This window comes from Pagrus pagrus (assembly GCF_965226575.1).
Source record: "Pagrus pagrus genome assembly, chromosome: 17".
In the NCBI taxonomy this organism is placed as follows: domain Eukaryota; kingdom Metazoa; phylum Chordata; class Actinopteri; order Spariformes; family Sparidae; genus Pagrus; species Pagrus pagrus.
The window spans coordinates 15,907,515-15,979,603 of NC_140201.1; the positions used below are offsets into that span (position 1 = coordinate 15,907,515).

The 72,089-nt window shown below is 41.3% G+C and overlaps 3 protein-coding genes across 3 annotated transcripts in view; 2 read left to right on the forward strand and 1 right to left on the reverse strand.

The window, feature by feature from the left end:
• Window positions 1-2,057: 2,057 nt before the first annotated feature.
• rapgef5a (Rap guanine nucleotide exchange factor (GEF) 5a) lies at window positions 2,058-54,988 on the forward strand. The gene is made up of 26 exons (XM_084380254.1): window positions 2,058-2,482; window positions 12,198-12,248; window positions 14,315-14,421; window positions 14,876-14,997; window positions 16,127-16,304; window positions 24,985-25,066; window positions 25,171-25,219; window positions 25,372-25,445; window positions 29,145-29,333; window positions 37,885-38,030; window positions 39,004-39,104; window positions 43,451-43,529; window positions 43,612-43,756; window positions 45,367-45,458; window positions 45,563-45,593; window positions 45,975-46,053; window positions 46,317-46,466; window positions 47,296-47,393; window positions 48,179-48,301; window positions 48,984-49,162; window positions 49,262-49,352; window positions 49,435-49,485; window positions 49,628-49,715; window positions 49,809-49,873; window positions 50,846-50,900; window positions 51,245-54,988. Exons 1-26 carry the CDS (start codon window positions 2,339-2,341, stop codon window positions 51,361-51,363), a joined length of 2,688 nt encoding a protein of 895 aa, XP_084236380.1. The 5' UTR covers window positions 2,058-2,338; the 3' UTR covers window positions 51,364-54,988.
• Window positions 54,989-68,528: 13,540 nt separating this feature from the next.
• LOC311272622 (lactose-binding lectin l-2-like) lies at window positions 68,529-69,065 on the forward strand (the record flags this gene model as incomplete). Its single annotated transcript, XM_084379162.1, has 1 exon — window positions 68,529-69,065. Exon 1 carries the CDS (start codon window positions 68,574-68,576, stop codon window positions 69,063-69,065), a length of 492 nt encoding a protein of 163 aa, XP_084235288.1. The 5' UTR covers window positions 68,529-68,573.
• A 694-nt stretch (window positions 69,066-69,759) lies between these two features.
• Window positions 69,760-72,089, reverse strand: part of LOC311272295 (biotinidase-like) — a gene marked incomplete at its 5' end in the record, with an annotated part of 8,652 nt that continues 6,322 nt past the window's right edge. The window contains 5 exons of the mRNA XM_084378641.1: window positions 69,760-70,135; window positions 70,214-70,813; window positions 70,910-71,087; window positions 71,193-71,344; window positions 71,473-71,622. Coding sequence (XP_084234767.1) covers window positions 69,863-70,135; window positions 70,214-70,813; window positions 70,910-71,087; window positions 71,193-71,344; window positions 71,473-71,622 — 1,353 coding nt within the window. The 3' untranslated portion in view covers window positions 69,760-69,862. The remainder of the gene's footprint in view (window positions 70,136-70,213; window positions 70,814-70,909; window positions 71,088-71,192; window positions 71,345-71,472; window positions 71,623-72,089) is intronic.

A 72,089-nucleotide genomic window follows, 5' to 3' on the forward strand; every position in this document is an offset into this window, starting at 1 on the left:
GTCCCTGAAAGGGGCCAATTATCCCAGATTACAAATCCTATCAGGAAAGCAGACCCGACATCTGAGTTATACAACTGAACTCACTGCACTCAAGCTGGACTCTGCTCAGATTTATGTCCTCTTGAGTATCAAGCTCAGATCCTCGTGGGTCTGCTGAATTGAAATTAATTATCTTTCAGATCATACTCACTTGTAATCTTTACTCAAATTGAATGCCCTTTACTGCCAAAGTAAAGAACTGTCAACCATACATTGAAATCCTTTAGAATAAGAGCTTCTTATTAAAAATACACACACACAACTGGTTTCAGATTCAAAATAATAACAGTTTATACACTTAATGCTGTTGAAAAATATTTTGTCCACTGTGGGCTTTTAATCTGCTTTTAAAGTACACAATCTGGTTTTATCCTTGCTCGTTTTGCCACCAATTCAAAGTTCCTTGGAGTACGTTCAACATTCAAACACTGTCGTTTTGCACCATGCGCCAAATAAACAACAATAAGTGTTGTGCAGAAGTATTGATACTTCTGATCCTAATTTTCAGATTAAAAGATTGACATCAAGAGGGACACAGTAGAAAGCAACTACTCTATCACCATGCTATAGTAAATAAATAAGTAAGTATAGTAAATAACATATGGCTGATAGGAACTACTTCTCCCGCCGGTCTTGGTTGTATGCAAACTATGGCTCCATGAATATGTGCAGTGCCACTGCCTGGGAGAGGATATTTTTGATGGCTCTAGGAGCTTTTTCAGTTCTCAGAACAGCAGCCGCACTGGAAGTGATGTGTGTGGGAGAAGGAAGGGAATTCCCCATATTCTTGAAACTACATAATAACGTTCTATTAAAGGTGCACTATGTAGTTTTGGGGAAGAAATTTAAATCAGAAAAAAAAGCTCTCAACTGACTAAATAAACAAAGACTCTTTGTTTTCATGACTGAATAAACTGACTTTAAAGGACAACACCATTTCATACTGTTTAACTTTGTCTATATGTGGCGGACCCTGCCACCTTTGTAGCTTCAAACATTGTTCTGGGGACCTTATTTTCCTCTGAGAACAGCTTGTTTATTCACGTATGCAGAAAATAAATATTTCTGAGGTTGTAGTATTACCTCATAAATATTGTAAATATCAATAATATGTAATATATAATATTGAACTGAAGAAGCCTCTTGGATGAGAGGTGTGATGTCTTCAAGAGACTGAAACAAGTCCAGTTGCCTACAATACAGCACTTTTAATTACCATGACCTGGAGGACTGAGAACCTTCATCAACATTGTAACTATTACAATTCTGAGTTTGAATTTCTTCTCCAGAACTACATGGTGCTTCTTTCAGGCTTTGCACAAAGTACTGGTGTCGCTGATACCAGCCTGGGTTTTATAGGATCGGAAAGGAAATCAGTCTCACCTGTACAAGAGATTTTAATCTCAATATTACTTCCTAGTGAAATAAAGGTTATATATAACTACCATGATATGCAAACACACACCACATCTAGAAAGGGAAGAGAGAACGTTTAAAACTGCTGTCCGATGATGGCTTTTAGCATGATGAAAACATTTGATGGAAAAAAGGGGAATCCCTCGAGAGAGAGACCCGGTGTCTCACCTTCCTCAACCCCACAGCCTGCAGGCTTGGGGACCCTCTCGTGTGTCAGCTCACCTGCCTCTCTGCCTCAGGTTAAACTGGAAGGCGAAGCTCCAGGTTCAGACACAGCTCCAACCCTGACTAATACATCCACCCTCCCTCCCACAGACATACACTCTGTGGCAGCTCTTTGTTTACCTATGGAAATCTGAGCCAGGTGATGTGATGACGTAGGCCTACTTCTGTTCTCCCCTCCCCCTCCCAAACTATCACCTTTAGTTATTGACGTATGACTGAATACACATTAAAATGAAGCTGGGGTGTCGAGTAGGACTGTTAAAATGTGACGTTTTTTAAACGTCCTTCGCTCTTTACCTTCGTCAGACCGGTGAGAGAATGAAAGGTGGAAGTGATGCAATGTTTTCTGTGCACCTGTGACCCCCCTCCTCCTCCCTGCCTACACTCACATCCACGCATCAACCTGGTAGTACCGAGGAGCGGGACGCGCGAGCCGTTGGGTGGAGCAGCAGCGTCGCGTGCTGCGGAACACACTCAGTAGGTCGAGTGAGCGCGCGCGGTTTGGTTGCAGATGCAGGTCGCGGAGTGTGAGCGCGAGGCGGGGGGAAATGGCGAACGGGCGCGGGCGGCAGTGCGCCTCGTGAGGATACAGTAGACACCCGGAGCGGAGGCAGCAGGCAGCGGGACAGAGGACGGACGGGAGAAGGCGACGGGAACCATGGAGGACTCCGAGCCCGCAGAGGACGGCTTGCTCGCCGGCTTGCGTTGGAACCGGAGCGCACGGGACCAGGCTCAGCTCAAACACAAAATCCGGGATCTGCCGGGGTTACTCAAGCACGGGCTGCACCTGCGGAAGAAGAGCGTGAGTGTTTAAACCTGTCCGTCCGTCCTTCCGTGTTTTCTGTGTGATGAACGTTAGGGATGAGCTGACGGGGTTTTATCTTTCCAACCTTCAGTCTGCGCTGTGAGGCTGTTTCATAACCCCGTCACGACTCAGGTGTTTTCATTTTGTTACGAGCATTACTGTCGCAGAGGCTGTGTTGTGTGTGTGTGTGTGTGTGTGTGTGTGCTCTACATCCATAATAACCAATTGCTGTTGGACATCATACCTTCACACTCCAGTAGTCAAGGCAACAATACCGCCCCCCCCCCCCCAACACACACACACACACACACACACACACACACACACCTACTTACATACAATACAACACAGCCTACAAACATTTATATGTGCATGTTTATACACAAAAATCATTGTGCAGCTACCAGACTCACAGTCATTTTAATGACTGATGACTGATTTTCGACTATAATATGTGGAAATGGCCGTCACAAGTTCTGAAAGGTGATGTCTTTTCCCCATCGCACCATTCACAACTCCGACATATTCAGTTTAAGATGATGGACAAAAGAGGAAAACAGCAGATCCTCACATTTGAGGAAGCTGGAGCCAGCAAATATTATACATTTTTGTTTATCAATCATTAACCGGTTATCAAATTGTGGCTTATTTATCCTCTCATCAAATTGTCAGTTATTTGAGTAACGGATTCGCCTATATTCTCGAGTAAACACAACATCACCAGTCCAAACAGGGCAAGTCTGTGAATCAGCCATCTGTAAGTCATCTCATGGGTCCTCTGGCTCTGCTTTGTGTCTGTCGGTCTGCTAAGCAGTAAATGTGTGTGCCTCGGTGTGTCCTGATGTGAAACGAACACACCTGACAAGCCAAATATCTGCTCAAAGTGTCAGCTCCGCTCATCTTCATTGGCGGCGGCGGCAGCCAGGAGAAACATGTCCCTGATTCCCTCTGTGGCAATCAGAGACACAGTGCCAGGACTTCCTGTCCCAACGGAGCCAAATGTGATAAATATATGCAACATTTGTTATGTGAAGCCACATTTGACGGAGGAGGAGATGAACAGGTCGTGTCATGTCACATCTTGTTATTTTAAGTCATGTTAAAAGGACATCAGCGCAATTCTTTTGTGTTGACAAATCAATGATAGTAAATCCTGTAATGAATTTCAGGGGCAGTATCCAGTCCAGACAAATACAAAAACAATATAAAGAATGGATGAATGAATGGATTACTTCAGTAGCATACAGTGTTTCTATCATGCACCGTATCATCTCTGTGTTATTGTTCATTTCCTGTGATCGAGCTGGAGGGAAGGAAAGAAGGAAATGCTGAAGAAAAAAATGGCGAGTTTTCCTTCTCCTGTCTTCATCTAACTTGGTGTGTGTGTGTGCATGCATGTGTGGGTGAGTGTGATGAGGCGTGGGTAAGTAGTGTAAAGGTATGGCTGTTCTGTGCAGACTGGTTCTCTCTAGACACTGGCAGTTGGCTATGCTTCACCTGGCGCACACACAATCACACACTTGTTTGTATATGCGCATATAAATTCCCCAAAAGATGAAGAGAGGACCTGCCATGCATTGTTTTTGTACTGCACTACAATGGCACTCAAAATACGAAGCGCTAAAAGGAAAACGGTGACACAAGCTCAAATTACGTCGTCTCTTACAGGTGGACACCTGTGCACATCTTTTATCTCTCTTTCTTTATCCAGAGCTATGTTTTCTTTTTTGTCCTTGTATTTCCGGTCCTGTAAAAGCTCAAAACATCTGACACAAGCAGTTTTTCACATTACCTCATATGCTTTTTTGATGTGCGCCGACAGCTGAAACTTGTGTTGCACAAAGCCATCTGTCGCTTTTGCTTCCAACCTGCAGTAGCCTCACCTTTGACAATCCTGTCTTGCATTATCCTCTGTTGTGACTTGCTCCGGTATTCAATTATTAGTACTGTATTGGCTAAGATATAACAGGAGCAGAGAGATTTGCTCAAAGGTACGCTTCACGCACTTTTCAACTTTGAAGCACCTGCTAGGGTGCTATGTGCAGAAGTCACGCTGTAGAAGTTTAAATCAGGTCAAGTGAAAGTTTATTATAGCCAAGTATCACAAAGCATGTCTGAAAGGGCTGTACATGTAAAAACAACAGAAATCAAACAACATGCACAAATGTATAAAAGTCTGTGTGTGCTGCAAGTGAAAAGAGTCGACTGAGCTACCCTCTAAATTTGGGCAGTAAGAAAAAGAGAGAGGCTTGGTAAGATGAGGGCCAACCACCTACTGATGTGTTATTTATTTTTGGCAGGGCTCCAGACTAATTCTTCACAGTGGTTGCACAGGTTCCCCCAACTGTTTTTTTTTTTAAATTTAGGCGCACCAGCACATAGTTTAGGTGCACCCAATAATACATTTTAAATTAATTCTTAAAAAACAGTTTTTAGTTGCACTTAGTTTTAATCTAGGTGCACCCAGGAGCTCTGTTTTGAGGAGACGGGCAGCTGCAGCTCAGGAGGTGAAACTGTCGTCAACTAATAGCTGAGGGTGAGTATCAGGGTGACACGATTAACTACAAAAGGAAAATGTACTAGTTTTCTTTCCTCCTCCTCCAAACATCTCAGTCACGTGTCAGATTTGACAGTTATTGATCAGACAAAGATGCGTACTAGAACATAAGCGCAGTGGACTTACTTAAACACACATGTATGAACCCACTGGTGAGGAAATGCAGCAGAGCAAAGACAGATGCTGACAGGTGACGCTGATTGGTTGAAATTATTTTTGCTATTGTCACCCAACAATACTGTGGACTGTTAGTTTTGGCTGGATTCTGTTGCTGACACCAGAACAAGGGAAGAATCAGTGTTTATGGCAGCGTGACACATGAAACTTTCTGCAAAGAAAACGCTATCAGAAAAACATCTGACCAATAAGGCTTTCTTGATGCTTACTCTCTTATGTTATGTTAAGATAGTGAGTGCAGAGGTTTGGATGTAGACTTTGTCATTTGCAAGTACATTGTGACTAAAGGCTTCTTTTAGTCAATCAATTAAAGCAGATAGATAGAAAATGAAAACCACGCAGAACCTCCAAAACAAACGCGAGCCATTGCACATTGTAATAATGGGTTGTTTGATGTGTGCATGTCCTCTTACGTGGTTTAATTGCGCTTTTTTGGTTTGGGGTTGCAGCCTCTTCATTGTTCTTTCTACTTTTAGTGAATTGAATGAATAAAATGATTAGAAATTATTCGTGCAGCCCCCCCACACAATCCCGAATTCTCATTTTTAAATGTGACATCTGGATGTGTATAACAAAAAACACTCGTTACACTTGTGAATAAAAGCTTGAACACAAACCTAGACATACAATACTTCCACCCACAAACACAATATGTAAATGTGCTGTACAGTATGCTGCTCAAAATATTTCATTTAGGCTGTAAAATGCGATTATCACAGTCATAATGTGAGCTTACAGGCTCTATGATCACTGTCTTAGAAGAGAACTCATAATATTCCTCAGAAGATGATCTTTTTTCTGCATTACACATGCAGCAAACAGCAGCTGGTGATGTGTTTTTATGTCTGCCAGCAATATTTCACATCCATTACTGCATTATACATTGAGATTAGAAAGATGAAAGGCCAAGTGAGGGGTGGAGAGAGAGAAACCCAACACACATTCACACTAGCTGTATAAACCTACACATCACCAGAACTTTACTAACAAGTGGAAGCTGCTTTTCAAGATAGTGATGCACTTAAATGGAAGAGCACTACATGCAAAACTAGCAAACACTCATAATACATGACAGACAACAAGGATCAGAAAAACCTAAAATGATCTTAATTATTATTAGTATTATTTATACTACAAGAATGTCGGCTTGAGCAACCCATGGCCATTCATTCAGAATACAAAATGTTAAGACACCGTCTCAGAACTTGTGTCAATTCTTTCAATCATGTTAGGGATTTAAATTATGGAAATATGGCACTCAGTGGAGCACATACTTCCGCCATGGCTCAACAGTCCCCTTATTCACTCGTAGATACAAGCCACCTGACTACGCCTGATATCTTTCATCAAGACCCATGAGTTAATGCCTCAGAAATCAACAAAAATGGCAAAAAACACCCTATCTCACGATGTTAAGTATAAAATGATAGAGAATTCTGGGCCGGGACGCATCCTCCATTCAAGTTTCGTTGAAATCAGTTCTGTAGTTTTTGTGTAATCCGGCTGACAATCCAACCAACCAACAAACAGCCATGGGTGAAAACATAACCTCCTTTGCAGAGGTAATGATTATTCGATCAAAATCATCACCGAAACATTTTCTGTTGATAGATAACTATTGAAACGAGTTATAAATCACTATACTGCAGTGTCGAGACGCCAAAGGTCACGTGGGTGCTGGCAGATAGGCTCCGGCTGGCAAATGGGTTTCTTAGCAGCTTAACCGTGTGTTTGTTTGTCTGTTTGTGTGTGTGTTGTGTTCATTGCGCTGTAGCTGCTTTGATGTCTCCATTTTGACTTCCTTGTATGACGGATCTGTCGAGGAGTCGACAGGAGCTCAGTGTGTACGTGTGTGAGGGGGCTTGCCAAGCATACCGTGCTACAGCTCTTCAGTGTGCTCAGCAATCTAATCTGAGAGTAATCCATTTCTTGCAGATAATGACCTCACTCTCTCCTGCTCCCTCTCTCTCTCTCTTTGTATACACACTTTGAAGTCATCACACAGATAAGCGTGTCAGCATGTGCTCTCTCTTTATAGCTCTCGTCCCTCCTCATTCATCTCCTCCTCGCTTCTTCTTCCGTCACTCTCTTTTGGCCCTCCGGTGTAGCGACGGCAATGGACTGTACACCCTGTGATGGAGGAGTGTGTGTTTGTGAGAAACCGAGGCGTGGACTAAGAGACTCACAGGAACATGGCCAGCGGATATTCCTCTCGCCGAGTGATACAGTATGAATGAAACACCTCCTCCTCCAGCTCTGGCGGCGTGTCTTGAGTGTGTTTGTGAGAAGAGATGACGGTGGAGAAACAAAGACCTCTCGAGAGATCTGTTTTCACCAGACAGGGAGACAAAGAGATGGAGAGATAAGATAGAGCGACCAAGACAAAAGAGAGAAGGAAGGAGCAAGACAGAGAGAGAGAGAGAGTCAGAAACAATTTATTTAGTCTGTGTGCTTGGCTGGCTGGTGTGCTCTACTTAACCCCCAGTCCAAACACTGCATGTCTTCACAGACACAAACACCGAAAAAAAGCTCTCATCTTTACTGATATCTCGGAGGACGTCCGCACTGAGCTGGCAAAAACTGAGCTCTTTTAAAAATGTGTGGGTAAATCTGAAACTCCAGCCTTGGGTTTTATTATGAGTGAGGAAGAACTCTGCTTTTTGGACTTTCTGTCACCTCCAGTTTTCTCTGTGATCTTTCATTTTAATTATCTGTATTCCAGTCGGGCTGCAAGTAGGTTTGACCTGAAAGTTTAGAAACTTCTAACATTGCCACAATTATCAATGTCCAAATCCATATTCTGAAGATGAAGGAGATGCTGCGATGGCCTCACTGAAAAAGAGGCAATAGACTGATAAAAAGCAAGAAAGGAAGAGTCCTCTGTGGTGCTTAATTAGGCTAAAAACAAGTGCACATAAAAAACAGCCGTGTGCATGTGATACAAGTGCACAGAGCAGTATCTGACAAACATCCTCACAACCCCACCCTCATCGAAGCTTTGATTTTCATTAGATGTTGTCACTGAAGCTTCGAAGCCCCACAAATTGTATTTGGGACAGTCTCAAGGCTCATTTATGCGCAATTTTAGTCAGGACCTAGCCGATTTTCCACACTCTGCGTTCATTTGATCCGTATTTCTGCATGTTTTCTGATAGCTTCCGGATACGGACCAACGGAGCAGTATCTACAGTATTCGCGGGGGCAGTGTAGGAGTGTAGCCAACAGTTTAAGCGAAACACGATCACAGGACAAGAGAAGAAGTTCTAGTGGTTGTATTGTTTAACATCGATGCCAATGTGAAGGGTGTATGCTGCTACTTCTGATTATTTTCTTAGTCAATTAAATTCACAGATTTTCATGATCACATAATGAATTGTTTGGTCTATAAAATGACATGCCTCATTCAATTTCCTGAAAGAAGATGGCGTCCTCAGATTGCGTGATTTGTCTGACCGGCCACCCAGAACTCAAAGATATTTAGTTTACTGTCATGTCAGCCTCCTGGAGTGTCTGCTGCGTTCTTGCCAATCTCACGATGACGATGAAGTCCCTACACCCAGCCAAGATATAGTCTGGCACATAACCCCTCCCTCACAATATCACAAATTGTTGCTTTTACGCAAGGCTAAGTCCCCTTGTTTCCAGTCTTTATGCTAAGCTAAGCTAACTGTCTGCTTCCTGTAGCCTTATCTTCTGAAACCCTTGGCAGAAAGCAAATATGCATATTCCCCGAAATGTCAAACTATTTCTTTCAATGAAGAGTAGCCGAGCTCTCATGCAACCACTTACTTTGGATTGTGTGTGTGTGTGTGTGTGTGTGTGTGTGTGTGTGTGTGTGTGTGTGCGCAAGAGTGTACTGTATACTCACTTGTGTGAGACATCCCAGACAGTATCATCGCTCTAATGAGGATCACACACACTGCTCTACATCTCTCTAATCATCCCTCTATTTCATTTTCTTGCAACTCGAAGCCACAGCCGTGCATTTCTCCCACTCTCCGTCTTTGTCTTGCACTTTTCTTTATTTCACGATTTCAATTAAAATGATCTGTCTGTCTCTCACCGCCTCAACTCTCTTCCTCTCCATCTGTCATGCTCACACCCTCAGTCATACATTCATAGACTGTTTTGATTTGTTCAGCCTCCCTCTCTACTTTCTCGGCCTGCACCGCAACTCATTTATGTTTCTCCATCTACATCCATATTCCACGACTGCTTAGGTGCTTTTCGTTTGTTCCATCATTTGATCTCGGTGTTTCTCTCTATCCGTCATCATCTGATGGTTTGTTAATGTCAGCCAGTGAGCGGTGAAGGGCAGCAGCACAGGCTCGGTTTTCCAGAGGGAATCAAACCCACAACTCTATCAGCAATCCTGCTTCACAGAGTGCGCTCACAGACCAGTTGCACTCCTATTGCAGGAGGTTCTCATCCGTCTGTATTTTAACGAACGCTGGCAACGTGATCATCATCCTAATGCAATTCTACAGTTTGCATTTTTATCAGGCGCACTCTCAAAGGAGTGCTTGTAAAATGTACAAATTATGTTCGCCCTCTTCAACTTGCGCATGTTCAGATTTTTTGACAGTAATCAACAGATAAAACAAATCTCTGTAAATCATCTTTGACAGCAATTACAGCGTTTGAGTTTTTGAGTGTGTGTGGATACAACTGGACACAACATTTTCCCCTGTCATTGCAAAACTGCTCAAGCTGGGTCAAGTTGCACGGAGAGCAAATTCAAGGTCCTGCATTAAATTGGCCACTTGAGTCAGCCCTTATAGGACTTTCTTGTTGTTTTGGATCCATTCTTGCCTTGGCTTTGTTCTCTCGCTGAAAAATAAGCCTTTCTCCAAGTCAGCAGTCTCTGTCAGACAGCAGCAAGTCTTTCTCCAGGATTATTCGGTATTTTGCTGCATTCATTTTACTCTCTATCTTCAAAGCATTCTGAGGCCCGCTGCAGAAGCACATGCCCTCTGAATGACAGTGGCATGACCCGAGAACATAGTAACACGGTATAAAAACTTGATTTTTGTCTCATCAAGCCATAGAAATGTCTACACTTTGTTTAACTTGAAGTTGCTTTCACATCCCAGTCATGAAACCTGCAACTCTGTCTGGGCCATATTTCAAGATAAGAACAACATATTTAATCACCCATTAGCTAAAGTTAGCGTAACAGCTTGATCGCATACAGTATGTTTCTCTTCTAGGCTTAAATAAGAGTGTGTGTACTTTATTTCTTTCTTGTCATATCGTGTAACACTATCAAACCGTAACGTTAGCTCGTAAGTGGTTGAATGCTAACGTTAACGGTTGTCTAACGGAAGCTGACAGGTTATTTAATATGTTTTTTTATCTTAAAATGTTGCCCGATGTCCCTCCGGAGTTTCACTTTCAGACGCTAGTCGCTGATTTATCAGGAAGCAGTGAAATTATGAATGAGTTGTCAGATTCCCTACGTTTATGGGATTTGAAAACTGGATCACAGCAGTGCGACGTTTTGAGCTTCAGTGTGACGTCTGAGGAAAATGTTTATTTTTCACAGATTAGATTGGAAAAGTGAAAGATGATATGAAGCGACATGTTGACATGTCACAGTAGTAAAAGCACAGGTGTAAATAATAAAGTTAATATGATGGCTGAATCTCATTTAGCTGCTGCCCTTTCAGAGCCATTATACGTGCATGCTGGTTCACTGACATGGCTTACTGGGACTCTTCAATAGAGGAGAGCCTTTGTTTATTTTATGAGTAACACCTTTGCCTTTATCACTACAGTACTGACTGAATAGTGAAAATGTATGCTGTAGAAAAGGCCTAATTTTGTTTGTCTCGGCTGTGTAGTTTTAGCCAAGAAGCCAGCTCTTGGACCTTGTAGATACATGTGTATGTAACCTAATAATCAATTGTCACGCCCTGATTACACACAAGTGACCTCCATTCACATGAAGCACTTGGCTACACTGGTGATATCCTTGGGTGCGTCAGTCAGATAAACATTCTGTGCTTTGTTTACTTACTGTTGTGTGTATTTGTAGAGATTGCTCACGTGACATCAACGAGTCTTTGTTGATCGGTGTCATGAAGCCTCTTTTAACTACTGTGATTCAGAGCTGTAAAACAATAAAACAGGAAAACGTTTCAAGGAGGTGATCACTTTTATGGACACAGTAACGGTCTCCCTGTGTCGGTTGGAAGTAACAGACTAACTTTTTAGATATGCCTGTCTTGAAGTAGTGCTATTAAGTAATAACATGTTTAAACATATTAATATTGAATGTTGGCCATGTATAAGCAGTAAAAAAAAAACCTGTTAAACATGTGAAAGACGCTTGTAATCAGCCAAGAGTGGGTGTTACTAAGTAACATTACAATGCATTGCACTCACTGCAGTGAGAAACAAAAACAGATGGCTGCATGTAGGGCTGTTTCTGCTCTACTTGATCCAACACTTACTATCATTTTTAATCTGTTTTATGACCAGTGTGTCAACACAGTGTCAGTGCTGTCTACTAGCTCCTCTAGCGCCATAATAATCCATAAAGATTAAGAGTTTATTTCCTCATAGGGGAAGCAGAGGTGGAGTGGATACGCCCAGGGCCAAGGCTACAATGTGTTGATAAGAACCGTGAAGATCGTGTTGGACAGACAGTTTCTTTTTATTGTTAAGGAATTGACTTGATAAAAATCTTCGTATTAATGTTTACTACTGCGCTGGTTTCATTGACGAGTGCTCGAGTAAATGTGTGTCACTGTTTAACCATGTCGATCTGATAATCATCATACACCTACAAGTAAAAATGAATGATCACGTTCGCAAAAGTGTGTTGCAGCCACATGTGTTGCCACTGATTGTTTAAACAAAACCTGACTAATGCTTTTGAAATGGTAAAACTGGTCTGACTCATGTTACAGTCTTGTTTGTTCAGTGTGTCTGTGTCTCTAGCTCTGACAGTTTTTGTGTTTTTTGTTTCAACAGCAATCACCTGACACTATCCCCGGACCAAGCACTGGACCTACAGTACACAAGGTAAAGAAACACACACACACACACACACACACACACACACACACACACACACACACACACACACACACACACACGCACACACACACACACACACACACATGCACACACACATGCACAAACACACACAGGTGATGTCATCCCTTTAGTTTTGCTTTAAAGCAAAAGTGTGTTTGTTTTGCCCCAACACAGATGACATCATTGATGATATTACCTTGGGCTTTTTATAAGCTAGTTTCACCTACTGCACAAACACACACACACACACGCACACAAACGCATTCAGAGCGTCTAAATTTGTCATGCATCATTAAAATGCAGTTTGCCAAATATTTCAGCACCGCACTCTGAAAAGGCCTCAGGGCTGATGTGTCTAACGTGAGCATGTTTTTCTTTTAACACTGAAAATACGAACTTAAGAAATAATAAGTTAAAACATGAAACAAATCAACATCTGAAGCTTAGAAGCTGCCTTTTCATGCTACCCAAAAAAGTCTTTATTTTGCGAGGTTGAACTTTTTTATTGGTTATATTTGACTTTATTTTCTTTCATATTTTGCTTCATTGGAATCCAACATTGATGTGGTGCCCAAAGCAGTACGCTGCTGTTAAAATCATGCCTATGAACACCTGAGCAGGGATATGCTTTCAAAAAGCAGCCCCAAATCTGATCTTGATAAGCCAGTTTAAAATTCTCAATCCTTATTTGTTTTTGTTTTTTTGTTTTTAAGATATTCATCTAGAAAATGCTTATCAAGAATTGATTGAATTGAACCTTGTCACTAAAAGCTGGAACAATCAATAAACTATGGAGATTAGTTTGTATGATTGTGACAGTGACTTAATGCTGACATCCACTTCCTGACTACCAAACTTTGTGATCAACTACCTCAGCATTAAACTTAATTATGGAACTGCATGGACTACATCTATCCTCAGACTGACTCTCCACATAGTTGGTGTAACATTTGACAAAGTTTTCAGTTTGAAAAACATGTTTCAGCAAAGGTTGAGTCATAAATCATTCTTCATTTTCAAAACTTGATCCAGTTGAGTCATCACACCCCTAACTGAAGAAAATGCAGACAGCTCAGCAGAACAGTGTGAGAGGATCTGTTTGAGGACTGGCTGTGTGAGCCTGATTGATCCCAGGGTCTTTATATGAAAGGCCACCTTGTTGCCGCAATGATGATCAGTAATTCTGATTTGAGGTCAGAAACCTCCTTTGAGTTCAAGACTCAGTCTGTCAAATACTGCAGTGCACGTAGACTGTGATATTCTGAACCTTGAATGTACCCCGATGAGTTTTGCTTGACAACAGACACAGTTATGTTTCCACTCAATGTTTCTTACCTAAATAGAGTATCTGCATCCTTGAGGGCTAACAAGAATGTGAATTGCATTTCCTTCTTAGTAAAACATTTGCAAAATTGACTTATTGAAACCTAAAGTGTTGATCTTTCTTTTTTCCTTGCCTTCAGAAAAACATCTTCAAGAGTCTGACTTTTCCATAGCACTAAAACTCACAGGTCACCTTTAATTTAGCAACTGATGGGACCATTTATCTAACACATGCTCTACCATCCTATTATACAAGTTGTAGTGACCTCTTGAAGTGCATTTACAAAATCCGCTCCCATAAAGCCACAAAGCTATGCCACATAGATAATGACAGGATAAGACAAGAGGTCGAATTGACACTGAAGGGAGTCTCTCATGTTGTAACGTAAATGTGAATGGAGCCTCGTCCGTCACCAAGCTGCCTCTGCTCTGTAGCATGTACATGTGAATATGAATGGAATAGAACAAGCAGCCCATGTAAACACTTTAATTGAAATACTGTCTTATTTACTAAGGTGTCAATAGCAGGATTATTGCAGAGCGCATAGCCACAGTCAATGTTTCAGACCTCAGGGGAAAAAAATCAAGCTGTCCTTGTGAGCTGGTCAATGACAGCGGCACACTAGCTCTGTGCTACGTCCAAAGTAATGTTGAGATAAGGTTTTAGTCGCATTTATTAGCATTCAGTCTTTAAAACACCTGTGTTGATGTGCTTCTCTGTGTGTCAGTCTTGTTCCCAGAGTTTTCCGTGTGCTGGTCGGAGCGTGAGGAATGCCTTCCTCTCTCATGGACCATACCCGGCTAAAGACAAGATACACCTGGCCAGAATCATACGGTACAGTTGTCTCTGTGTCTGTCTGTGTGCAGAGCTGAATCGATGTGTCCGGTGAAGCATGTACACCGACTCGCCCCGTCCTGATTGGCCAGTCATGTTGTTTATGCAGTAAGACGAGCAAAAACGTGACGTGGACAGCTGAGCACATAGCGAGCTGGGAATACATGCACTCTCATGCAACATACTGTACATATGGTACACAGAGATGCATGCAAAAACCACATGAACATCTGGACATGAATATAAATAGATAGTCTTTAACGTCACACACCCACACACATACACAAAGAGGTTTATCCTGAGGGAAAGAAGACAGAAAGTATTCAGTGTTTCAGAGGAAAAGGCTTACAGAGAACTAATGAATAATCAATGGATATTGATTCAATAAAAAAGACAAGGCTTGTGTGGCTGCACATGTGTGCTGAAAAATGTATGTGTGTTTGTGTTTTAACAGGCGTAGTTATGTAGGCGTGGAGCTGGTGCAGTGGCTGTGTGAGCAGTGCATGTACGTGCGCTGTCGGACTACTGCTGTGCGTGTCTGGCAGGTGCTGCTGGAGCTGGGAATCCTGCTGTCTGGTAAGAAGACAAACACACACACACACATAGAGGCACACTAACATGCCTGGAGGTTGTACTGTGTTTATAGTTTATAGTAACCTTCCAGTGACATCAGCAACAACCTGCACCTCTGAAAAGAAACAAAAAATGAACCAGTTCATCTCATAATTTCCATCAGAGTAGAAATATAAATTTGCTGTTTCATTCACCTGCTTTACTTTCACTTCCACCAGGTAAAATGAAGCTGTTGTTCTGTCCATCTCCTAATAATACCAAAAATCCTCTTTTTTGCCAAAGACCACGTTAACAACTAACATTTTACCACACACTAAACCTTCTGATAAACTGCCTGGATGTGATACTTTCTTCTGTATTCAACAAAGAAAATGTAGAAATTGTGATAGAAAATTATCATATTACTTTCTGTTTTATGTTGAAGCAACACTCAGTATGCTATGGATGACACCTCATTGTAAAAAGGGTAAATATTCAAAGGCAATTAAGAACGAACAAACGTGATCTCCAGGCTGCCTGCTTTTGAACATTTGCTCAGATTCGGTGCATCGGTCTGGCTAATCCACCATGACTGACACAAAGCATTTACTCGGGTTTTATTGTTGCCACCATGTTTCTGCTCTGAACTAAATCAGTGTCTTCTATAAGCCACAAGAGTACATTTTAAATAATTTCTTGAATTCAGGCTCACATTTCAGTGCGACAATATAAATACAAGCAATACACAAAGCAACACTTGTCTTGAATCTTTAGGAATTACTTTTTACCCACATTCAATATATTTTTGACCCTGTTTAAATGGCTGTTATATTTGTTTGTGCTATCAGCATGGTTTAACAAATTCATAATTTCTTCTTCATGACTTTTTTCTCAGTCCTTCTTTTCATCATCTATTCATTTTTACAGCCCCGAATTTTAAAGGTGCGATATGTAAGAGGGTGTAGCATTGATTACACTGTAGTAATCTTTACAAAAAATGTACATTCATCATGTATTATTATTGATATATTATTGAAGTAGTCACACGTTCCCACTGTGAAAATTATAAAGAGGAAACAGGAAAACTTCAGGACAAGAAGCTGCTACTTCTCACATACGTTTCGGTGTGTCTGTGTGTCTCTTCTCCCTCCAGTGGACCAGCGGGTGGTGTTTTCAGACTCCAACTCTTACTACCAGTTCAGCTTTGAGGAGTGTGACTCCGCCTCCTGTGAGTTTCGCTCCAATGAGGGGGAGTGGTCAGAGGCTGTTAGGCTCCTCCTACAACTCGCCCCGTACGTTCAGTTTCGCTCTGGAGGCGGGACCACCAGCCCGTAAGTGTCCCATTAAAATCTGATTGAAATGGATGGAAGGTGGGACGTTCATTTTGTAAATCATGTTTCCTTTTAGAGTAAAATAGACGTTTTATGAAGAAGGGAATGTGTTAGGATGTGGCTAATTTGTGAGTGACAAGTGAAAGCCATGGTGTGTCCTCGAGCTCTCAGTCAGATCCGATCATGTCCTCCCCAGCTCTCCACCCTTTTGTCCAAATATGGTCTCTTCTGGCCCCAAATAACCGATTGGTGATTCTGAATTCAAAGCAACGTCACGGTGGTTTTACACTTGGTAGAACAAGTAAAAATTAGCAGTTAGTTTGAATTTGAACAAAAGACATGTAGTCGAACAGGCTCGGAGATATCCACAAATTTATATCAAGATGTTGTCCCCACCAAATATTGCGATAGATGATATTATTGTGGGCGAGTATTGTATTTTATTTTATTTTATTTATATTTTATGCTGATTAGTAGTATGAATAAATAAAGGACTGAGAGGTTCATATGCTGCTCATTTATTTCTTTACTTCTCCCGCAGCAACACATACAAAATAATATCAAATGCAAACTTTTAAATGCAACTTAACTGCAAAGAATGAAATGCAAACATAACAGCCTACAATATTAACTGCAGCTAGTCTGTCACTGGCTCCATTCCCTCTAAACTCTAGAGGGCCAACCAGGTTGGAGAAATAACACAGTAATAGATTAAAATTAAGAATTCAAATACAGGCAGACAATTTCCTCGCGGATGAAGAACCAAGCAGCTTTTCGATGGTTGATATTGTGAAAAAATATCTCAAATGACAGCAAATATTGTGATATTTGTTATTATCTACTACTGGCCCAATACTATAGTCTCATCCTGATCTAACTTTATTTTTCAAACAAAAAGAGAAAGTTATTGAAGTTATTCTAAGTCATTTGTCTGTTGTAATGAAAAGTTAACCGCTTCAACTTTTCTCACTGGGTCGTTGCTATTCAGGCCAACATGTTAAACTTTTGCAGAATGTCGATGATAGTTGATGGTGCATGTGACTCAGTCGTTAAATACTGGACGATCTCCACTGACCTGAAGTGGAAGCTCATTGCTCTGGTAAAATATCAAAGTTGAAGTGACAGTGTTTCCGTTTAGACCTAAGATTGAGGTCATTTGTCTGTCTGATGACTTACTTTGAAAAGTGACAAGCAACAGTGTTTGATTTGGTGAAGTGAAGAAGTGCACGCTTGCAAGTGCCTTACTGTCTTGCAACATAATACACACACACACACACACACACACACACACACACACACACACACACACACACACACACACACACACACACACACACACACACTTCAAGATCTTCATCAAATCCCAGCAAGAAACCTAATCTCTATTCAATGTTTAAAATCCTCAATCTGCTTATGTGAGAGACACGTTCATGTGCAGGCTAACGCACCTCCACATCCGTGGAAGAAATACACTCATACACAAACATCGACACATGATGCCAACACAGACACGCAGAGCGGTGTCAGCCAGAGTTCCCTGCTTTGCTGCTCCTATGTGTGGGATTCCTGCTGAGGCTGCTACTGAACTCAATCTGTCACTCAGAGAAAGAGAGAGAGTGAGATGATCCAGGGGAGGGAGGGAGAGGGGGTGTCGGGTAATGCAAAAAAATACATATATAAGGAGAGCGAGCGAACAAGAGCACACATCAACGCATTCATCTGTGTGTCAACTTCAAAGGGTTTTTACAGACACCAGGGACAGTGTACGGCAGCAGGGGGAATTGAATGTCATATAAATCTCATGTATCATGCTGTATGTACTCCTGTGTTCTCCATACGTTACTTTATATACATTATAGGGGCTGACATGAAGAGGCACTCCTCCACAGTGTCTCCACAGGTTTCAGAGGAGAGGGTGGAAGAGAGACATTTTGATGCAATTTTAGCACGTTTGTTTCACATTCACAGATTCGACAGAGATGAGATTATATATTCTTACCATGTCTGTCACTTTGACCCGGCTGCTGTCTTTCTGTCTCTTTGGGTGTCACACCTTTTCTCTGCTGGCATCCTCTCGATCTCTCTCTGTCTCACACCCTCCCTCCCTCCCCATTTGTCTCTCTCTCTCTCTTGTTGGTGTAAAAGAGTTGTAGCTGTGAGGGAAAACACCTGATGTAACTCCACTGGCTGCTTCCAGGAGAATTGACGATGCATTAGTTAATATTAATACGCCAAATTGTACAAAATGCCAATTTCTACATAATTTTGCTTTAATCATTTACAATAAATGAAATATATTGGATGTTTTTTTTTATTAGAAAATGATTTAACCTCTGACTTGAGCTATGCTAAATGCACGATCAAAGTAGGCTCCATTTGGAGTTAAAAGAATGCATCCATGCATTCACACACAACACTTGACTGGTTTTGTTATATTATGTGAATCCATTTAGAAGTTAATCACCTTTTTGATGAAGGCCACGCCTTCTGTCACATCCCTTTTCAAGGCTCATGATCAACCTTTGTACAACATGCAAGTCTGCTTGTGCAAGTCTGTAAACACAATTAGAAGTTATGTGACTTTTAGCGACCGTCCACTCCCATTGCCATGACCTCTTTTAGCCAGCTGGCCTGAACACAAACACACGTCTTTACACAAACACACTTGACCTCCATAGAGAGCTGAAACTGTGGCCACGAAAGGATGGTGTAATGTTTTTTGGACCAACAAAGCGAGCTATGGAGCTGCTGGTCACAGCCAAAAGTCTTTATTCAAACACAGGTGTCCTCTTGTAATAGGCCAATATAATCTGATATCTGACTGCAAATTATTCCTTATCCTGAACTTACCTTTATTTTGCCAACGCATGCCTTGAGAGCCCATCTGCATGCATTTTCTCTCACTTTGTTGTGACAAAATCTTTAATCAGAGAAATACACCATTTTTGAAGGCGCTGCAGATGAAGCCAGGTGTGACTGATGCTCATGAATTGTGGCTCTGCATCTCTTATTAAATCTAATGAGGCAAGTATTAAACTGACGCTGATAACTGGATACTTGATAAGGCAACATTAGCTGACTGTTCTGCCTCCTTCTTGTGATTTCTACTTTAGCGAAGCTGAAGAACAACAGGCTACTAATTAAATGGGTTATCTCTTCTGCATCATGTGTAGAAGATGTCTCTAAGTGTGTGTCATTAATCAGTTTGTGTCAACACCGCCAGCGTGCCTCCCCGGGTTGCTGTGTCTGAACAATAATATTTGCTACAAGGCACATTGTGGTCATTAAAGTTGATTAGTTTATTGTTTATCGTTCACTGCAATGCTCGCTAGAAATAAATGTTGTTTTGTGGGATACATTTAACAAGAGTCTTTCAAACTTCAGCTTCATCCATCAAAGTACGTTGAATAATTCAACAACAAATATATACATTATACAAAAAAACATGCATCCCCTCTCTCTCTCCATCTCCATCTAAATCCACTTCAGTTTCAATTTAATGAGGTCCATTGGCAGGAAAGCCTCCCTGTCTCATTCTCTCCCTTCCACTTTGCCTCACATTACAGTGGAGGCAAATCTTGCATATTTAGTGCTTTTCAGTAGAGCTGTGCAAGTAGAAGGCATTAAAGTTTAACTATGAAAAGATGTCCTGCACTTTGCCCTTGCAGCAAAAGTCACTGTTCATTTTGAGTTCAGTTCAATTTTAGCTTAGTCAGAGTGTGAGCTGATCATGGGGAAGTTAATTTTTAGAGATGAACAACACCAAGTCTTGATCACTAAACTGATTGCAATCCTTTACTGTATGAACACCAAAAACAAGGGACAGACACAGCAACGTGAAGACCTGGTCGGTATAATGTCATACAATAGACGCAATATCAATAGCTAGAATAAATGCGATATGTTCAGAATTTGTTGAGAATGTTTAATATTTTTCACCATGTATTCAAACAATGCCTCAAACTATAAAATAGTTATTTATACCTTGCAGTTTGAAGGTTTAAGTTGATGTATTTGCCATTATACAACACAGGGTTGCATGACGAAATGAAAGTTTGTAACTGGGTTATGCTACACAAACATAGAACATATATACAGATATACAGTTATTTATAGACATATAAATATCTCCTCGTCCTGCTGTAGTCGTGTGCTCTGTTGGCTCGAAACACGGTCCACGCGTTGAGTGCAACAGCTTGATCCAGGATGTTGTGGTGGAGACAGGCCTCTGTAAAGATGTGGCTGCAACAGTCAGATTTTGCATTGCTTGGCCAGCCTCCGTCCCATTTGTCCATTTAATTCTCCTGCGACTGGACATTAGCCATCAAATCCAAGCCATATGTGCCGCCGTTGCGCTTGAAGATGCAGCAACAGCCGTAGTTCAGACTTCAGAGTGAGTCTAGCTACTGTGAGAATGAACTATTACTGAATATTAGGGGTGGAGATCACAGAGTAACCCATTATACGATCATATCACAATATGTTGCCCACACAATACATTCTGCGATACTTGATACATTGCCAGACAATCATGTACTATACATCACAATGTCTGTGTAAGTGAAGAAGCAAACATTCTCCTAAAAAGGCAAAAAGCAGAAGGTTTCAATTTCACAGAATGAAACAATGGAAAACAAAAGGGCGACGAGTCCTAGCTTAACACCACCGTGAGGAGTAGTGTGCAGAGTAGTGACTCTAGTAAGTGGAATTGGCAGGGGTTTAGAGTATTTAAATAACAGTATTGATAGCTGGTGCCAGTGTATAGATAATGTATCACAAGAGAAGTTAATACTTTATATTCCCACATTGATATTTTGCCCCACCCCTACTGTATATTTGATGGCACAACCACGATCATAGAATTATTAATGGTTTACAGTGAGCAGTTTACAGCTATCCAAAGCACAGATCTGTGTACTCTCCAAAGGCTCACTCTGTGCTCCCACATTATACTGTCTATTATACATAGTGCATTATTTATTGTTGGTGTAGTAGGAGGTGGCATTAGTCAATAACAATTAAGTTGCCAGTTTTCCTGCCTTTTGAAATACAGTGTTCTCTACATACTGATGTGCAGAATTGCCAGGAGCTAAAATGTGACACCTTAGCTTGAGAGGAAAATACATACTCGCTCTCTTTGCTTGATGCCCTGATCGAAAACGGTGAAAAACCAAACGGATACAACAGAATGCTGAAAAAACATTTAGGTTGGAGAGGAGCACAACCAAACAGTCACTGCTCACAGAGATTACGTTCTCCTCCTCCACAAATCTGCATTCTGGCACAAGCTTTTAATTCTGTGTTAGACTGACTGTGTTCAGATCACCTAAGGATGTTTCTAATGACTCATTTCCCTGATGCTTAAACGGAAGTGTAAACTTAGTCTAGGAAATCAACATGTTGTCACTCTTAACTCATTAGATTTGGCAACTTGGTCAGTGCCTTTGAGCTACATAATATACAGCGTCTGTTTAGTACTAACAGTTGTAGTAGGACATATTATGACTTTGGTATGTTATTAGGAGTACATTCAGACCAAATCAGGTGGTGCAGCAAGGTGTGTGGCGCGGTGTGGGAATGTCACTGGTTTAGAGTATTTAAATAACAGTATTGATAGCTGGTGCAAGTGTATAGATAATATATCACAAGAGAAATTAATACTGTATATTCCCACATTGATATTTTGTCCCACGCCTACTGTATATTTGATGGCACAAAAACGATCATATAATTATTAATGGTTTACAGTGAGCAGTTTACAGCTATCCAAAGCACAGATCTGTGTAATCTCCAAAGGCTCACTCTGTGCTCCCACATTATACTGTATATTATACAAAGTGCATTATTTATTGTTGGTGTAGTAGGAGGTGGCAGCAAAAGGCAAATCTGCTATGTTGTTATGCTGCTAGCATGCTGGGCCTACTAGTGATTGTTTGTCCTCATTGATGGATTAAAAATAACAGTTGGCGATCAGGATGCAGGAAAGATCATTACTGTGTTTTAAACTGGGGCACAAGACCAAATCGCGTGATCACAAGTGAAACATAACGCTGCTCAGAGAAATGTCTGTTGTGTTCCCTCATGCTCAATAACACGCCCTGCCACTGACCCATTCTACTCTGCCTCTGATCTCTGGTCATGCTCCTGCCACGGTAGGTTAAGCATGCCGGTCCTACAATGATCATCGGCATCCACGGATGTGTTTCAACTGGTGCATAATGCCAAACTGAGTGAATACACATGACGCATTACGTTACAATCCACCCTGGTTGTAGTCTTTCATGCTGCGAGTCTGATCGCCAGCTTATGTGATTGGCCACTGCAATGTGACATTGGGCTGCGTTTCACCGAAGGTTGAATCTGTTTCAACTTTTTGCCTCACCAGGCTGCAGTATTTAACATGTTGAGAGTGAGAACGGTCTGAAGAAAACAGAACATCAGAAAACAGTCAAAAATTGAGCACAATTTATTTTGAGGTTAAATGCTTCATGAGTAGGCCTACATTAATAAAATAAAAGGGTTTAACTAACTAGTGTTTTTGAGTTAAGGTAGCCATGTTTAATCGACTAACCGCTCACATCCCAATCACAACCACATGAGTTTATGCAAGTAGATTAAATGATGTTGTAAGTTTTCTTAAGGAATCTACATCAAATATCAGTTGACATAACGTTCACGATAGGAATCAAAACAACGTTACATGACTACATCGTATGGAATGTAATTTTGTCAGGGAGGCGTTGCTAGCACCCATCATGTTAATCCTCTGTCAATACTGCCGGGTGCTGCTTAATGACTGGTGACACACCTCCCACTGTGCCTCTCATCAAGCTCTGGTACATTCAGGCGGCTCATGGTGAGTCACCAAATTGCCAAATGATCGCTGGCTACAAAAGCGTAATGACCCTTATCAGAATAAATTTAGCATGATGACTTAGAATAGACTTTATATATCTCACGATCCACTAATAGACCAACACAGGATGAAAATAAGTCGCAGTGACAATTTGATGATTCGCACTTGTTCATCTAGCTGTCAGAAGTTTTAAAGGAGCTGATTTTGACCATAAATACTGAAAGGAAACAACCTAACTGTCTTTATTTTGACAGTAAAAATCTGGTATTTTCACACACCTTACGGCATCTGTGGATCTACCTGCCTCCGCCTCTCTGTGTGTGTGTCAGAGCCGCTGGCTGGAATGATCAGGCTGAGGGCTACATGTTATCACCATCTCTCTCACTTCTGCAGCTATCATTGCCTTATCCGATTACACAGGGCTTCATCTTCTCTCCTTCACAAGTATTACTCGTGCCACTGGGATGTGTCGATAAAATCCAAATTGTATGCAAATCAGTCATTGTGTGTGTGTGTGTTTGTGCATGCTTGAGAAAGAGTGTGTGTCTTGTGCGGGGCTGAGGCAGTGTGTGGGAGACCAATCCAAACAGTGGTTTTGTAACAACACATATTAGATGAGGGGCCCTCGGGTGTAGTCTTCCGCTGCTGAAGACAAACTCTACAACCTTGTATTATTGCTGTGGGAATAATACAGAGTTTACCCCAAAACAACCACCTGTTTATACAGCACACACACACACGACCATATACACAAATATATTCACAGATGCAACCAGGCTTGAAGAAAAATCCTTGACAAGACTCACATGTCTACATACATTCTGAACAAATGTAGCCGCCGCATTGCCGTACACACACACAGACACACACACACACACAAAGCCTAACATCAATAGAAGGGTGTGTCTGGGAGCTATTTAAAATGAGACCACATGAAAGAGCGATGGGGGGGTGCAGAGAGGGATGCTCGATACAAAGACATGCGAGCAGAGAAGAACTATAAAGACAGATGGGAGTGAAAATAAAACAGGCAGATACAACGAAGATTTTCACACAGAAAATACACTCATCTGCTGTATGATCGTCGTGTGTTGTAGGACTGCCACGTTTAATCTGTTGATGATGTTCTCAATTAAATGTTTAGTCTGTGGAAGGAGCGCTATGTAGTTTTGGAGAATTCATTCAAATTCAGAATCTAAATATTTAAAGTATCAGTGAGGTGATAATGCAAACTCAGAAATATGTATTTTTTCCAGAACTGAACAAGCTGTTTTCAGAGGAAAAATAAGGTCCCCTGAACTGTTTATATTTGGCGGACCCTGCCACCTTTCTAGCTTCAAACAGAACTATATAGTAAGTGAATCTGTCATTTTGTCTGACAAATAGTTAAAAACACAAAATTATATAATTTTACGATGATGTTAATTGGAGAAACGCATCAAATCTTCATATTTTTAGAAGTCTGAATCAGTTGGACTTTGGACAGACTTCCTACTGGTTTTGGTGAGCACCCATTGAGAAGCAACGGTTAAATCTCTTTAATGTTATTATTCCTTCATAGAAAAAGTGAAAATAGAAAGTTGGCTTCTTTCGAATTCAAGAACAGACTAAATATCGAACAGATGTTGAGGTCTTCAGGTAAGAACATCCAGCTGAGAAGTAGGTGTGTTTGCAGGCTGCAGTTCTTCACTATTCATACCAGGGGGCAGTGAAAGTAGCACCTAAGCTCAACAGGTTTCCTCTGGAGAGAGTTGGGTCAGAATACAATGCACTTGTCAGTTGTAAGTAAAGCTCTTTATGTGTGTGAATGTGTGTCTCTTCTAGGTCAGAGGAGGACTCTGAAGGCAACAGGGACATCTGCAGTGAGATTCTCCAGATGAAAGCTCTGGAGAGGCTCACATCTACGGTCAGTGTGCGCCCGTGTGTCTGAAGACTAGATAAATACAGTATCTTCTAATAAAGTAAAAAAAATCCAAACTTCTGTGTCGTGTCTTGTTTTGACGCCAACAGGTGCAAAGTGAGCTGGCGGCTGCTCTCGCTCGAAAGACTCGCAAAGCTTGTAAGTATATTATTCTTGGAAGTGGCCTACTTTTTTCTGTCTTTTTTTTTTCATCCAACTGCATTAATGATAACACGGAGTGACAAAGATGTTACATAATGAGTGTGAAGAACTATCAGTTATAACTTCATTCTCTTTGTGGATGGTTGCAGTATCAGAGCAGGACTCTGAGACGACGGAGACGAGCCACCAGGAGCCTCGCACACCCAGCGAGGAGAGCAGCCCGGTAATAGGCACATACAAAGACGTACACACTCGTACTTATTTAAGAATTTTAGTGAAGTTAGCATGCTAACCAGCTAGCCCCGGGTTAACTGAGCTCACAAGGTAACGGTAGCTACAGTCATGGATGTATAAGTAGAATATAGTTAGCAGCAGTTAGCAGTTACTCTGATGATATGTTGCCCCTATGTGTTGGGAGTATGAACTCAGGTGGCCAATTCTTACATATTGCACCTTTAAACTAAATAACAGGAATGTTACTATCATGTTTTGGTATTTGGCCCCCAAACATGTTCCTTCAGTTAATTTTCACCATCTGCCAAAAGATTTTTCCTCGGTAATCTGGACAGAGCACACTGGGCTTAAAGTAGGCCTGTAACCAAATTTGTATAGTCCTTCAAATTTAGTTTGGAATGATTCCTGCCTCCTTTCATATGCAGTATAAACAAAAATCAAAAAGGTCGAATGCAGTTTTTTTTACCAGCAGCAGCTTTTTTTTAGAGTTGTGCTACGCACATGAAATATTATTAAAACACATGCAAAGTGGCTGCTGTTTCAACCTCTGCTGTCATTGTGAATATTAGAATGTGTACAAAGCTGGATGATATTTATTTGTTCATGCAGCTCCACAGTTTGTTTGCTTGTTGTTTTTCTGTGTTTATAGGGCACGGTAAAGCTTTTTGACAGCTGTTGTAATCAAACTGCTATAAACAAAAGAATATGACCAATACAAATTGAACTTGACACAGATCACTGTGGGATATCCATAATTACAGATCATAACAGGCTGATTCTGACTACCTTTCTCTCTTTTAAAGGTCACAGAGTGTAAGTTGTGTGCATGTGTGTGCATGTGTGCATCTTCATGTGGTGGCTGAATGTAGAAAATGGGGTCAGGAGAGAGTGCAGCGGGAGGTCTGTTTGCTCTCTGTACAGTGGAAACCTCTTTTTCGCCATCAATTATTCATCCTCTGATTACACCAGAGATGAGGGCAGAGGAGGAGAAAAGACTACACAAGTTTTAAACACCATTACACATTTACAGTGTTACTTTAGTGCTTCACATGCATTTGGCTTGTGACCTCTTAATGCAAAAAAAATCTTTTTGTAGTCACAGGTTGCACAGGTCTTTGACCTCAGGTGTGATTTTTCCCTTTCATTTTATATTATTTGGCTAATTTTTGGAGGCCTGAAGTTGTGAAAATGACGTTTTCTTGCAAGTCTAAACAATAAGATTAAATGTTTTTCTTGTTCAAGGCCCCAGTAATCAATCTGCAGTTGAGCAGCTTAGGAAGAACTACTCATTAACATGGTCGGCTAATTATGAGGCAAGACTAAATTCTCTGCCTGTTGTCTGAAAACAAAAAAGAGAAAATTGTATAAATGACAACTATATTGTGAGTTCAGCTGCATTAAAAACACAGTATTTGTGATTGCAGACAGCAGGAGGGAACAGAGCCGAGGTTTAATAAGCCACGACACTCTCGCTCGTTCCTCTATTCCTGGTTTGTCTCAGCACACGCACAAATTAAATGCATAATTGATATACATTTTATGTCAACTGCCACTAACAGTAGGCACTACACATGCATTTACAAGTGAATTTAATGCTTCAGAGACCAGCTGTTCTTCCAAATATACACATGATGTGTAAAGATGGCAGAGAGGAGAAAAGAGCCACGCTTGACCCATGAGTGGGTCATAAAAGCAGTTACGCAACACAGCCTGCTGACATTCATCCTGCAACCCTTTTAAGGGGGCTTGGGAACCACTGTAGATTGTAGTTATGCAGTTCTTTTGACATAAGGAGAAGGACGACACACACTACTACAGAATGACAGGACATCACAATGATGAAACTAAACTAAACCGTAGTCTAATTTACAACCCAAATAATTCAAAAAACGTTGAGCTGTTGAGTTTGTGTTTCTTGGTTGATGTGGCTCCAAGCACGGCCAGAGACAGTAAAGCCCAAAACACACACAGGCACACGTGTCTGGGGTTTCTACAATGCTAGTCATTTATTACCAACACGTCCTTAACCTTACAAAGCCCAGTTGTACGGCTATTATTCTGTCATACATGGACAAAACGGTGGCCACACATAACCCTAATGTTACTCTTGAAAAAGGAGCTTGATAACATGCATCACATGGCAAGAGCGCCGCTCAACTAACTCAACGCAAAACATGGTGCAGTCGGCTGACGATGCAACCCGGTATGTCTTTCACAATTTTCAACTGTCACAGTATGTAAAAAGTAAATTAAAACAACATAATCATTTGCAAACAAACTATGTTAACCCAACAACGGTTTGAGGTCTTTAAGCGTTCCTCAGCCCTCATAGTAATATCCTTTATAGAATCATGTGTTTCAGAATAAGCATATATTCACAAAAATCAATGAAGTTGATGAGGTAAAACATTAACAATATTGTCTTTGACTTAATAGTTAGTTTGAGTATGTGTCAAAAAAGGATTACTAACTACTGAACGTTTTAGCTCGTCATACTGGAGATCTGAAACACATGAGATCACAGAACAATTAAGGATACAGTGGGAGAGAACAGGAGATAGACGGAGACAGCCACACAATACCAACGCACACAGACACAGACAGGTTTATCTTGGTATGTTCTGTGTCTGGGACAGGAAGCTGAAAACAGGTTAAGAGGAAGCAGCAAAGGGACAGGGGGCTCTGATATTGTGTGTGTGTGCGCGTGTGTGCGTGTGTGTGTGTGTGTGTGTGTGTGTGGCTATTCCACCAGATAAGAGATGTCATCGGGGTGGGTGGGTGGGGCGGGGGCAGGTTTCCTAGTAAACAAAATGAAGTGTGGGAGTATGCCATAATGTTGTGTGTGTGTGTGTGTGTGTGTTACCCTCTGCTAGAGCATGGCACCGTGGGATAGTTGAGCTCACAGGAAGGGTTAACCAGCCCTGAGCCAAATGTAATACCCCTCTCTCCCTCTTCCAAGGAAAATAAACAGACCAGGCTGCCCACCATTGGTGATAAGCATCATACGAGAAGCACTCTAGGGAGACGCGCGCGTACACACACACACACACACACACACACACACACACACACACACACACACACACACACACACACAAACACACAGTCATGTTTTCTGCCTTCAAAGCTGTTAGTTTATCCGGCTCTTTTAATAAAATCTATTCTCCGTTTCTTTCTTTTTCTTTCGTTCCCTTTCTCGAGTCAGCACTGTTAGATAATCACATGTACACACTTTCATTCCAAGTCCCAACTACAGAAGGGAGGAGACGGACAGACACGACACACACACACCCCCAAAGCATACACTCTTCCCACACAGACACACACTCCCGCCCACTTACACTAGTAATCACACACACTCACTCTTTCTCCGCCAGATCTTCTGACACAGAGCAGTCAGACTGAGACAAAGAGAGAGCAGATAAAGGGAATTATAGACTGTAATAGATAGGAAGAATCAGAGACAGAGACACCCAGGATTTCATCTTATTCTTCCTCACATGGACACAAAGCGGGAGCAGAAAACTTGTCATTGCACGTTCCTGGATTATGCCCAAACTGCTTTCAATCACCCTCGGACCAGAACGCTAAACTTTCTTGACCTCTGTCTGATAAACACTTTCTGACTGTTTCCACCATGTCCTGGGACTGCGGCCTGAGATATGTATTCATGCCTCCTGTGTTGCAGCTGGGCGGGGTGTGTGCCCTGCGGGGTGGCGGCGGTGGCGTTGGCGGCAGCAGCGTTGGAGGGATGGGGACGTGCGGTCGCGAGGAGCTGACCAGCCGGCTGGGGCTGGAGGCCGTTCAGCGTCTGGCCAAGGACGGCTGCCGGCTTCTGCAGAACCACAACTACCGGCTGCCCGACAGGAACCAGGCGGTGAGTAGAAAGTGTGATGATGGTGCTTTTATTTTGAAATGCAGTGTATCTGATAGGGCTGATGATGTTCTGCAAACTCATTGGTGTTTCACAGTGTAATCCGCAAGAGAGAGTTGCGGCTATATGGTTAGCATGAGTAGAGACTAACGGACGTCATCATGTGGTAAAAGCTGTCATTACTGTCATCACTTTTAAGCGCACACTCTTCAGGTTACTCATGGATTTGGGTGAGGGATCATGGGAGTAAATCCTCATCAGGACCATCCTGATTCGTGTTGCTGTTAATCTAAACGACAGACACACGCATCCACAAATTTAAAGCATGTGTGTTAACTTTTGTGCAGTATAAGAGGACACATCTGTGCACCCACACACGCACAAACTATAGATGCTCAGAGCTTGGCTTCATTCAGATCACTTTAGATTAAACAGCCACCAGCTCTTTAGCTCGTCTAATGTGGGTGTTAATAATGGCTTAAGCAATGTGATCTCACACTCTTTTTACAGTCTGTCAAGTACAGTGTGTGTGTCTGCTGACTAGAGCTTATAATCATGTGTGTGTGTGTGTGTGTGTTCATGCACTGTTGCTGCTGTGGCAGGGTGAGTCAGTGTGTACGCATAATGAGGGGGGTGTTAGTGAAGCGTTGTACTGTATAATCCTGCTCTACAGTACACCTGAGGGCAGGAAACGATGCGGACGCTGTCTGATTCCTCCCTACATCACGCTGCGTGTGTTTTGACATGTACCACATATCTCATCAGCTCAGTGAGATTGACCGAAGCCCGGCCTTGGGGATTTTCCAGAGCGTATAAGATTTCACTTTCATTCCTATCAGTATGTACAAAAGTGAGGACGTACTGTGTTTTATAACTGTATGGAAGTACAGAGAAACATTAGTGTAGTGCTTCTAAAGCAGTGATGTATAGATAGGTTTCAACTAGACTTCTCTCCACACACTACATACTGAAGATTTTCATTTATCAAACAAGTTACCCAAGTTACGTTACATTTCATAAGAAACTCATAAAATGTCATTTCAAATCCTCTTAAACTAATTTAAGCTACAGCTTCTTAAACTTTTTGTTGAAGCATGAATATTTCTAATTTTAAGGTTTCTAAGCCCCTTTTTAACACTGTTAAAACCATTATGGTCACTGAGTAAAGATCTGAATTTTCTCTTTTTGTATACATTTTCATCAATGGCATTTATTTCACAGAGACAGGCAGAGCCAAGACTTTTTCAGATTCACAGAACTTTAGATACTAGTCTAGATCATGACGTTTATTTTGTTCTGAATTGCAGAACCATATCGCGACATACAACTGAACTTCAGAACTTCAATATTCTGATATCTCCTCAAAGGCACTTCTTAAATGTTAGGACTGGGCGACAAAATCAAATATCACTATACTTTTGACCTAATAAACAGAGGCGTTATTGTACGGATGTCTATTGTTACTTTCACAAATGATTAACACTATAAGATTTCTGATCAAGTAATGTGGATATAATGGCTAATTGGGCAAAGACAAATATTAGAACAAGTTGAACAGTCTGGTGAGTTCAGAAAATGACATGTCTTAATTTAATGCAGCCTTTAAAACCAGGAAAAGACGACATTTATGCTATATGGCAATATAACGTTATCCAAAATCTAAGATGATATATAGTCTCATATCATGGTAACTACATACTATGTCGTGTATATTGCCCAGTCCTAGGAGTCATTAATTATGTCTGTATATTTGTCCTTGAGGTGTAGCCTGCGTCAAGCTCACGGTGTAGGTGGCAGTGAAGAATAATGATCGGTGAAATTAACATAGGCACAGGTGTAACAGTTTGGAAACTGAAACCATCATTAAAGGGGAACCTGACACAAAGATATGTACTTGTTGTTCATGGCTAAACACTGGTCAGGTGAGTTGCTACAATACAAATGATGTAGTTTAGAAGACTCATGAATAAAATTAATCTATGTGATGTTATCGTAGCGTAAGGAGACAATGTTCGAAACGAAAATCTACTTAAAGAGATTAAAGAATCATTAGGAACAGTGTTAATGAATTAAGGTTAGAGGGATACTGATGAAACAGCCGTGTAGTTCAAAGATCCCGCTCTGTGTTAATCCTCAGAAAGTGTCTCTTCTCAGGTGAGACAAAATAGAAACTAACATCAAGCTTCTTATATCTTTTGAATGAAAAAAGTATTGGTGACTCATGCAGGAATTGTCAAATTATCATTTCTCTTCAAGGCTTTGTCAGGATCCAAAAAATCCCTTAAAAAAGGAATTATACTATATTTGCGACTCTATATACTAGAACACAAGTGTGAAAGATATGTAAGACAGTGACATTTAAGACTCATGTCATGATGTTATTAAAGGTAAGGAGGCAAAATCAACAGGAAGTGAGTGCTCATGACTGTCACTGCTATGCATGCTATGAAATCCTTATGTAACAGAGAGGAGGATCATTCTTGGCAGATGTACATCAGCAAAGTGTTGTACAAAAGATTAATTCAGCCCATGAGGATACATGTTAGTTATGTAGGACTGGGTTATAATTTGCAAATTCTGAATCATGTTTCATGAAGCACCATTTTAACGTACAGTAGATAGCGCATGTTGATCACATGACTGAAGCACCACACGTGTAAAGAGATGTGTAACAGGTCTGATTATCACTTTCAGCCAGCTCATTGTCCAGCAAAATGTGGCAGAAACCAAAAACCGAGCAAACAGCTCGATTCACCACAAAGACCTCTCTCCTTTTACTGGGTTGTCATGGTGATTTTTTTTTTCTAGTTTCCTTTTTTTCCCCCGTGACAGACAAGCTCTTGACAAACTGGTGTGGGCTGTTTCCATAGTGATATACATAACTCATGTGTCAGTAGAGTGTCGTGGGTACATCTCTGCCCTCCAGTCACCTCAGACTTGCATTTGTCCTCCTCAGCCATCAGAGTTTACCAGAGGTCAACCTGCACGAGGGATTGTCCAAGGTCACGCCATGTACATGACACACACATACACACACCAGGCTTTTTGGGCAGCTTTTGTTGCTTTCTAGTTAAACTAGGAGTGTGAGTGCGTGTGTGTGTGTGTGTGTGTGTGTGTGTGTGTGTGTGTGTGTGTGTGTGTGTGTGTGCTGGCTTAAAAGCATTGTGTTTTCATATTCTTATCCATTATTTCCAGGAATCAGGCCTGGGGCTATCACAACACAGATATGGCTGGGTCACTATCAACACACACGCACACGCACACGCACACGCACACACACACACACACACACACACACACACACACACACACACACACACACACACAGTATGACGGGGATCGGACAGAGGAAAGGTGGGCCTCATGGAGAGCCTAAAGGAAGCACTCACTGTTCCCTTCCCGTTCCTGTGTGTGTGTGTGTGTGTGTGTGTGTTTTTGTGTGCGTGTGTGTGTGTGTGTGAGAGAAAGCAAAGAGGACAGACAGACGACAAACTGAATGAGACAGGGACAGAGAGAGGCCAAAAGAGCTTTTGTCGTAAGAGGCTGAAGATGTTTTGCACTCTTTTCTTGTTTCTTAAGCACACACTGAACTCTTTCAGTGTGTGTGTGTCTGCGGGTGTGTGTGTGCATGCGCGTGTGTGTGTGTGTGCACAGTTTATGACCCCTTGCAGCCCACAGCAAGTGCTCAAGGTCTTCTTTTCCCAGTTCTCAAACCTCTAGAGCATAAAGTCTGACCATTCAAACACAGAAAGAGACTTGGCTTGAGGGAGAGGAAACAGAAAAGGTGTTTCCAGAAGTGTCGAGAGGAGACAGTGAGGAGGGAAGGGTGGAGGTGGAGGTGGAGGTGGAGGTGGAGGCGGAGGCGGAGGGTGGAAGCACAGATGGTTGAATTGAAGGAAGGGATGGGAAGAAGTGGAAGGAAAGGGACTGACGCACCTGTTAGTTGTGACTGACTTATGGAGGTTTGCACAGCTGATCTGAATTTCTCAAAAAAATAGTTTGGAGGAGAAACTTTTTTCTAACTGTTAGACCGTGTATTGCATAATTTCCAATTTCATGCATTTGTTTTTATCTTTAAAGGTGCACTATGTAGTTTTGGGGAAGAAATTTTAATCGGAAGAGAATCTTCATCATTGACTGATTGGCTAAATAAACACTCTCTGTTTTCATGACTGAATAAACAAGCTGACCTTAAATGACAACACAATTTCATACTCTTTTACTTTGAAGCTGGAAAGGTGGCAGGGTCCGCCAAATATAAGCAAACAGCATTCTGGGGACCTTATTTTCCTCTGAGAACAGCTTGTTTATTCAGTTGTGGAAAATAAATAAATACTTCTGAGTTTGTGTTATTACTTCATTAATATTATAAATATTAAAATTCTGAGTTTGAATTTTTTTTATCCAAAACTACATAGTGCCCCTTTAAACCAAGGCTTGACATATTTCTGTTTTTGGATGAAACTAAAGAAACTAATCAGTTCTGTCAAGATTTTTCTCAAAGCTTTATTTATTTATTTCCAGCTGATGGAAATGCCTCTTTACATTAAAAAAGCTTGTTTGAAACAGTTATGACAGTTGGATCGACATAACTTCTCAGTCATTGTTTCTCGTATTTCTCATTTTCCCACACACTCCTCCACGTCTCTCACCCTCTGTCCCGGTCTGTTGCCTTTCCTCTCGCTTTCTTTTCTTCTTCTTCTTCTTCTTCTTCTTCTTCTTCTTCTTCTTCTTCTCTCTCTTTCTGTGTTGCATAACTCTCTGACCCCCTCCTCTCCACAGAGTTCAACTCTGTGCTATGTATGTTTTTCCTCTGCATGACTTGCATTCTTTCTCAGGCTAAATTAACGTTGCTCTTCAGAGCTGCTGTTTGCACTTAACTGTTTTAGAGATTATTTTTGCGTGTGGATGCACATATAGTTATATTATGCACAGTGCGGATGTTGTTGGTGTTTTTTCCGAAAGCCTTTTGATCTTGAGTGTGTGTGCGTGTGTGTGTGTGCGTGTGTGTGTGCGTGTGTGTGTGTGCGTGTGTGTGTGTGTGTGTGTGTGTGTTCTCCGCTCTCTTGGCTCGGAGTTGTTTTTCTTGGCGTCTGTGTAAAGAGTGCGAGCGTGTTATCGGAAGGATCAGCAGTTTGCTTCTGTATTAGGAACACGGCACAACATTTTCTTCTCCTTTTATTTTTATAGTAGTTACTGTATAATGGCTTACATAATCTTCCTCTTTCTCTTTTTTTGCAGTATTTCTGGGAGAGTTGATGGTGTGGGGAGACAGGAAAGGTCAGAAGAGATTAAGAGGGAGACTTGTGATAAAGCATCCTGGTTCATATTTGAACCATGGATGAAGGAGTCTAATTGCACGTCCCCTTCAGACCACTTAGCCACTAAAAGTTTTATCTTCGTATCACATCTGCGCCGCTGGGTGCGGTCTGGATGCCGGCCTAAAATTGTAATTAATGGCATGCGGTGTCAGATCTTTTAACATCACCGCCTTATTTATCAGCCGTAGGCATTTCGGTCTCAATCATCGTTGTGGACATACTTTCAGCTACAGTTACATAATGAGATGGCAGTTGTGCTTACGCAGTTACACAATGCACATTGTCCACAGGTAGTTTCAGTTTGAAAACCTTGCAGTCGTTTGTGTGCCGCACATTATGTATTGATTTTTACAGTTTGTGTATCTACTGGATTATTTTGCGCTTTTACCTAGTGTCATGTCATTAATTTGTCTTAAGTTAAAGATGGCTGGATGGTAGGACTGAATTGATAATTACGAAGATTTTTAAAAATTGTAGTTTAAGTTATTTAATCGAGTCCTGACCAAGACATTGTGCTGCGTCAAACACCTCCAGTTGTGTGTTGTTTTTGTTTTTTTTGATCGCTCAGCCAAGATGCAGGCTCTGCTACTTGGAATCAAACAGAGTCTGTGCTGTCGTGGGCGAGTGTTCTTTCTTTTTTAACCTATGATCTACCTGAACGCCCCTACAATGACTCATTATAAGGTGTTAGAAAAAATAAGAATATTCTGTGCTGCAGTTGCAAGTGTTATATCATCAGCATCATCAGTCTCTTTCCAGAAATCGTGATGTTACGTGGAACCATCATAATATAACTGACCTTGGCGCGAGTTGTTGCATGTAGGAACTATTTTCTCTCTGCCAAATTACAATATATTCAATTTGGAAAAAGGTCCAAACACTATAGCTCCTATTATGTGCAATTTAAATCCACAAGTTCACAAGTGACTGACTCCCGATGTATTTATAAATTGTTATTGTTTTTATTATTATTGTTTATTCCTGTTCTTTGAAGTAGCTTCAGTGACATCTCACTTAGAGTTTAGAGGCGTGACTTCAATGTATTATTTCTCTACTGAATTACACCTGCCAATTGTATCACCACACAGAAGGAAGCGTGTATCTGTCAATCAAGAGGCTCGTGCTCTGATGCCAAACTGAATGCCGTCCTCCTCAGTTGAGCTGTGTGATTAGCTAGCTTAGTTAGCTTGCCTCTAGTATATTTACGCATGTATTTTTGGTTCTGGGTTGAACTGTCTTTTAAAAGTTTCAAGTACTTTATTTCAGATGCTGTAGAAGTACAACTTGTTAAGTAAGGTCAATGAGCCCGAATGGTTTGGCAGAATAGTAATAAAACAATGCAACATTTAAATCATATTGCATTTAAACCGATGTTTGACGCACGCACACACACAGACACACACACACACACACACACACACACACACACACACACAGCATCACACCTGAGGGCGAGGATCCGGTGATCTCAGTGTGCTGAACATCTGTTTAATACTCCAGTAGAATATGAGTCATCAGGAAATGTCAACACACACACACCCGCACAGAGTATCCAGGGCATAGTCAGACCTCACCTGCTGTCTCTTCGAATCAGACAACTCAACTTTCAGCAAATGGTCATAGAGATCAGAATGTGTGTGTGTGTGTGTGTGTTTCAGTCTGTTTATTGACTTAATTTTTTGCATGTTGGCCCTTTGTATGAGCCTTAGGACAAAACAAGAACTATCATCACTGTGATATTAAATAATTGTGGCATATAGATGTTCATGTGTGCAGTCCTACATGTTCTGTATCTGCGTGGAAACGCTGCAAGAGAAAGACAGCCCGGCGTCGAGAGCGCTCTGTGTCAGTTGTGATTGGAGCTCAATCCCCTCGGCTGCGACAGAGACTGCAGCAAGCAGCTGGAGGAGAGACGTCGCTGCTTTATCGCTCCTTTATCGCTCCTCCTGTTCTCTGCCTTTGATCTCCTCGCTCCTCTCCTTTTCCCCTCCTCTCCCCGGGCTGTTTCTTATTGTGCTCCTTCTTCCATCTGGAGCTCTGTCGCCGCTGCGCTGTCTCGGCAGGTGTGTGCTTGTACGTATCGCAGTCACAGATCGAGTTGCTGTTTATTTCTTTGGAGCAGCGGCTCATTTCAAGTGCCAGCCCGCATTCCTGGTTTATCCTATTGTTATTTATTACACAACGCCATTTCTTCTGAAGACAGGAAATGCAATACTTCCCTTTGATGGACTGGTGAGCGAGTGTGCGTGCTGCATTGGCCTATATGTAGGACAAACATTTTAATCTTACATTAAAAGGTCTCATACTGTACTTTATAGCTCAACAATAACTTTTGAGAGTTCAGAAATCTGGCAACGATTTATAATGACAGATTTGATCACTATGAAAAGTCTTACTGCTGAGATATTTACTTGATTACAACGTTTTTGTCTGTCTGGCCTCCATCAGGTATATGGGCAGCATCATAACACTTTCACATTTACACATAAAACATACACAAACGTAATTTCAGCACTATATGTACATGCTTTGGTGTGTGAATGACTCATACGTACCAAAGGTTTTGGAACGAGTCCTGTATATCTCCTCAGATGGCAGACACAACAGTTCAGAAACAGTTCCTACAGAGATAGACCTTTTGTAATGTAAGATAAAATAAGACCCATTATGTAACTAGAAACACAAGATTTGTTCAAGGAGAAGTCTCACTTTTAGTGGACATAACTTTGACGTTTCTTGTAAATGATCGGATGTCAGATGCACAGAAACCTATCTTGTAATGAGCTGGAAAAAAATGCCACTGGTGATAAAACACAATGATTAAGAGAAGCTTCTTGCTTGTGAGAATTGTCAAAACAAAAAGTCCCTATATCTCACTGAAATGTGACACTCTGGGTGATAGTGTTTGATAAGATATTTGATTAGAAATTAGATCAATGAACTGGGTAAGATTTTGAGTTTTTACAGTGATAAAATCTAATATAGACTCAGCTTGATTAATCGATGTGTCGGTCAGGTATTTTGTTCACTTTCTTGTGTGTAAACTTAGATGAAAGCTGACTGGGTTTGTACAGTCTGGACACACATCACATTGATGCATCATACTTTTATTCCCCTGTCCCTGTCCTACCTCTTCACTCCAATAAAATCGACTCCCTTCAGTTTTGTCCTTGCTTCACTTTGTGACATGCTGTCCCCCTGACGTTCCCCCCCTTCTCTTCTCTTTCTCTCAGGAGGCCGTGGGGAGAGTTTGTCTAAAGGAGAGAGGACGGGACGTATTGGTGTTGCAGAGAGTGACATCATCAGTGACGTCGCCATCTGACCGGCCCTCACCCACATCGTCAGGGGGCGGGTCCAGAGAGGAGGATTGCGACAAGAGGTCAGTCCCTCCTCCTACATAATGAGAGCCCTGCAAACCAACAGTGGCAACACAAAACATAATCATAGTACTCCTCCCTCTCTTTTTCAGTTTTTTTTACTTTGGGAACTCAAATTGCAACACACTCTTGCACGTACATGCAAAGTAACAGTAGTGCTGTCAACTGTGTGTTTGTGTGTGTCTAAGATAATGTATGCTTTAGCTTCTGGCACAGAGCGGGAAGAAGAGAATGGCTTTTTTGTTTTCAGCTGAAAGGGAAACAAAGATGACACCAAGACTGGTTTACTTCTTTCTGCAAGTCAGTGTATGGTTTGGGATCATGTGTGTGTGTGTGCGTGTGTGTGTGGTGTTTGTGTGTGTGTGTGGTGTGTGTGCATGCGTGTACAAGTGCAATTCCTCAAAGTCAGTTTCCTTTGTGCAGTGTCTGCGTTTGTGTGTATTCAAGCCAGTGTGTGCCAAGACCTAAGGCACAATGCAGGGAGTGTCAGTGACAGGCAGGTTAAGTGGGTGTGTGTATGTGTGTGTGTATACAGTGCTCAGCATCTTCACTAGCAATCAGTTCCCTCTGAGGGCTACTGTAGGAGCTGTCAGAGAGAGGGTTTTAATCTCTGGAGCTCTTAGCTGACGGGGGCCTAAGGCGAGGCAGTTTAGCCCACAGGATAGAGCCCTTCCTGGGTACGCAAAGCTTCAGATGAGGCCTGCTCCTCTGGAAGTGTTCAGATATGAAGATGACCACCGAAGTAGCTACACTTGCAGAGGCAGAGGAGGACATAGATGATGAGGATGAGGAGGACACAGATCAGGATGAAGATGATGGCAGTTCAGAAATCTGTACATTTGACGTTCCCAATTTTCGCTACATCGATGATGACGATGTGGAAGAAGAGAGGGAGGGAGGATGGAGGAATGGAAGTGGTCGTAATTGGTGCGCGGTCTCTAGTGAAGAAGATTGTTGTGACTCTTCGTCTTACAGGTATGTGGTGGTGTCCGGGACGCCGCTCAAGATCTTGGAGCACCTGCTAAGTGACCTGCGGTTGGACGACCAAAGAGGGGCGCCAGAGAGCCGGGAGAGCGGTAAGTTTGTGGACACACACACACGCGCGCGCACGCAGGTGAATGCATATTTCATAAACATTGTCGTGAAGAGGACACATCTGAGAGGGCCTCCATACACACCATTTAGCTGTATCCCCATAAAAAGATGGAAACGTATAGGTAGAAAGAATCAGAGTAATACAAAAATTAAAAATACAAAATTATAATTTGTTATATAAATAAAGCAGCTGAGATGTTTGTCTCTGCTGTTTGGTTAAAGGTGCATTTAAAACTAAGAGACTTCCCACCCTCTCATTTAGAGGAATTTCATTTTCTGCGCCACACAACAAGTTCCAACAAAGCCCAGCCTGGACCTTTTCTCTGTCTCTTTCATTTTCCCTGAAGTGGGTTAAAACCCTGGAGGTATGCCCTCCCCCTCCATCTAATGTCTGTCTGTGTGTGTGTGTGTGTGTGTGTGTGTGTGTGTGTGTGTGTGTGTGTGTGTGTGTGTCTGCCTGAGTCAGTCATCGCTTCACACCAAATCCAGGTGCTTGTGTGCTCTCACTCAGCCATGTCACTGCCTGTAAATATGAGGAACATTCAGGAGGTTAAATGCTCTAATGAGTTTGTGAAATGACACCTTCGGGGTGTTACAGGCATTTCTGCTGCAAACTACTTCAGTGGTTTGTTAATTGTCATATCTCATTTTCCAATCCTCGGGTGTACCTTACAGCTGGGTTACTTGACATCGCTGTACTTACAGTACTACGATCCTGTTTTACCTCTGGAAATGTTTTGGTATTTGTTGTAATAGCTGTGCAGTTAGCACAGAGTTCATATTGAGAGTAGGGTTCGTGGTTACTTTCATTTTCATTTGTTTTGACTATTAGGACACGTAATCAGTTAATAGGTTAGTATGTAAGATTATAGAAAGGAGTGAAAGTTGGTTCCTGTTGGTAGTGTTTTTGAACCTTTGATTTTTTTCTTGCCATCTTGTTTAGCTCCTAAGTAATCATGGATGATGTATGCAGGCGCAACGTACATGAACGTGACTACGTAGCAAGCTGAAACGAGAATATTACAGGAAAGAGAAAACAGATATTACATTTCAGTTTAGAGATGTTATTGATCACATTCAGCCACACTCCATCTCCCCTCTACAGCTGCATTCACTTAATAACAACACCGTTCTTCGAATCATCTGCCACCTGCAAGTCATTGCTAACGCTAGCTTGAGAACACGTAGACCAATCGTTAGCGCCGGCTAGCTAACAGTGGGGTATGCTGGGCTCATACTGTAGAAATCAGCCATTTTCACAAACTGGCAACTACCAAGACTCTTGATCGCTGATGAAACACAGATACCATGTGATACCAACAACGTTATATGATTGGCTGACAAACTTTATTAGAAGCTGGAACCAGCTGTCAGAATACTTACATAGACAGTAATTTACAAAAAAATTTTTTATTAATAATTTACAATCATAGTAATGTTTTAAAGGAAAAGCAATACCTCTATTCTGCACCTTTCTACAAGCTCTGTAGATGTATTAATTAAAAAAACATATTTGTTGACATAAAAATGTAATCAGTATGACCTTTATAGTCTATTTCAAAGATTATGCAGTATTTTGGTATCACTTTATGTAGTGGGTTTAGGTTTTCATCCTTCACTTTGTGGTAAAGTAAAATAATCATTCCTGCACTGATAAATAGAGCTGCAATAATTAATTGATTAGTTGTCAACTATTAAATTTGTCACCAACAATTTAGGTACTTAATCAGTTTAAGTAATGTTTTCAAGAAGAAAAAAAAAATCAGCTGATCCCAGCTTCTTAAATGTGAATATTTTCTGGTTTCTTTATTCATCCTGACAGTAGACTGAACATCTTTGGGCTGTGATCGAACAACACATTTGAGGACATCATCTTGGGCTTTGGGACAAAATGATCTCCATATTAATCAGCAGTGAAATAATCATTCGCTGCAGCCCTGCTGTTAAAAAGAAAAATGAAGTTAAGAAACAGCAACTACATTCTTGTCCTAGTTAATGGATCCGCACTTCACTTCTTAGATTGAATAGCACTGTCACCACGGAGCCTCGGCCCAATAAAATAATACTTTTATAAGAAATCCGGGTCTCGACCTGTATCTAATAAGACCTGCTCTTGCCTGTTTGTGCTGCCTTAAGACAAGGAGTCTTTATGTATCAGCTCCTCAGCACCACCAGTTCCCAGCAGTCCACAGGGAGCCATCTCACTGAATTGCAGGAAGCAAGTGAAGAAAGAGCGAGAGAGATGAATGTAGGAGAGAGAGAGAGAGGGAACTGAGATGGTCTTTGTGGAGGAAGACCGCCTGATATTTATTCACTCAAAAGGAAAAAGGCACTTTTTTTTCTCCAAGGCTCGGGTTGATTTTATGTTTTTTGTGGGTGCAGAGGGAGAGGCAGAGGCAGGGATGTAGATCAAGAGTGTGTGTGCATGTTTGGCTGTCTTTGTCTCTGTATCTGTGTGCGTGCATCTTTCAGTCTATGTGCGTTGAATAAGCATGAGGGTGAACGTGTGTGTCTGTGTGTGTGTGTGTGTGTGTGTGTGTGTGTGTGTGTGGAGGCCCTCTGGGGTGGTGCTGAGCATCAGTGTGCTGTTTTAGCGGGCTTAGCCATGCAGCATGTTGAACAGGCTTGAACACGCTTCCACAGAGAGTGAGCGATTACCCCAACCACCTCCTCCTCATGTACACACAAAAACACACATACACACACACAGACAACAAAAAACACAGCAGCAGATTATCGCGATTAGTTCAGCACACACACATTTTCTCTCTTTTTCCTGTCTGTCCCACAAGAGATAAACTCCCCAAGGTCAGAACTGAATGAGTTATTCATCAGGGTGCTGCGCGTGTGCGTTTGGGTGTGTGTTGCTGTGTCTATGAGTGTATGTGTTTGACTTTGTGCACGCCGGCGGGCGAACGCAGAGGGCATATGTTGAAGATGAAAATGGATATTTATCATCACAGAGAGCTGAGAGAGGGCAAGCGTAGGAGGAAATGTAACCGCCGAGAAGGAGAAAATGAAAAACGGGGGGTGTAGAGAGCGGGGCGGACGAGTACAGTTTGGACTGGAGGGAGAGAGGGAATGAGAAGACAGATAGCTGGTCAAGAATGAGATTAAAAAAGACAGAAAATGAAAGTTTGTCAACTGGGTTTTGGAAAAGGGATAGGCTCAGTCAGACCTTTCTAAAAATATTTCTCAGGAAAAGTTGTGTTTTTATTTCTAAAGAGAAGACGGTTGATCAAATATTAACGCCGCGGCCTCTGCTCAGTCTTCTATAATTGATTTCGTTGCTCTCTGCCCGACAGAGCCATATTTGGGTCACACATTTTCTCAGAGAAAGAGTTTGACAACACACACACACACACACACACACACACACACACACCACAGCTCCCTCGCACCACCAACAGTGGCTCATTACCCATCTGCCACGAAGGCTGTTTATATTCGGTTGTTACCCATTGAACACCTGCTGAGTCACACACACATGCAGACTCACACTCTTGCTGTCTCACTTGCACATTAGCCTGCTCTACTCTGATGAAATTTAGTTTTTGAAGTAGACAGAAAAACCTGAACCCTTTTAAGATTTGTAAATGTTGTCTTTAATCTTGCTTTCAAATCTTAACCTAAAAATACAAACTGCTTCATCAGTTGGAAAAGATGTGATTGACACGGGCTGGCAACATAAACAAGTAACTTTTAATATCTTGCGCTGTGCATAAAATTGCGCACAAGACATGGAAAATGTTTTTATTTGATGGAATGATGCAGCCATAAAAGTCACATTATCACCTTTTTAGTTGATATGGTGAACATGTTAGCAAGAGTTGCATATTTACACATCAAGAGGTTTTCTTTTTACTCTGTTTTGGTCTCCACCAACTCCTGAGGCAAACATCTGACTCGTAGACCTTTTTCATTGAAAACAGCCAAAAAATTATGCCATGAGAGTGAACCAAAACATTAAAGTTGTGGGCTGGAAAAACAAAACAATGAGGTCAAAGACGCTATAAAGCTCTGTGAAGCTGAAGAGGTTTGCAGAGTTGGTGATACGACTGCAGGTCCACCACTAATAGCAGCCCCTTTCATATTTGATCCATTACTGATGTGAAATCATTGGTGATAACTACTTTAAAGCTACTCAGGGTCAATTAAATGGGAACCATGGGAAGGATTTCCCCAGTTAAGGGTTTAAAGTCTATTTGTAATGTAAAGATACTTTTCACATCTTATTTCTTTATTCAAATAAGTGGCAAACTTCACATGGACCACTTTCCCAGTGAAGGCCTTGGAAGTGACTGATGATGTGTTTCCTGTGTTTCAGAAATGCTGCTGGATGACTTCCTCTTGACCTACCTGGTGTTCATGTCCACCAATGACCTCTGTCAGGCTCTGCTGGGACAATATCCTTACTGCCAAACACACACACATAATCACACACACACACGTACATACTGTTGCCATTGTCTCCTTGACTGCCCTCACTTATAGCAGCACTCGCTGCAGGGGCCAGGAGGAGGGCAAAGACGCCCTCTTCAGGAAGCGTAAGGTACTGCAGCTGGTGTCCCACTGGAGCAGACTCTACAAGGACTTCCTCAAGGAAGAGGAGCACGTCAGGAGCTTCATGAAGGTACAACACCTTTGTCACCACATCAGTTTTTTTTTAAATTCATCTGACACTCTCTGTTCTGTTTCAGTAATTTAATGAGTCTGATCCGCTGGTGTCCTTTCACACGTATCACTGATCATAAGACGTCTCATTCATCTTCATATATCTTGTTCTAAAATGGGGTTTGTCCTTTTTCAAAGTCTGCGTGACAAGACATCAACTTGGAAAGAGCTGTGTGTGTGTGTGTGTGTGTGTGTGTGTGTGTGTCGTCCCTGATCTTTTTGTTGAACTGTTTTTCAGCTTTTTCCCACAGGGGGAACCTTGTTGATGTTTTTATCTCCTCCTTCTGACAAAGCAAGCTGATAAGAAAGAGAAAAATACAGGCACTTTCACGGTGCATCATATGAGGAATGATGGTTGGAATCATAATATGAGGCTGTATGTTTTTCTCTCTGAGACGAAGACAAGACAACCAGGAGAATTATTCACACCAATGATATTAAATAACAGATAAAATGAGCAAGAAATGAAGTATTCAACCACTTTATCGTATGTATAAGATACAGTTTCTCCACAGGACATCACCAGCATTGAAAACACACACATGCAGATTCCTCTTGTCACATTATTATCAAATTTCTCACAACAAATGCTTCATGTATCCACTGCGTTCCTGCTTTTTCCTCTCATATTGTCGTCTGAATTGGATTTGAGTCCCTGTGATGCCGAAAGAAAGAGAAACACACACACGATTACACGCTCACAAACAACAACCACACACTCGCCAATCACTTGTCCCTCCGTAACCTGACGGCTCCATCGCTCGGTGCCGCATTGCCATGGAAACCAAAGTGCGAGGGTTGGCATGGGTATAATCTCATACGGGGTGCGTAACCCAGGTGATAGTTGCCTAGTAACAGAGGAATGAGAGGGGAATTGGGGTGGGAGGCTACGGCGGGTCAATGACAGCGATAAGCAGGTGTGTGGAGTTATGTGTGTTCGTGCTTGTGTGTGTGTACGTTGTTACTGTTACTGCCTCCTGAGCTTTCATGCTACTTACTAATTCTCTGCCATGCACACACACAGACACTACAAAGTGTGCCTAGTCGCCCATTTAAGTAGAGGGAACAGAATTTGTCTGATGTTTCTTTAATGTAATCGACCCACGCAGCGTCATTGACACGCCACGACGCTGAGCAGCACACACTTCCTTCGTGTCTTGTTTCACTAATAAACAACAGTATTTATGGTAGGTAGCATTTATTAACGGTGTCTGAAGTTCCAGCTTCCGTCAACCTCCGTCATCATAACACATTTGAAATGGGCCAGAAGCATTTCTATAATTCTGATATGTTAACATTTGCTATATGCTGTCCTACAGAGGTTTGTTGATTGTTAATATAACAGGCAGCTTATCAGACATCTGTTTATGTGGAGCCAGTAAAGAATGAAGGTTATAGACTTCGTCTGGTGGATGCCGGAGCCAAAGTCTAATTACATCCAAAGACCAAGGATTAAGGCATTTAAAAGATACTCCTACAGCCAGTTACCACCTTTTCTTATCATTGATCAACACGAATCGGTGTAATAACATGGATTTTGGTTTTCTTCTCTCTTTCCCTCTCTATCAGACCCTGTACAGGTGTGTTTTAGAAGATCTGTACGAGTTCCCCACTCTGGAGAAAGACCTGAAGGAGTTCCAGAAACTCCTTCGTCGCAGACAGTAAGTGTGTTTTGTCTCTGCCAAAGGACTATTAAATATGACTAAAATGACTAATAGCCAGATATTCTCTTTGTGACTCTGTTGTGCTTCTTTATATCTTGTAGCACTGTGGACGACTGCCCTCCAAACCAAAAGGTAAGTCATTGAGAGGGCGATAGTAGATGAGAGGGAATACTTACTACATCCATGCTGTTTGACACTGTCAGCTGTATTTTACGACTTATGAATAGAGATATAATTTGGTAAATATTAGAGGTGCAGGGATATAGTTTCTTCAAAACCAATCCTGCAATTCCTGCACTTAGACTAGCCATTAAAGACAACAGAATACCATAAATTGAGACGATTATGGGAAAAAGTAAAATAATTGCATTCAATCACACAGTAAACTATACATCACATATTCTGAGCTGTATAGGCGCTGATGCTGCACATGTTATCAGTGCATCACTATATTCAGTGAAGTATAAATACAGTTTTAAAACATCACAATGATTCTTGTGCTCTCTCTGTCAGAGTAAACAAGTGCATCAGCAGCTGAGTTTGAAGGAAAACTGTTTGCAACTCAGAAGTCCACCAACTGAGACCAGAGAGGGTGAGTAACAGACACAGACACATGCACACACATATACACAACACAAAACACACTGCCCAGGACTGTACACAATTATGCATAATGACAGTCTGTGAGTTTTGCACACTCAAATTGCATAAATACAGCTAGTTCATTTTTTTTTCTGCTTGAGCACTTGACAAAAATTAACTCAAGTCTCTCTGTAAATACTTCAGTTGTTTCTGCATCTGCTTCATATGATTTTACAATATTTTAAGCCATTACTCGTCTATGATATCTTCCAGTTATTTGTTGTGTGTACGTGAGCGCTGATTCCTACCTGAGCGTCCACACACACCCCTCGATGGAGGCCCATGAGCTGCTGAGGATTGTGGGTCAGAAGATGGACAGATCAGAGGAAGACATGGTGCTCGCTGTGGTGTCGCAAACTGGAGGTAAACACACACAAACACAGGCAGAAATGCACATTACATAGTCAACACATAATGTAAGTATTAAATACGCTCTTGAAAGCCTTCTCCTCAGCACCTCGCAACCAAATATGTTCTTGTGAATGGATTATAGACTCCATGTTTTATAGCAGTTAAGTCAATATTAATAAAATATTAATAAAATATTTGAATACAGTTGAATAGTCAATGTTCAGGTCTGTCAGGCCAAGTTTGCTTTGTACCTTTGACTGTCAGAAACAAGAAACTGGATCTTTGACCCATCTATATTGTTTACTTTTACTGAATTTAACCATTTATCTATTGCAACCATTTATTCCATGCATCCCACTAATGTTAGATATTTAAACTTTCTATTCAATAGTTTTAGCTAACGTTAACTATCTAAACTGTTTATCTATTACTTTTAGCTTACCTCACTATTTACAATGTTTCTTTAAGACTCCCGGCTATCACTGTTTCAGCTGTTTGTTCAATACGTTTGGCTAACCGTTTGTTACTTTTATCTATTTGAATCTTTTATCCATTACCGAGTGAACTATTTAGACTTCATGCTAAGCTATAGCATTTTTAATTCATTCTGAATCACAACAAGTGTTCAAGTGTTACAGCTGACTCAATATGCTCAAATCAAATTGTAATTACTGTTTTCTGAGGCTAGATGAATAAATAAACTACTCCACAATGCTTCCATGGACCCTTTGGCAACTGCAGAAGTACAAGTACACCTGGTTGCAGATCTCTGTTCTATCTTGTTAGCTCCAGTTATCATCATAATCTCTCTCCTTCTTCTGTTCTGTATTTGTCTCTGCAGAGCGGAGGGTGTTACAGCCCAGTGACTGTGTGTACTCCGAGTCTCTGACCCCACAGGGAAAGCTCATGGCCTGTCGCAGGGATCTTACTGAGATCTTGGTATGTAAACGCACTGCTCTGTGTGTGCCTCTGTCCTTAACACTGAAGCTTTGCAATTTTTCCAGCTTTGATGGAGGCTAAAGATGCAGTTTGCAGCTTTCACAACCTCTTACAGATGTGATCATTTTGGCATTTGCTGTCTCTGATATTGTCGGTAGCCTCTGTATCATCTTCTGGTTAAATCAGGCATGAACATGAATAATCTAATTCTCCAACTGATGTATTTACACAGAGTTATGATGAGTCATGCGTTATAAGCAAGCCGGAAAGACTCAGGCCAGGTGATTGTTATGAAGTCTGACTCAATAGAGAGAAAAGGTGTGAACCACAATTACTTTGTTGTTGCCCAACCCTGACAGCAGGACTGGAAAGTGCTGTATCAGGACAAAGTGTTTTCCCACAGTGGAGCTTCAGTACTGAATCCTTGAATGATTTTACAATATTGGGAATTTTACCAACTGTTCCAATGATGACCTGTAACCAGAGTCGGACAGAACAATTGTGTTGTAAGAGTCACCGCTCCTCTCTCAGCTTTCACTCCTGCCTGCATGTAGGCTGGAGGAACTTGCTCTAATGGCTCTGTGCTATATTGTTTCTTTGAATGGTGTGTTGTTTGAATCCCCCTCATTGTTCTGTAGTTATTATCCAGGTGAGATGTTGTAACTATTGTTTAGAGATGGCCCCGTTTCTGTGGATAGACAGTACCTGTGTGTATGCACAGTATGTTCTGTATTTTTGTGTACACATTGTCTTTCCTTGTGCTAACTTTACTTTTGTGTGTGCAGCCTCCTTTAACAGACAGTGCTGAGCTAAGCAGGAGGCCAGTGCGACTCTTGGGCATTAACACCTGGGATGTGGCAGCTGCTCTCACACACCTGGACTGGAGCCTCTTCAAATCCATCCATGAGGTATATACTCTCTCTCACACACTCACACACACACACATATATATGCATGTGGTGTGGGCATGTAGCTTATAATAAATTCATATTCATGACGGAGATTGGCAGAACATAAGCATTAAAGATGCAAATGCTCTACAAGACTTGCTGGATCATGAGTACAGAAAGTCTTCCTGCAGCTGAGTGTCTGTCAGGAAGAGCTGAATGTTTGTGAAAAAACAAAGGAAAGATGAAGAATCACAGGCTGTGGATGTTTTTGTATCTTTAAGTCTTCACAATGTTCTGTCCTTGATTACCATTCTCAAATGTGAGCATTTGCTGCCTTTCTCTGTTTTCTATGATGGTAAATCCATTTATTAAGATGTCGCCTTGGATTCTGAAAATCTGTTTTACCGACCATATTCACACAGCGACCATTTTCCACTCGCTCAAATGTTGTATTCCAGTGTGTAGATCATATAAATGAAGGGAATCTGACAGATCAGTAGCTATCTGATCAAAACAGTAGCAAATAAGTGATCAAATGTTTTAACTCGACGGATGTCCCTCTGGATTATCCATTAATCGAGAAAAAGAAGAAAAAGCTGCTGTATGAATGTGGTCTATAGACTAAATGCTTCATCAAATAATCCATAAAAAAATATGGCGATATCCATGGCGAATGAGTCCTCCCTCCCTCCACATGCAGCAAGAGCTGGTGTACTACACCCTCAGCCGTGCTCCTGGCACGGCCCACACGGCGGCGCTCTCAGTTCTGCTCCAACGCTGCAACGAGGTCCAGCAGTGGGTCATGTCCGAGGTGCTCATGTGTGTATCGCTCAACAAGAGAGTGCAGCTGCTCAAGAAGTTCATCAAGATCGCTGCTCAGTAAGAACACACACTCAGAAATACGCACAAATAAAAGTGCATGTATCAAGATTTCCATGCATAATGTCATTTTTAAAAAACATTTTCGTGTGTTTGTAGTTGTAAAGCACAAAGAAATTTGAACTCTGCATTTGCCATCATCATGGGTCTCAACACAGCAGCTGTCAGCCGTCTCAACCAAACCTGGGAGGTAAGTGTGTATGTTGTTGCTTCTTGTGTATTAACACAAATGTGTTTTATGATGAAATTCTGACCTAATAACTTCCTTTCAGAAATGTCCGGGGAAGTTCAAGAAGCTTTTCTCAGAGTTGGAGCTCATCACGGTAAAACTCACTCAACAGACTGAGAGTTAGAAGCAGAGCTTGAAATATATTCCTCTTTTGATGCGATAATCAAATGTTGGATCTCCTTTTCCAATCCTCTCCTTCCACTCTCTTTCTCCATCGCTCCACCATCTTTCCTCAGGATCCATCTTTGAACCACAAAGCCTATAGGGAAGCCTTCAAGAGGATGAAACCTCCCAAGATCCCTTTCATGCCTCTTCTCCTGAAAGGTATCACCGCTTCTCACTCACACAAAGGCACACACGTGTATGCACTTTATAGTTTTTGGTGAATGAACCCCTAATACACTCTTCTTCTCTTAGACATCACCTTTATCCACGAGGGAAATAAGACCTTCCATGACAACCTGGTCAACTTTGAGAAGCTGGTGAGTTGAGTCAGTCTGTAAAGTCATGTGGTTACTACATCATGGCATAAACGGTAGACAGGATATAAATGCAGTCATTTATATAGCACTCTTCCAAATTTCTTTATAAGTCGCCTCTCATTCACCTCAGCCCATACACCTATGACAGCAAGCCACCTTACAAGGTGCTGGCCTAACCAGCGGAAGCAATTTGGGGTTTGGTTTCTTGCCCAAGGACACTTCCACATGTGGACAGGAGGAGCTGGGGATCCAACTGCCAACCCTGCGATTAGCGGACAGCCAGCTCTACCTACTGAGCCACAGCTGCTCCAATCGTACGTTTGTTTCACAGTAATAAATCAAAGCAGCATGTCGGCAAAAAAAAGAGAAGAAAATCTTGAGTTTCTACAAGGGAAAAGAAGAGACAAACAATCAGGTGCTGGTGTGTGAGGACAGGAAAAACTCAGACAGCAGCTGATGTTTGTTTGACAATCTCAAGTTGGGCACACATTTTACCGGATAGAGTCTGCATTGAAAAAGCCAGGGAAAGACTCTCTCTCAACCATCAAATCCCGTCTCAAAACACACCTTTTCAAACAGCTAAAGTCTGACTGATTTTGACGATACTGATTTCAGGTATACATGTTTTCAGGTTGTCCGTCCGTCCTTCCCTTTCTTGTGAATGCGATATCTTAAGAATGCACCGTGACTCTGCGTTCACTGTGACCGTCACAAAACACATTTCTGGATACAACTCAAGAATTCAGACAATAATTACAAGACAATTTGACATAGTTTTTGGGTGAATGAACCCAAAAACCCACAACGCGATTATTCCAGTTTGTTTTTAACTTGGTCTTGTAAGGTGTCCTTGAGTTTTCTGGAAAGCTTTTAACACAAAACACATAAAAAAAACACTTTTTAAAAAATGTTATGCTCAATGTTTATGTTAGTGTTGGCAGTGACACAACATGTCTTCTCTTAAATCAACAGCATATGATCGCAGACACCGTGAGAATGATTCGCCACTGCCAAAGCGACCAGCCAGGTGAGTCTTTTCCCTCCTGCGTGAACTGAGTTGCAGTTACATGGGGTTAGTTACAGAGGCTCTCCAGGCTTGTTGTCTCTCCTCTTGTGACAAACTGTGAATAGCTTCAGGATCCACTCATTGTGAGGAATCTACCGCCACCTGCTGCTCAGTCAGTGTACTGCAGCCGTACCTGAGTCTCTTGTCTCTCCCACACAGTTTTCTCTCACAGTTTCCAAGCAACCATTTCCAGACAGTCTTTGACTCTCTTTATATGGCCATAATACCGTCTGTGTTTATATCAAACGTGTGTACAGAAAGCTCTTCTGGCTGACTAATGTGCATGTTTTTTGTCCGTCTCTCAGGCAACGAGGTAATCGGGGTCGACAGTGCGGAGGTGAGGGCGAGCGTTCACTACCTGCACATTATCGACAATCAGCAGACGCTTTTCGAACTGTCACACAAACTGGAGCCACGCGCTTAAACACACGCGCACACGCACCCTCATAGACGCAACCTCACTGGAGTATGTGAGACATGGCGGACGCTTTCGGTGCAGAGAAATGTCACACACTCACACATCCACTGCAACAAAATCACAGTACCAGCAGAGGTGCCAAGTGGACTAAAACGTGCCATGGGTTCTGACAAAAAGGAGTCCGTGCACACTCTGTGAACTGTCTATAGGAAGAGATTCTGCACATGAAGATTTGCCAAACTGAGACAGACAAGAGAAGGCTGTAATTAGTTTGTACAGTATCTAGTGGACTGAATATGCCCTTGTATTTTTGTTCCTGTGATGAGCTTTTGGTTATTTATGAGCCTGTTCAGCAGGTGGAATGTTTCCTTTTTTAGATTTTTTGTCAAAGTGTCGTCGCCCGCCTCAGAGGTCAACAAGGACTTGATAGCCTCTTCATCATTTCAGTTGCAAATGCAAATGCAAACCGTCTGTGCAGGAGTTAATTTGTTTATCTGGCCACAATCTGCTCGGTGGATGGACTCACGTGATTTCGTCTGCATATCACACACCTGCCTCGTGATGATCCCGGATACACGCCATGGTTATTTAGGTGTTAATGTGTGGAGCTTTCTTTTGGTTATTATGTGGTAGAGTGCTAATGCAGTACAACATTGAAACATATATACACCTTTTTCACAGCGTGTTTTATCAGGCATGTGAAGGAAGCATTGTGAGTATTGACTGACTGTGACGTTTAAAAACACTAAAGCTCTCCTGAACGTGCCCCGTGAGTTCAAACACACGGTTATCGTTTCTACTTAGCATTTTAGAGTCCTGGTTGACTTTTAGCCAAACACTCCTCATGCACTCCTCTCTATGATGTTTTTGTGTGTATAGATAATGCTAATTTTACATTGTATATAATATGGACCTATACATTTTTCAGTGCCAAATGTCACATCGAGTCCTGCAGCACAGACGTACTACAGAGACCGTGGTTTGTTTAGGATTCAGTGTCTTTTAGATTTCCTTGAATTAGCCCTAGAGTGGCAGATCTGAGCCCTCGCAGAGATGCTTTCTGACATTATGATGACTGATTTCAAGGTGCATGATGGTATCCCACTCAAGCTGGGTCGCTATGGAAACACAGCCCCATCATAGAGCTTTTTTTCTTTCTTTTCTTTTTTTTTTATCCTTGAGTTATATTAACAGAGCAAGTCAGACCTTTGTTAAGAAATAGTTTTATTCAACAAAATCATGTTCATTCATTATGACATTGATGACTCATTTTTACTGACTGAACAGATTATTCAGAGGTCCTGGGTAAACTGCCTGAAAAATAAACACAGGGTATGGACAGAATAATAGAAGCACAAGGCCAAAAGCTTCCTCTGTTATGCTGAGACTCTCTGGTTATCATTCTAGCATTGGTTTTCATTATTTTGGCTCTCCAACTACTGGGAAAATGATCCTTTGAACCAAATAAATCCTCATATTCTGACATCGTCCTATGAAAAACACCTATTTGCTATTCAAATCACTGAGGGACAAGCCTGACTTGTTAATAAAATGATCACTCCGCATCAGTCTGTAGTCCTCAGGAAAGAAATGCAGCATGTGATGAGGGAAATCATTCAGAAATTATACCTAATGGGTGACGATATTTACAAATTTAGGGCAAGAAATGCGCGATTGAACCACGAGCAGTCTTCACATCTGGCAGACCTGAGATGTGTTTGTGTTATTTTGTCCTCGCCCTGTATCTGTTCATGCACAGCCAGTCACTTCAGTGGTACATTTCTGCTGAGTAGGAGGAAACATCTAAAGGCAAGATTCCTAAATGTTATGTAGCGATGCATGTCCTGCATTGTTTGGATAGTTAGAAAACACTGGGGGGTAAAGTGCAATACAGTAATGTTTGTCACATCATCATTTCAACGCGAAGCCTTTCAGAGCACAGAGCTGCTTTCTCCTGCAGATCTTAATGAATCATACGCGTTTAAAACATCTTAGGTTCATTACAAAATAAAAATCAAAGATGATCTCAAGGTGAAGACTCACTTTTAAACATAGTACGTGTGTTGTGAGCAGCTTGGACATCGTCTGTTATTAAAAACTCTAAGCTGTTGTTGTCACCAACACTTCCTGTAGATGCTCTGACGCTGAATGTGGAGCCAGTAGTGTGGACTCTATTATCACCAAAACAGATTATTTCCTATTGAAAGCTTATTTTAGCCATTTAAGTAGTACAATTTCAATTATGAAGATCATAAAGTGGATTTCCCATTTAAAGAAATAATATAGCTTTTGCTTAATGACAGCCACTGCCGGTTCTTAAGAGTTATGGGATATTGCTAAATGTCAAAATAATGTTTAGCATTTAGCCAAAATGCTAAGCTACCGTAACAGTAACACTAGTGGAGAAGAGTCAAAACGTCAGAAAAATTGTGTAGCTATATTTACCTGAAATTTGCAGACACTAGCATTAAGCTAAACACTAAGTTAGCATTTTGATATGAAGCTAAGCTACTGTTACAGTAACAGAGGTTGAAAAGAGTCACAGAGTCTGCAAATTGTCATAGCATTTAGCTTAACACTAGCTAAATGCAGTTATGCAGGTGAAAGAGTCATAAAGTCACTGCAAACTGTTATACAGCTATATTTACCTAAAGTTTGTGAACATTGTTGCTAAAATGAGCTATCATTAGCCATCATGCGCTACTAGTCATACCAGACTGTAGCAGCAAAACTGAGTGTGCTGAATTGAGCAACGTATGTTTTATTGGTTTTCAAGTTCAGCGTTTGATTTGCAAGAGGAACACCGTTAAAGTTACACATTCTTGCTTTAAAGATGCTTTTAGTGAAACCAGTGATTCTTTGAGCTGATAAATCAGAGCCATGGTCTGTTCATATTCAGCGTCATAGAAAGGCCTTGTGGTCATTTTTACTATTAACCTGTACATGATGCACACATGCACAAACACACCTCTGCTCATTGTGTTCAAAGAGCAGAATAATTGTGCTATACTAGTTATTTATTGTAATATATTGTTTATTTATGTATTTTTGAGGTGACAGAGGTTCATGTGCCATGTTCAGAGGTTCAACAATATGGAAGTGCATTCTTGAGAAAGAAACATGTTTTTGGTTTGAAGCTGCGATGCTGGAATGTAAAAGTACTTGTTGTTACGTTTTGTGGCCACTTGAGGGCAGCAGAAGAGCAAGTCGGTGTGACGCGTCTGGTGTCTTTCCTCTGCTGTGAGGGACAGGAAACCAACAGGAAGGTGTACTTAGTGTTTTATTGGCTGTCGTCATGACCGTGTAAAGTTACGTTTTTTTAAAGCATTGTTGTTTAAAACCTGTTTGCATGTTAAAATAAAAGACACAAAGTTCACAATGCAAGAGAGGACACGTTGAAGGCTTTGTACTATTGTAATATTGTTGATGTGTAAATATATGCCCATGTTTGGTATGTTATTATTTATCAGTTGTAAATGAAACAAAAAAAAGATAGTCAACCACAAAGCAATACGTCTCCCCTCGTGACCCCTCAACCTCCTGACAGCTGAAGCCACATGTCTTTTCTAAAGCTGCGTTTTACTATGTCAAAATATGACTGAAATGAATAAATTATAGGTTTTATGTGACATCTCCGGCTGAGCTCGTGGTCTTTATTTCTTTAACAGAGACTCTGACACCATCATGCTGTTGTTGTTCCTCCTCTTGTTTGGTCTGGTTCTGGGTGCTGTAAAGAAACACATTTTCTCTTCTAACATATTGCAGCTTTAAGACCCAGGACACCTGAAGAAGGAACCTAGGACTCACATAAATCGAAGCTGCGTCCTTGTTTCCTCCACAAAGAAATGTGTACAATTGAATCCATAAAAAACCAACAGGAATGATTGTGACGCAGTGATATCAAGAGTAATTTATGTTTTTTGTATGAAAAAATAAAAGAAGTGACAACATCTTCATGGATCTATGGCAGCTTCTGATAAATTACTCACCCAGTGATCTTAGTGAGGTGGTCCAAAGGATGAAGGGCACATTGGACTGAAAGGTTCCTTCTGTGGAGTAGGTATGAGAAGTAGATATGCCTGTATCATAGCAATAGAGGGATTGTTGTCGTGACACAATAAAACAATAATTATACTGAAAAACGAGCAGTAAACCTCTCCTGAACGTGCCAGACTTCACAACGTTTGATGAATAGTGAACATTTATTGCTTGTTTTTAACTTCCTTTTTTACTTTTTAGAGTCCTGGTTAATTTTTATCCAAACACTCCTCATGCAAGTTTCTAATGAGACTGTTTTTGTTCCAATAGATAATAACAGTTTTGCATTGTAGTGTGAATAATGTGGACCTAAACATTTGTGAGTGACATATGTCACGGGATGTGGTCTGATGTGGATGTGGTCTGTTGGTTGTGCAGTGGACTTTGTCTTTTGGGATGCAGGACAGCCAGACAACTATAAAGGAAATGAAGACTGTGTTCACAGCAACTTTGGCACATCTCGGAAATGGACCGACCATCAGTGTTCTTTAACTCGTCCCTCTATTTGTGCGTCTCGCATAGCCTGTCCTTCTTAACTTATGTGGTTCCATATTTCTGGTTCAACCTGGTCACTCTTCACCTGTTTCTCTGTTGATGTGCATCAGACCTCTACTACAAAGACAACTATGTACAATGTATGTGTGTGTGCATTTTTATGAATGCTCCAACTCCAGTGGTTGATTAAAGGGGATAATAATTAATAAGTCGTGGGACTGATTAATAATGTTAAATTAATTAAAGGGATAGTTTACCTGGATTGGACTCTGAGATAATCAGTGACTTTCCACCTGTTGTTGTTTGCATTTTGGATTTTGAATATACACATTTACAGCAAATGTACTGTGTTTGTATGCTAACCCAACCAAATTGTTTGTTAGCATATTAGCTTGCATACCTTATTTGGACCACTTGTAGGCCTGTTAGCCTGTTGTTAGCCTGTTAGTACGTTGTTAGCCTTTTGGCATGTTAGCATGTGTACCATATTGTAAAATTACAAAATGTCATTGCTCAATTACTGTTCGGTGCCGTACCCTGATGACAGTTATGCACCATTTCTACTTTTTTTTACAATCACTTCAGAAAAGCTCTTGAATTCAAATTCACAGCAGCTTACTGTAATATTCCAAATAATTTCCCATCATGAATTGTAAAAGCATAATTACACTAGTTTGTTGTCAGAATTTACTGCGAAAACTTGGGGTTTGTTAACAGTGTAGTTCTTGTGTTTTGGATATTTGATATTTGTATATCTACCTAAAGGCATCAAAAGCAGTATTATTAGATGCATTTATCTACACACTGCAACGATGGGTAGAATAAATGTAATAAAAATGAATATTACCCCGACTTCTTTATCCAGTGCAGATGTTACCAATACACATCCCAACAAGACAACAAAATAGACTGAAACAGATTTGTCGGAGTTCATATGACAAACAAAACAAACCTACTGGCAAATGCAGACATACAATGTTTTCAAAATGTATATGTTCACTGGGCAAAATAAGAAATGTACTCTGGTTGTTACCTATATTTCATTCTAGCTTTTCAAATCTTCAAGCCCTCTGAAAGACAGAAATCTTTTCTTCTGATGAAAATGTGCACGACTTAACTGAGTCCATTAAAAAAAACCTACAGCAGTAAAACTTTTATTGGAGTTTCCACTGAAAAGCTCAATGCTCAATCAAGAGGAAGTGACAATAGCTTTATGGATCTATGGCAGCCTGTTATGAGTCCCGTCCCTGTTATTTAAATAGAGGACATGGGATTGCAAAGTTCCTGGCATTTCTGTGGAATAGATATCAGAAGTATCATATAACCAAGTCATTTAGCGACAGCACAGAAACATGCCATGGTTTAACAACTGCTGATAACCAGTACACATGAACAGCTTCTGTTTAATTTCCATGTTTTCATTTCACAGTCCTGGTTAATGTTTTATCCAAACACTCCTTTATGATCATCAGACCAGGATGTATTTGTTCCAATATATCTCCAATGATACGACACCCTCAGTGTAAACACCCTCTCTGAGACCTATAAAAGAAAGTGGGCTCTCTTCTGTCTCTGCAAGATTCTCACTATCATCTGACAGTGCAGATCACTCTGACTCCAAAGACTTCAGAGACTCTCCAACCATCACATCAACCCCTCGTCCTGCACCTGCGACAGAGACTCTGACAGCAACATGTTCTTGTTCCTCTTCTTGTTTGGTCTGGCTCTGGGTGCTGTGTCTTCTTCAGATGATCATCACGTGACGCTGCAGCGTGGCGGCTGTCCCATGTTCTGGTACAGCTTCAACGGCCGCTGCTACAAGTACGTCGCAACACATTTGACCTGGGCTGATGCAGAGCTTTACTGTGTGTCAGAGGGAGCCAACCTGGTGTCTATCCACAGTCTGGAGGAACAGAATTTTGTTAATTCCCTGATCAAGAATTTTGACCCAGCTCGGGGATTCACCTGGAATGGACTCAGTGACACCCAGAAGGAAGGAGGATGGATGTGGTCTGATGGGTCTGCAGTTGACTTTAAGTTTTGGGATGCAGGACAGCCAGACAACTATAAAGGAGTTGAAGACTGTGGACACAACAACTACGGCAAACAATTTAAATGGAATGACATTCAGTGTTTTCAGAGAATGCCTTTTGTTTGTGCAGCTCGCACAGGTTGCCCTTAGAAAACAAGAAGGTTATGCCACATTCATCTTTGTGACTTTCTACCTGTTCCTCTGCATTAATGCATTAAGCCTGCTCTATAAAAATACAAATGTGCAGGTGTGTGTACAGAAGTGATTTCACTGACCTTTATTTTCATGAATTTTGGACACTAATTGATCATTTCAAAAGTGGGTCGAAGGAAATATTTCGGAAACTTTTGAATAATGTCAATATGTTCTTTCTTCCTCATAAACCCAAAGAAAAAATATATGGATTTAGAAGAAAGTTTAAGTGTTACTAATAGAATAGCTGTAAAGGGTTCGTTCTCACTTCATAACTCTCACGCTCTGCTCATGAATAAAAGAGCTTCTTTGGTCATAATGATGTTGTGTACTCAAGTTCAAAATAATATCCTGTGTTAACATATAAAGATGGGCATGATATTGAAACACATGTGAAGCAATGGTAAGAGAACTGTCATGTGTTGGATGTTTAGGAAGAATTGAATTTGGTCTCATATTCTCTTTTTCTCTTTAATGAATCCAAAGAGATATATAGATATACATGTAGGATACTAGACACAGAAAATAATTGATCCCAATAGATACTTTTAATGCATTAAGTGTAAATTGACAGTTGGATCATACATGGACTGTTTTTGGAGTTCTGGTCCATGTATCACCAACCAAAGATTAGTGCAATCTAAAAACCAATAATTGTTAAGATCCAGTCCACCTGAAGAAGGAAACCTAAATCTAAGCTTCTGAAAAAACAACTTTTTCAAGCATCCAAGAATAATCTACTCCAGTAACACAGTGGTAGGTATCAAGAACTATTATGGGTGTTTCCACTGAAAAGCTCAATGCTCAATTGAAAGGAAGTGACAACAGCTTTATGGATCTATGGCAGCCTCTGACAAGTCCCCTCCCTGTTATCTAAATAGAGGACATGGGATTGCAAATTTCCTGGCATTTCTGTGGAATAGACATCAAAAGTATCATATAACCAAGTCATTTAGGGACAGCACAGAAACATGCCGCGGTTTAACAACTGTTGATGACGAGTAAACATTTTTAGCTTCTCTTTTATTTACTTTTTTCCGTTTCAGAGTCCTGGTAAATCTTTGTCCAAACACTCCTCAGTGCTCGTTGGACAAACATGTTTTTGTTCCAGTACACAATATTGATTTTATATTCTGGACCTTTACCTTTTTCAGTGAACTGTTTAGCTCTTTATCATTTAGCTTCATGGTAATTTTCAGCTTAAAAGCTAAGCTACTGTTATAATACTACAAATGGAAGCCCTGTCGTCAGTGAAGCGACCTCTCCCTGTAACATATATGTAGTAACCAAAGAAAGAAAACATTTGAGGCAATGCTTTACATTAAAGTCCTTGTAATAAGTATTAATTCATTGGTAAGGCCCTTATAAGTTCTTATAAGATGCTTATTAGCATTAATAACACTACATAATTGTTTATAATGTAATAATAAACATGTTTGTTGTTAGAGTTTGAAACATTTATAAGCACTTATAAGAAACTATAAGAAAGTGTGGCTGACCAATAATATCACATGAACAGTGGAGACATCCTCTCCAAAAGCATATAAAAGAAAGCAGCCTGTCACCTTCAGGCTCTAGATCGCCCCCAACGGTGCAGATCATCTCCGACCGTCACATCAACCCCTCGTCCTGCAGCTGCGACAGAGACTCTGACACAAACATGCTCTTGTTCCTCTTCTTGTTTGGTCTGGCTCTGGGTGCTGTATCTCCTTCAGATGACCATAACTTGCAGCTGCAGCGTGGCGGCTGTCCCATGTTCTGGCACAACTTCAACGGCCGCTGCTACAAGTACGTCGCAACACACTTGACCTGGGCTGATGCAGAGCTCTACTGTGTGTCAGAGGGAGCCAACCTGGTGTCTATCCACAGTCTGAAGGAACAGAATTTCATCAAAGCCCTGATCAAGAACTTCGACCACGCTGAGGGATCCACCTGGATCGGACTCAGTGACATCCACAAAGAAGGCAGATGGATGTGGTCTGATGGTAGTGCATTGGACTTTGTCTTTTGGATGGGAGGAGAGCCAAACAATGCACATGGAGGAAATGAACACTGTGCTCACAACAACCTTGGCGAACATCGGAAATGGAACGACGAACGGTGTTTTTTAACTCTTCCCTCTATTTGTGAATCTCGCAGAGCCTGTCCTTCTTAACTGATGTGGTTCCATATTTCTGATTCAACCTGGTCACTGTTCACCTGTTTCTCTGTTGATGTGCATTAGACCTCTACTACAAAGATAACTATGTACAATGTTTATGTGTGTGCATTTTCATGAATGCTCCAACTCCAGTGGTTGATTAAAGGGGATAATAATTAATAAGTCGTGGGACTGATTTATAATCTCAAAAGTAAATTAAAGGGATAGTTTGTGTTCTATGAAATGGGGTTGTATGTGGTTCTTATCTGTAGTCAGTGTGTTACATAAAGAAGATGGCGGTCGGCATGACAACACTCAGTGCTCTCATTAAAGGATAACTACCGTTTTTTACAACCTGGACCTTATTTCTAGCAAAATATATGGTCATTTACTCACCCAGATAACTTTGGTGTCATTTGGCGTCCTTTGGACGAAATTAGATCCAGTGTAGCGCCGGTATATCCATATAATGGGAGTGACGGGGCACCGAAGCGCAGCCTCTATGAGCATTATCTGACACGAAACTAGTTCATTTCACCAATATTTTGTTACATACGCTAGTGCTATTCCCCTCTGAGTCCGGGCTTGTCTGCTGTCAACATCCGGGGTCTGTAGGTTGACCTACTACCTCTGACCTGGAAGATGTCATCTCTGAGCTGCGCGCGCACCCGCGACAGCCGGCTTGTTTACCTGTAGCTGCTACTGCTAGTTTGACCCTGGATGTTGATAACAGACGAGCCCGGACTCAGAGGGGAATAGCACTAGCGTATCATAACAAAATATTGGTGAAATGAACTAGTTTCGTGGCAGATAATGCGCTATAGAGGCTGTGTTTCGGTGCCCCGTCACTCGCATTATATGGATATACAGCGCTACACTGGATCTAATTTCGTCCGAACGACGCCAAATGACACCAAAATTATCTGGGTGAGTAAATGACCATATATTTTGCAAGAAATAAGGTCCAGGTTGTAAAAAAACGGTAGTTATCCTTTAAGACCATCCCTCATTTGCAACTCTGTTGTTTAATGATAACAATGTCGTCTTTTACACAAACTCAAACTGCTTTTGAGCTTGTGTAAACGTCAGCAAATTGTCTAGCTATATTTAACTAAAGTTTGCTAACAGTAGCATTTAGCTAAACACTAAGTTAGCATTTTGATATAAAGCTAAGCTACTGTTACAGTAACAGAGGTGAAAGAGTCATAAAGTCACTGCAAACTGTTATACAGCTATATTTACCTAAAGTTTGCGAACATTGTTTGCCTTAAGTTTGCTTAAATTAGCTATCATTAGCCATCATGTGCTACTAGTCATACCAGACTGTTTCAGCAAAACTGAGTGTGCTGAATTGAGCAACATGTGTTTTATTGGTTTTCAAGTTCAGCGTTTGATTTGTAAGAGAAACACCGTTAAAGTTACACATTCTTGCTTTAAAGATGCTTTTAGTGAAACCAGTGATTCTTTGAGCTGATAAATCAGAGCCATGGTCTGTTCATATTCTGCATCATAGAAAGGCCTTGTGGTCATTTTTACTATTAACCTGTACATGATGCACACATGCACAAACACACCTCTGCTCATTGTGTTCAAAGAGCAGAATAATTGTGCTATACTAGTTATTTATTGTAATATATTGTTTATTTATGTATTTTTGAGGTGACAGAGGTTCATGTGCCATGTTCAGAGGTTCAACAATGTGGAAGTGCATTCTTGAGAAAGAAACATGTTTTTGGTTTGAAGCTGCAATGCTGGAATGTAAAAGTACTTGTTGTTACGTTTTGTGGCCACTTGAGGGCAGCAGAAGAGCAAGTCGGTGTGACGCGTCTGGTGTCTTTCCTCTGCTGTGAGGGACAGGAAACCAACAGGAAGGTGTACTTAGTGTTTTATTGGCTGTCGTCATGACCGTGTAAAGTTACGTTTTTTTAAAGCATTGTTGTTTAAAACCTGTTTGCATGTTAAAATAAAAGACACAAAGTTCACAATGCAAGAGAGGACACGTTGAAGGCTTTGTACTATTGTAATATTGTTGATGTGTAAATATATGCCCATGTTTGGTATGTTATTATTTATCAGTTGTAAATGAAACAAAAAAAAGATAGTCAACCACAAAGCAATACGTCTCCCCTCGTGACCCCTCAACCTCCTGACAGCTGAAGCCACATGTCTTTTCTAAAGCTGCGTTTTACTATGTCAAAATATGACTGAAATGAATAAATTATAGGTTTTATGTGACATCTCCGGCTGAGCTCGTGGTCTTTATTTCTTTAACAGAGACTCTGACACCATCATGCTGTTGTTGTTCCTCCTCTTGTTTGGTCTGGTTCTGGGTGCTGTAAAGAAACACATTTTCTCTTCTAACATACTGCAGCTTTAAGACCCAGGACACCTGAAGAAGGAACCTAGGACTCACATAAATCGAAGCTGCGTCCTTGTTTCCTCCACAAAGAAATGTGTACAATTGAATCCATAAAAAACCAACAGGAATGATTGTGACGCAGTGATATCAAGAGTAATTTATGTTTTTTGTATGAAAAAATAAAAGAAGTGACAACATCTTCATGGATCTATGGCAGCTTCTGATAAATTACTCACCCAGTGATCTTAGTGAGGTGGTCCAAAGGATGAAGGGCACATTGGACTGAAAGGTTCCTTCTGTGGAGTAGGTATGAGAAGTAGATATGCCTGTATCATAGCAATAGAGGGATTGTTGTCGTGACACAATAAAACAATAATTATACTGAAAAACGAGCAGTAAACCTCTCCTGAACGTGCCAGACTTCACAACGTTTGATGAATAGTGAACATTTATTGCTTGTTTTTAACTTCCTTTTTTACTTTTTAGAGTCCTGGTTAATTTTTATCCAAACACTCCTCATGCAAGTTTCTAATGAGACTGTTTTTGTTCCAATAGATAATAACAGTTTTGCATTGTAGTGTGAATAATGTGGACCTAAACATTTGTGAGTGACATATGTCACGGGATGTGGTCTGATGTGGATGTGGTCTGTTGGTTGTGCAGTGGACTTTGTCTTTTGGGATGCAGGACAGCCAGACAACTATAAAGGAAATGAAGACTGTGTTCACAGCAACTTTGGCACATCTCGGAAATGGACCGACCATCAGTGTTCTTTAACTCGTCCCTCTATTTGTGCGTCTCGCATAGCCTGTCCTTCTTAACTTATGTGGTTCCATATTTCTGGTTCAACCTGGTCACTCTTCACCTGTTTCTCTGTTGATGTGCATCAGACCTCTACTACAAAGACAACTATGTACAATGTATGTGTGTGTGCATTTTTATGAATGCTCCAACTCCAGTGGTTGATTAAAGGGGATAATAATTAATAAGTCGTGGGACTGATTAATAATGTTAAATTAATTAAAGGGATAGTTTACCTGGATTGGACTCTGAGATAATCAGTGACTTTCCACCTGTTGTTGTTTGCATTTTGGATTTTGAATATACACATTTACAGCAAATGTACTGTGTTTGTATGCTAACCCAACCAAATTGTTTGTTAGCATATTAGCTTGCATACCTTATTTGGACCACTTGTAGGCCTGTTAGCCTGTTGTTAGCCTGTTAGTACGTTGTTAGCCTTTTGGCATGTTAGCATGTGTACCATATTGTAAAATTACAAAATGTCATTGCTCAATTACTGTTCGGTGCCGTACCCTGATGACAGTTATGCACCATTTCTACTTTTTTTTACAATCACTTCAGAAAAGCTCTTGAATTCAAATTCACAGCAGCTTACTGTAATATTCCAAATAATTTCCCATCATGAATTGTAAAAGCATAATTACACTAGTTTGTTGTCAGAATTTACTGCGAAAACTTGGGGTTTGTTAACAGTGTAGTTCTTGTGTTTTGGATATTTGATATTTGTATATCTACCTAAAGGCATCAAAAGCAGTATTATTAGATGCATTTATCTACACACTGCAACGATGGGTAGAATAAATGTAATAAAAATGAATATTACCCCGACTTCTTTATCCAGTGCAGATGTTACCAATACACATCCCAACAAGACAACAAAATAGACTGAAACAGATTTGTCGGAGTTCATATGACAAACAAAACAAACCTACTGGCAAATGCAGACATACAATGTTTTCAAAATGTATATGTTCACTGGGCAAAATAAGAAATGTACTCTGGTTGTTACCTATATTTCATTCTAGCTTTTCAAATCTTCAAGCCCTCTGAAAGACAGAAATCTTTTCTTCTGATGAAAATGTGCACGACTTAACTGAGTCCATTAAAAAAAACCTACAGCAGTAAAACTTTTATTGGAGTTTCCACTGAAAAGCTCAATGCTCAATCAAGAGGAAGTGACAATAGCTTTATGGATCTATGGCAGCCTGTTATGAGTCCCGTCCCTGTTATTTAAATAGAGGACATGGGATTGCAAAGTTCCTGGCATTTCTGTGGAATAGATATCAGAAGTATCATATAACCAAGTCATTTAGCGACAGCACAGAAACATGCCATGGTTTAACAACTGCTGATAACCAGTACACATGAACAGCTTCTGTTTAATTTCCATGTTTTCATTTCACAGTCCTGGTTAATGTTTTATCCAAACACTCCTTTATGATCATCAGACCAGGATGTATTTGTTCCAATATATCTCCAATGATACGACACCCTCAGTGTAAACACCCTCTCTGAGACCTATAAAAGAAAGTGGGCTCTCTTCTGTCTCTGCAAGATTCTCACTATCATCTGACAGTGCAGATCACTCCAACTCCAAAGACTTCAGAGACTCTGCAACCATCACATCAACCCCTCGTCTAGCACCTGCGACAAAGACTCTGACACCAACATGTTCTTGTTCCTCTTCTTGTTTGGTCTGGCTCTGGGTGCTACGTCTTCTTCAGAAGACCATCAAGTGAAGCTGCAGCGTGGCAGCTGTCCCATGTTCTGGTACGGCTTCAATGGCCGCTGCTACAAGTACGTCGCAACACCTTTGACCTGGGCTGATGCAGAGCTCTACTGTGTGTCAGAGGGAGCCAACCTGGTGTCTATCCACAGTCTGGAGGAACAGAATTTCATCAAAATCCTGATCAAGAACTTCGACCACGCTGAGGGATCCACCTGGATCGGACTCAGTGACATCCACAAAGAAGGCAGATGGATGTGGTCTGATGGTAGTGCATTGGACTTTGTCTTTTGGATGGGAGGAGAGCCAAACAATGCACATGGAGGAAATGAACACTGTGCTCACAACAACCTTGGCGAACATCGGAAATGGAACGACGAACGGTGTTTTTTAACTCTTCCCTCTATTTGTGAATCTCGCAGAGCCTGTCCTTCTTAACTGATGTGGTTCCATATTTCTGATTCAACCTGGTCACTGTTCGCCTGTTTCTCTGTTGATGTGCATTAGACCTCTACTACAAAGATAACTATGTACAATGTATGTGGGTGTGCATTTTCATGAATGCTACAACTCCAGTGGTTGATTAAAGAGGATAATAATTAATAAGTCGTGGGACTGATTAATAATGTTGAACGTAAATTAAAGGGATAGTTTGTGTTCTATGAAACGGGGTTTATGTGGTTCTTATCTGTAGTCAGTGTGTTATCTACAGAAGATGGCGGTTGGCATGACAACACTCAATGATCTCATTAAGACCAACCCGAATGAAGGGCCACACCTTTGACCTGGGCTGATGCAGAGGGAGCCAACCCGGAGTCTATCCACAGTCTGGATGAGCAGGATTTCATCAAATTATCAAGAACTTTAAATCTGCTCAGGGATTTACCTGGATTGGACTCCCAGAAAATCAGTGACTTTCCACCTGTTGCTCTGTAGTAATGCATGAAGCCTGCATGATGAAGATTGAAATGTGCGTGATTGAAGTGTATGTCCAGAAGTGATTTCATTAAACTTCCATTTTTATGACAACAACATGGGTAATTTCTTTATTCCTCACTGGCACATTAAAAAATATATGAGAAACATCATGTTACCAATAAAATGGGTAAAAAAGGTACTTTCTCATTTGCAACTCAAGAATAAAGTCTGTTGTTTGATGATAATAATGTCGTCTTTTACACAAACTCAAACTGCTTTTGAGCTTGTGTAAACATCAGCAAATTGTCTAGCTATATTAACCAAAAGCTTGCTGACACTAGCATTTAGCTAAACACTAAGTTAGCATTTTGATACAAAGCTAAGCTACTGTTACAGTAACAGAGATGGAAGAGTCATAAAGTCACTGCAAACTGTTATACAGCTATATTTACCAAAGTTTGCGACCATTGTTTGCCTTAAGTTTGCTAAAATTAGCTATCATTAGCCATCATGTTCTTCTAGTCATACCAGACTGTTTCAGCAAAACTGAGTGTGCTGAATTGAGCAACATGTGTTTTATTGGTTTTCAAGTTCAGCGTTTGATTTGTCAGAGAAACACAGTCAAAGTTACACATTCTTGCTTTTATAGATGCTTTTAGTGAAACCAGTGATTCTTTGAGCTGATAAATCAGAGCCATGGTCTGTTCATATTCAGCATCATAGAAAGGCCTTGTGGTCATTTTTACTATTAACCTGTACATGATGCACACATGCACAAACACACCTCTGCTCATTGTGTTCAAATAGCAGAATAATTGTGCTATACTAGTTATTTATTGTAATATATTGTTTATTTATGTATTTTTGAGGTGACAGAGGTTCATGTGCCATGTTCAGAGTTCAACAATGTGGAAGTGCATTCTTGAGAAAGAAACATGTTTTTGGTTTGAAGCTGCAATGCTGGAATGTAAAAGTACTTGTTGTTACGTTTTGTGGCCACTTGAGGGCAGCAGAAGAGCAAGTCGGTGTGACTCGTCTGTCACACTGTAAATGACAACGCTTTATGGATTCATTGCAGCCTAAAACTGCTGATGGAGAGTGAACAGTCATTGCTTGTGTTTGATTTCCATGTTTTCATTTTACAGTCCTGGTTAATTTTTTATCCAAACACCCTTTATGATCATCAGACGGTGATGTTTTTGTTCCAATACATCTTCTGTGTGCTGTTAAAAGTGATTGTCGTACACATTTGACCAATGATATGACACCAACAGTGTAAACACCCTCTCTGAGACCTATAAAAGAAAGTGGGCTCTCTTCTGTCCCTACAAGATTCTCACTATCATCCGACAGTGCAGATCACTCCAACTCCACAGACTTCAGAGACTCTCCAACCATCACATCAACCCCTCGTCCTGCACCTCACGTCAGTGATGAGAGCCTAACAGAATGTAAGGTCTTATATTTACATTCATTGATTAATGTTGGGCATTCACTCTATCGACTGGCACATCAAAGGAAATGTTCTGACATTTAAAAAAAAATCTCTTCCCTTCATTGAGCAAAATGATAATGTCATATTAACAGATTTAGCATTAAAATAAACAGTAATGACATGAAATCATTAAATTCTACATATAATTCTCATCTGCTTGTGTTGATTTTAATCATTAAAGTGTTTTTCATGTCTGTTCCAGCGCTTTATCATCTCTGTGTATTAGGCACGTATGAGAACAGCACAGGTGGAACAGCTGTTCTGATTACAAGTACAGTACCTGTTCAGCAAGTGAATATCTAATTATGTACTCAAAACTAGTGAAACCACACTGCTGGTAGGTGGAGCAGTATGAAGTTTTTATCGATTGTATGTAACGGAGGCAGCAGGCAGGGCCGGAGCAGGAAACAGAAACACTGAGTCTGTCAGTGGGGTCAAGTGCAATAAAGCAGAAGCATTTGTTCCAAAAGTAATCATCCGCTTTTCAACACTTGGCTAAGATCATGACGAATTGAGTAGACAGTGGATGATATGATGTCCAAAACTAGTTTTGAGCATCTTTGATTGATGAGAAGACAAAAGTCAACAAGGATCTCACAGTGAAGGAGAACTTCAGTGATATGAGCAGCTTAGTTCTTGTCTGTACATTAAAAACTCTCTTTCAAAGACAGACTCTGATCATAGGACAGAAACTTCGTCTGGTCCTCATTGGCAGAGCATGGAGGGAAAAAAGTTTACATCTATTAAATTATTTGAATACATTTGGGGATTTGTGAGCACCTCCAGGTGAGCTGATGTTGGCTTATGTTCAGATACTGTGTGGTTGTGTACAACTGAAAGTGTGGCTGACCAATAATATTACACCAACAGTGGAGACACCCTCTCCAAAAGCATATAAAAGAAAGCAGCCTGTCACCTGTCTCCTTCAGGCTCTGATCCCCCCCAATGGTGCAGATCATCTCTGACCATCACATCAACCCCTCGTCCTGCACCTGCGACAGAGACTCTGACACCAACATGTTCTTGTTCCTCTTCTTGTTTGGTCTGGCTCTGGGTGCTGTGTCTTCTTCAGATGACAATCATCAAGTGAAGCTGCAGCGTGGCAGCTGTCCCATGTTATGGTACAGCTTCAACGGCCGCTGCTACAAGTACGTCGCAGCACATTTGACCTGGGCTGATGCAGAGCTCTACTGTGTGTCAGAGGGAGCAAACCTGGTGTCTATCCACAGTCTGGAGGAACATGATTTTGTCAAGTCCCTGATCAAGAACTTTGACCACACTGGGGGGTATACCTGGATTGGACTCAGTGACACCCAGAAGGAAGGAGGATGGATGTGGTCTGATGGTTGTGCAGTGGACTTTGTCTTTTGGAATGCAGGAGAGCCAAATAATGCTGCAGGACATGAAGACTGTGTTCACAACAACTATGAGAAAGATCTGAAATGGAATGATTTCTCATGTTCTGTAACTTATCCCTCTGTTTGTGCATCTCGCATAATGTGTCCTTAGCAACTCAGTTATTTGAATGTCTGATTCAACTTGGTCGATGTTCACCTGTTGCTCTGTTGACATGCATCAGACCTCCACAATAAAGATACAAATGTGCACTTTCATGTGTTTGTACAGAAGTTATGTCACTGACTAATTTTTATGAAATGAAGACCAAAATCTGTAGAATAATAATCTCCCTTCATTGTGCAAAATAAGCATGCTATTAAATGGTGACACATTTGTAAGGAACATGCATTTGTGGGATGAGCAGCAGAGCTGAGTATTTGGTTTGCGCTCATGAAAAATTTGCCAAATATTCTCTCCCTAACAGCTTATTCTGCTTTTGACTCTTGTTTGGTGGATTGGATGATTGAAGTCTGAAGAAACAAGACATATTAGCGATTTACAATTTACTAATTGAACAAACAGGAGCCTCAGTAGCGTGTGGAAGAACCATACACACCCACAACAGCCTGGCACCTCCTCCTCATGCTGGTCACCAGCTTGGTCACACACAGAGTGGGGTTTCTCAGAGACTACCTCCAGAATTTGTGAGTGGAGAGGATGGAATGGCCTGCCAGCAGTCCTGACCTCAACCCCATTGAGCACTTGCGACAAATGCTGGTTGAAGAAAGGGATGCCATCCCACAGCAGTGTGTGACCAGTTTTAAAAATTCAGTAATGAATGAAGAGATTTGTTGTTGATGTTGTTTTTTATTTCAAGGTGTACATTACAGAAGTCAAGTGTGTAACTGACTTTTTAAAAATGTACTCTCATACTTTTCTCCTAACACACATGTAGTTCCCAAACTACTTCATTCACTGTCCAGGTGATACATTCGTCCATACAGAGAGGCAGTAACCAGCCCAGCAGTCATGTTGGAGTGTTTCATGCTCACTCTGCCGTCTGGAGCTATTTCCAGATGCTCTGGCTGCTCCAGGACATGCTTACTAGCCAAAACTGATGGGTACACATATTTGGTCTCAAAGTTCCCCTCCAACAGGAAGTCCATTTTAGTCTCAGCCTCTTCCACTCCCTGTCCACAGGAAGTGACGTCCGACCCTGCACAGCGGATTAGTGCGCACACCTGCAACACAGATAATGATAAGTGTGTCAGGAGTTTCATGAGGAAGTTTTAAATATTCAAACTTCTTCTCATTCATACCTGTAGGGCGAAGCGTCCGTCCACAGTGTGTGTTCCTGCAAAGGCACCCAATGCGTAGAGCTCTTTACTGCCGCTCTGAGGTGAACGCTGGTACTGAAGATAGCAGCAAAATGTGCCATTGCACACCTTCACTTCCCCCTCTGTCTTGTTTAAAAGAACAAATGTATATGGGTCATACATCATGGATGAGATGAAGGTGTCGGAGGAGGGAGGGACTGAAGAAGCAATTTCAGGAGGTGGAGAATTAAAACAGCTCTCTTGCTGACAGGCTTCAGAGCCTGTAGCTGTAGAGGATGTAGAGTCATCCCTAACTACGCCCTCTTCCATGGCCACACTCTGATTCACCCACAACGGGTCTAAGACTGGCACCCTGGCCACCAGCAGTCTGCCCTCCTCCGGGTCTCCTTTATTGGCGTGGTGGTAGGTGGCAGAAAAAGGGGTGTAGATACCACTTCCTCTCATGTTCATTCGGTCGTGACGAAGGTTGGCTGCTAGGAGGGTGACATTGGCACCCAAGCTTACCGCCCGCTGGAACTGCACTGAGTCCAGTAGGGGGAGCAGATTCATCCAAGCTGTGGGGAAGATGAGCTGACGCACACCCTGAAAATGGTTGAGAGAGAGGCTGAAGTTAGGAAAGATAAGACCAAACAAAGGGATGTAGAGTTCGGTACAAATTTTGAGTGGCTGTTAATCTACCTTCTCCACAAGGGTAATTGTGGGCTCGTGAAAGAGGATGTCAAAGCAGATCAACAGGCCAAACCTTCCAGCAAAAGGTGTATCAAATGTGATGATCTCAGGTTGTGGCGGTGTGTCAAAGGACTCCTCAAAGAAGAGGTTTTGTTTATGGTAGCGGGCCACCAGCAGGCCATCTGAACTGTGTGAAAGAAGATACTGAACAGTTCACATATGCTAGGAGATGGTGCCTTAATTGGTGCACTTGCAGGACTTTGGCTAAACTATTCTAAGGTCCACACTGCACCTGAAAACCACATTGGTGTTAAACTGCCAGCGTCCATCAGGGGGACAGGAGGAGGAAGGGTTGGTCCGCAGGGGGCAGGGCTGCAGGTCAGGCATGTTGGCCACCAGGTAGAGGTTGTTATTGCGGGCCATACAGCTCAACCTCTGGAGAACCTGCAAAACACAAAATCTGATTTGTATTCAGACTGGTGCTGCTTGACTGAATACTCTGGACAGCCTAGTGGTGTCATGTCTGGATGCCCGTCAATACCAAAATTAAATCTACGAGTATGATTTTACACCTCAGTGTTGTTGTGTTTGTTTGGCTCTGTGCAGGGGTTCCAGCTCTCCTGCTGGGGGTCAGGAATGGTTTCTAGGTAGCCGGAGATGGACGAACGGGTGAAGTTGAAACCTTGAAGACCATCTTCTGGAAACACCAGGATCTGGGCACCCTGACCAAGGGAAGATGAGGGCAGAGTAAAGAGAGGAGACAGGAGACAGGTTTATTACTTTACTGTAGTCAAGAACTCTGTGACAAAACAAATATCAAGACAAAAGAGTCAATGCTCTGAGTCAAGTGATCACAAGTGGTTTTATGCTCACACTTAATTGTGTGAGCATAAAACCACTTGTGATCACTTGATTGAAAGACTTGAGATTGAGACTTGATTGATTGAGATCACTTGATTGAGAGCATTGACTCTTTTGTCTTTGTATCTGCTCACCTTCAGAATGACCCTATCTTATTAAATGTAAAGAATGTTGCTTTTTCGTTATTCCCTGCACCTGACTGAGCTACCTGTTTCTCAAGTATGTAATTTTCAACCGAAGAAGCCTCTTGGATGAGAGGTGAAACGTCTTCAAGAAACTGAAGCAAGTCCAGTTGCCTACGATACAGCACTTGGAATTACCATGACCT

Coding starts and splice junctions, on each gene's coding strand:
- rapgef5a (XM_084380254.1), top strand. CDS start 2,339: ATGGAGGACTCCGAGCCCGCAGAGGACGGCTTGCTCGCCGGCTTGCGT. Junction 12,249..14,314: donor CTGGACCTACAGTACACAAG/GTAAAGAAACAC, acceptor TCTGTGTGTCAG/TCTTGTTCCCAGAGTTTTCC. Junction 14,422..14,875: donor CACCTGGCCAGAATCATACG/GTACAGTTGTCT, acceptor GTGTTTTAACAG/GCGTAGTTATGTAGGCGTGG.